The sequence below is a fragment of the Microtus oregoni genome, unplaced genomic scaffold (assembly GCF_018167655.1).
Source record: "Microtus oregoni isolate MIOR12 unplaced genomic scaffold, Mior012 000000F_ref0000247, whole genome shotgun sequence".
Lineage (NCBI taxonomy): Eukaryota > Metazoa > Chordata > Mammalia > Rodentia > Cricetidae > Microtus > Microtus oregoni.
In genome coordinates, this window is record NW_024543059.1 from 89,618,175 (window position 1) to 89,690,263 (window position 72,089).

The window sequence follows — 72,089 nt, forward strand, 5'->3', positions numbered from 1 at the left end:
ATTATAGGAAACCTTGATATTTATTCTGTTTCATAAGAAGTGTTTGATAGTTCAACCCATTCTGTTCAACCTAAAGCAGGACACTACAAGTGGTGACTGAACTGGAAATCACCTACAGTGTTCAACATCTCTCATGTTCTAGAATTCATGTATGAGCTTCCAAGAGTAAATTCATTTATCTGCCTAAATAAAGAGATAATATATTTACTTTTACTTAACACTTGGAATTAAAATCAGTTGAAACTGCTTATAAGATGGAAGCAAAATGCACTGATATTTTTTTTTTGGGGGGGGTGTAGTTTTGAAAGCCACCCTAAATATTTCAAAAGAAATAGTCAAGTTTTGAGAAGTCTTCCATTATTTCTGCTGCACCAAATTTCCTTAGGTGTCTTGGTATAGATGGAAAATGAGTTGTCTCTGAACTCACTCTAACAGTGTGAGGATTCTGTTGACTTTACACAGAGGGCAGAATAATGGGGCTCCATTGAATGCCTTCCTGACATTCATAGGCAGTTTTAAATGTCCACCTTCAGGAAAGCATAAGGGTTAAAAATAAAAGTCAGTATTTTGAAGATCAGCTGTTCTCAAACAGCTTGATAAACTGAAAATGGCAATGAATAAATTGGTTCTCAACTAAATCATGATATTATAATGAAAATATATTTCATATGTGTAACTACCATAAATAGTATTCTCTTTTAATTATTGAGATATTATTATAATGTCAATAATTATCTTATTATATCATATATTTATATATGATATAAATTTATATCATAAATAAAAAGGATAAAATGTTTATAAAATGAAATTTCAAAAAAATATTAGTCATGTAGCATGTCTGTTCACCAAAATAAAATACAGTACTTGAAAGGAGTATAGGTTCATTTCAAAAATACTGACTCATGTGACTGATAGGCCAGCATTATTTATTGTAACACATTTAAATAGTTTTAATTAATCTTGCAAATAATATTCCCTAAGACTACATTTAGATCATGTTTTGTGAAGCAGGAATAGTTAAGGCTGGGTAGCGTGGCACAGGTCAGTCATCATAACAATTATATAATGGAGGCAAGAGAATGAGAAATTCAAAACTAAAATCAGTTGCATAGAAAAGCTGTGTGGTCTACAAAGTAAGACACTCTCTCAAACTCCATATGTATATAAAGGAATATATCTTACATTAGATTTTATGAGTTAATCTAAAATATTAATATGTGATTTTATTCCTCACATGTCATATAATTTATATATATATAGTGTTTATGTATTGAAATGCATAAGCAGAGTTTTGAATCTATTTATTTTTTTATATATTGATTCAATTTCTAGTGATCAAATATTAAAACAAAAATTTTAATACTATAATTATGTGGGAAATAATCTATAGCAAATGACGTAGAAATGATTTCTAAAACATCGTGGGCTTTACTTAGTTTAGTCTAGCTTGATTTCATATTCAAAGAATTCCCGTGTTAAGGTTGGTCTTTTAATTAAAACTGTTTAAGTTTTAGTGGACACTTATTGGTAAATTTAATCTCTTAATTCATATTATCATATACTTTATTTCATTAGCATATATTTTATCTTTCCTTTATAAGACATTGCAGTAAAGATGTGCTAAATTCATTTTTTTAAATATAAGTAAAATTAGTCTCTAATTTTAAACAAAATCATAGTAGTATTAACTGCTTTTAAAAACTATGTAGTAGCCTCATCAGTAATTCTGAAAGTTAATTTATTATACTGTGTTATATATGTGTAAATATATGTACTTTATATAAAATCTAACAGTTTTGAAATCTTGCAAGCATTGAAGTCTTTAGAGAATTGTAAATCTGTAAAGGTGCCACTATTAATAAAAACGCTCATGATCATTCCAGTTTCCTGCCTTCCATTTCATTTTCCATTGTGACCTGGGATATTTCAGCCCATATCCAAGAGCTTTTTACAATTACCTCTTTCCTTTGATCTTTAAAGAAGTTTTCATTTCTCAAATCTCCCATAATTTGGGGCTTATCATGTGGGAGTCTGCTGTTTTGTGTTGATTTCATTAGTTAAATAAAGAGACTGCCTTGGCCCTTTAAGAGGACAGAAAATTAGGTAGGCGGAGTAGACTGCACAGAATGCTGGGAGAATGAAATAGATTGGGGAGTCACCATGATTCTTCCACTCCAGACAGATGCAGGTTAAGATCTTTCCTGGTAAGCCAGCTCGTGGAACTACACCTATTATTAGAAATGGATTAGATCGATATGTAAGAGCTAGCCAATAAGAAACTGGAACTAATGGGCCAGGCAATGTTTCAAAGAATACAGTTTCTGTGTAATTATTTCGGGGGTAAAGCTAGCCAGGTGGCGGGAAACAGCCCCGCCGTTCCTATTACTACATGCTTATGCTATGGACGAAGCATGCAGTGAGGCTACACAGGTTTCCTTCACATTCATTAATTGGGCCACTTAAAGAATTGCTTCCTGAGATCATTTCCTGCTCTGACCTGCCACTAAACCACTCTCAGAGCTCAGTCTCACAGTCAGAACAGATGAGCTTATATGGTGGGAAATGTGTTTAAACATGGAGAGCCATCATTGACTGTGTTAATGCTGGGGTAATGGCTCACATTTATTGTCTGAGTGTAAATGAACTGCTACATGTAAGATTGTATATGTATAGGTGCAGGCAAGCTGGATGTCCAATATGTGTTTATACTTAATATGAACAAGATAAAACATGACATTTTAAAAGATAAGAAGAAAGTACAATATAATACAACATAATGTATAAATATATATTTAAATACGAAAAGTATATTTTAATTAAATATAATATAGAAAACAAAAATATTCAACTAAGATAAAACAAAAAGAAGAAAATGGCACAAAAAATAGATATGGAGCCAGAGACCCACTTGTTCGTATGGTGAGGAATCCCATAAAAACATAAAACTGGAGAAGCTACGAGTGATATACATACAGAAGAAAGATAGCGATAACATATTTTTTTAAAGGAAAGCAAATGGAAGGAACTGGAAAACATAAACCCATACCTGGAAAGACAAACATGATATCATTCCTAAGTGAACATTAACTGTAAAAAAAAAAAATATAAGGATAACTGTGCTACAATCCATAGACCCAGGGAGGCAGAGAAACAAGGGTAACAAGGAGGGCTCAAGGAGGGATACATGGGTCTCCCTGGGAAAGGGAAATTTTAAAAAAAGTACTGGATGAGTATTGGAGAGACTTACTGAAAGAGATGACTGGATAGGAGGAAGGACATTTAAGGGTCAGGTAAAAACCTAATGGAAGAGAAACTTCTATGAATCTACAAGGATGATATACCCAGCTAAGACTGCTAACAATACATAGAATGCGTGTATTGAACTATGCATCTCCTATGACTACCCCAATTTTCAATAAAAAGCCTTGATCCAGTAACTAATGGAAACGTATGCAGGGACTCACAGCCAAACATTAGGTTGAGTTGAGGGAACCCTGCTGAAGAGAGGGAGGCAGGGTTATAGGAACCAGAAGCGTCAATGGCATAACAGGAAAACCCACAGAAACAACTAGCCTCGATCATAGAAACTCACAGAGTCTGAACCAGCAACCAAGGAGCTTGAAAGGGACTAGCTTAGGCCCTCTACATGTGTGTGAACATTGTGTAGCTTGGTCTACTTGTTGAACTCCTAACAATAGGAGATTTGAAAGAAAGCTATTGCTTTCTTTGGCTGGTTATTGGGAACCTATTCTTCATACTGGAGTGCTTTGCACAGCCTTAATACAAGGGGAGGTGCTTATTCTTACTGCAACTTGACAACTTGACGTTAGTTGATATCCTCAGGAGGCCTGCCCCTTTCTGAATAGAAACAGAGTAAGAGTGGATTAGGGGAAGGACAGGGAGTAGAGGTTGGGGAGGTAAAAGAAGGATAGAAGGGAAGGGAAACTGTGGTCCAGATGTAAAAGAAAACAAGGGAGGGAGGGAGGGAGAGAAGAAAGAAGGAAAGGAAAGATGGAGGGAGGAAAGAGGGAAAGTAGGAAGAAAGGAGAAAAATTTTGTGACCTACATATGGTCCGTGTATGGCCTCCATCATAATTCATAAATGTTCTGTCGTTGCCATTCAACCAGAACACTGGATTAATTCCTTACTGCATTCACACAGAACGCAGGGTTCGTTCCTTATTCCTCATTTCATTTGAAACCTCTATTTTGTCAAACAGTAAATGATACAGATTCCCAAGTTAAAAACATCCATAAAGTATCTCCATCTCTTTTCCATTCAACTAATACACTGTCAATAGACTCACAGTTGGTTATTTTCTCTGCATTCTCCCCCTGCCCCAGAAGAGATTACTCTCATACTCACTACACACAAAAAGTACTTCTTTAAAAGGCAAATCTGATTAACTCTTTCTCCAACCCAATACCAACCCCTAGATCTTCAAGTTATGCAGAAGAAGTGTCAGTGGCATATATTGGACTCCAACTGATGTATCAGAAAAACCTCCCCACTCTTTCTGTTCAACAGAGCACATTGGTACAGCTATACACACATTCACCATACAGAAAACGTGGTACTAATGCTCCTGTAATGAACTCTTTCCTTCTTTCCTCAAGGTTCAACTACTTGATTACTTCTGTTGTTGCTCAGATCTTTTCGATGGATTGCTGTGTTATTTAATATTTTTCTCCATAACATTTGTCATATATGATTTTTCTTTTTACTGTTCAGTCATTTCCTTCAAACTCTATATTTTAGCTCTTTATTGAAATGTCTTATTTTTAATTCATTCCCAAAACACAAGAAAAATATCAGAGCCAGAGTTTTTTCTCTCCTTTTCCAATGACACATTCTTGTGTGCTGAAGATTGCCCAGTAGAGAATAGTGATTAAAAACACAAATGATGAAAGAATGCATGAATGATTTTCAAATTGGTAGGGAAGTTATCTCCTTAGAGTGATTTAATTCACTTATAAATCTTTAATTCACTTGGCATTGCAAACCTCTTCACAGAGTTGGTCCTGCCTCTTTCATAGAATTAGTTTTGCAGCAAACTCTGATTTTTCTTTTAAGTACTTACAAACTCCATTTAAAAGTTTTTTTTTCATATTTAAAATATATAGAGCCCAATTATTCACAACTAGAGTTGAACTATAATCATTCTGAAGGCATTACAAACCAATTTCATCTGTTTTAGTAGAATACATAAGGCAACTAATTTCATATATACATTATTATTGTTAAATACCAAAATGAAATTCTGGTGCTAGATATCTTCACTTAAACTTTGTTGTTCTTTTGCTCCTTAATTTCCATGTTTTCATTTTTAACATGGTATCCTACTTATAATATACTTAAAATATAAATTTTGTTGGTCTTTATATCATATTCAGAGAACATAAATAAGTCCTATTTTGTTGATAACATGTGTGATTTAACAAGTATTATCCCAGAATCCTGGCATGTCAATTGTCATCAATTACTTAAATTAAAGGGGGGAGCCCTTTTATCTTGATGTTGTCTTCCAGGAAACATAACACAAAAGTTGTATTTTGCGAGATTTTGACCAAGTCAACAATATGGAATTTCAAAAAATATGAGCATTTGCTATTTCTGCAAATTACTCATTTAATAGATGATTTCTAAACCCTAAGTTTATATAAAGATCTCTGTCTATGCCAGGCGGTGGTGGCGCACGCCTTTAATCCCAGCACTCGGGAGGCAGAGGCAGGCGGATCTCTGTGAGTTCGAGACCAGCCTGGTCTACAAGAGCTAGTTCCAGGACAGGCTCCAAAACCACAGAGAAACCCTGTCTCGAAAAACCAAAAAAAAAAAAAAAAAAAAAAAAGGAAAGATCTCTGTCTATATTGTCATAATTTATCAGAGACACTGACCACTATAAGGTGAGAAACTTTTCTACCTCAAGTGCTCCTTGGAATACTGTGTTGAGTAATCCAGACCCTGAAGTGAGGTGAACAAACTGTCGATTGATACCTTTGAAAGAGAGAACAAGATAAATCTTCCTCTCCTTTTATTTCCTTACTTTTGCGCACTGACTGAAAACCAACACCGAAGAAACAAATAACATCAATTAGACACACTTGGAAAATAATGATGAATTCCTAATGAAACTGTTAGCCATTAATGAGTTGAGTGATTATGTTTAAGGAATGCTGCAACATGCTTGTCTAGATGCATTGTATTTAAAATGGAGTGTGAGAATTGAAGAGGCATGGCTGGCTTAAGAATGGAGAGAAAGCCTATAAATACTTAATACTCTGTACAATTAACAGTGCATAAAATAGAAAGCCTGCAAACCAAAAGAGTAACCCTCTGTTAGCAATCTATTATATTATCAAAACTCACTTATTTCACATGGAAATAAATGTTAATATAGGAGATAATTCTAGTTTGTGTGTGTTTGTTTCTTGAGACAAGGTTTCCCTGTAGTTTTAGAGCCTGTCTTGAAACTAGTTCTTTTAGGTTAGGTTGGCCTTTAATTCACAGAAATCTCTATCTGCCTCTGCCTCCTGAGTGCTGGAATTAAACATGTGTGCCACCACTGCCCGGCTAATTGTATTATTTTAGTTATTATATTTGTTTGATTTGGGGCTTTTTCATAATTGTAATGCTTTACCTACGTCCAATATTCTCTTGGATTGTTCAAACTCACTTATCTTTGCGTTACATGAGAATCTCAGATTGCTTGACACTTCTCTTATTATTAATCAATGCTGTTTTATTTTTAATTATGTTATGTTACTTTTATTGATAAAATGATTCAAATTCTTAGTTAGCATGAAGACAACAAAGATTATCTCTAAGTATTTAGTATTATTGATAGTAATTTGAGTCATCTATTATGAAATCAATGTTATTAAAACAATTTGCATGAATAGGACATAACATTGTCACAAAATAATCGAATGCTATTATCCACAACTCAAAGGTAATTTCACTAATTATAAGTAAATATTGTACCTGAGTGGCACAGATCATTATAATTTTCTCCAATTGCACAGTTTAATTAGATATAACCATGAGCTACTCAGGTGTATTTCAGTGCATTGTAGGTGATGGAAAGAATTAGGGAACTCCATTGCCTTGTGTAGAGCAATAACTGAAAATACATTGTGCTGCAATGCATTATGAACTGTAATTCTCAAAATTTCAAGATTTAAATTCTGTATGACTATCTTCTCAGTCATATTCTAGGAGTAAGCTGAACATTATTTTATTTGACTACTGTTTTAACCAGATGGATTATATTTGCAAAGGTTTATTAGAATACCTCAGTGCAATTAAAAAATCAAATGAATCTTTGCCGGTTTTATATAAATGCATTATTTTGTAGCACTTATGTTCTAATAATAAATGACTAACATTAATTTTAGCACAAAATTACAATTATAAGTAACATATTTTATAACCTTTATTGCTTTGGTAAGATATCTTTTAATGTTTCAAGAGCACATTATAGAAGTGAATTAATTTTATGGGTGTCTTTTTATATCTGGCTACTTTGTGAATAATAAGACTATTATTTTCATAATTTTGATAGATGATCAAAATAATAAATTATATATTTTGTAAAAATGGATGCATATGATGAAATTAGCTTTGGAGTCCTTATTTTCTCCCTGCATATGGAGTGTCTTCAATATACTCATTTCTGATATTATGCTCTTATTAATTCTCACATTACTTAATGTAACTCTCACATTCATCTTGATTTATATGTTTAGAAAGACAGTCAGGAATTAAGGCTAACCATTGAAAAATGGGAAATCTTAAAACTGAACTGATTTGTATGCAAGAGAAAATGCAATCATAAAATTTATTGATCAATGGACAAGACTAGGAAATAAATCAAACCTACACAGACACACACACCATGTGTTTTATATTATTGTTATTACTAGGTCTTATTTTAGGTGTTTAATATGGAACCTTTGTAGAAAAACAAAAAAAGGGAATGTTTTGTGTACGGCTTATATCTATTTGAATTCTATTTCAGACTGTTCACGTCATGGAAGATGAACCGTTATTATAATTTTTCTTTAAGATTAGCTTTATTGTAATCAATGTCTGTTTGTCTGTCTTTCTTCATGTGTGCATTTCTCCAGGGAATCCAGAAGAGAGCATTTGATTCCTTGGAGCTGGACTTACAGTCAATTTAGAGCCTACACCCCCCAATTGTGGTGCTGGGAAGCAAAATTCAGTCCTATAGACATGTAATTTTTTGTTCTTAACTGCTGAGACATCTATGACATTTGGGGATACCAGTTTATAATTTTACATACTGTTATTTTTTCTGATTTACTTTAAATTAGTGTGTCTTAAATACATAATTAATAATAAAACTTAAATGCATTTTAGATAATTATGTATAATTTTGGTTATTTACAAGGGTAAAGTTTCGCTTTTCAACTTGATTAAATTAATGTTATATATTTTGTCCTAAAACGATTATTATCAAATTATTTATTTATAGAACGCAGTTCTTTGTTTTAAACAGGCAATCAGTCATTATATATGTATATATATGTGTGTGTGTGTGTCTAAAGAAGTATTTAGCTATTGTTTTATATTTTTACAAGTTGACCTTTGATGAACTATTTTATTTTCTTTATGTAAATTAGATTTAAAGTAAACACTTTCAAGTATAAATAAAAAAATAATTTAATAAATATTTTAATTCAACATCTGAGACATGTATACTCACTCTAGTATTTTGTTGAGAGTTATATGCATATTTTTATTGGAAAATATTAGAATATTGCTTTCTTCAATTTGTAAAATTCTGGTTTTGTTTTTACAGACAATTTTTTTAAGTTGTCTAATCACATTTTAAAAGTATTCTAACTTAGAAAAATCCCAAGCACAAATCTATAATATATATGTATATATATACATATATGCACATTATATTTTTACAACTTTCATTTTATTATGAGTCCATATGTTTATATTATATGTTAATTCAAGGTCATACAAATCATGTGTGTGGAGATGCCCCTGTCATATAGTAGTTTCCATCCTATCTTTTTTAATTAATTAATTTATTTATTTTTAAGATTTATTTATTTATTATGTATACAGTGTTCTATCTGCATGTATGCCACCAGACCAGAAGAGGGCACCGGATCTCATTATAAATGGTTGTGAGCAACCATGTTGTTGCTGGGAATTGAACTCAGGACCTCTGGAAGAGCAGGCAGTGCTCTTAACCTCTGAGCTGTCTCTCCAGCCCCATATCTTTTCTATTTTTTTTAAAAAATATTTATTTTACAACCAACTTTTCTCATAAACGTAGCAATTAAAGTTCTCCCTCCCCTTCTCCTGCTCCCCAAGCTTCTCCTACCTACCCCTCATCCACTCCTCCAGCGGCCCACAGACTGCCAAAGCCACATAGCTGTAACCCACAGGTTAACAAACTAGGTAGTTTCATCCTATTCAGGTTGTATACGGTAAACTCCCACTAGCTCAAGTTAGCTGTTTCTGTGGGTAGCCCAATCATTGTCTTGACCTCTTTGCTCAAATTATTGCTCCTCTCTCTCTCCAACTAGACTCTTGAGCTCAATTCAGTTCCTAGCTGTGGATCTCTGCATCTGCTTCCTTCAATTGCTCAATGAAGGCTTTATGATGGAACTTAAGGTAGTCAGCGATCTGATTACAGGTGAAGACCAGTTAAGGCACCCTCTCCAATATTACTTAGGATCATAGGCCCGGTTATCCTGTGGATTCCTGGGACTTTTGCTAGTGTCAGGTTTCTCACTAAGCCCATAATGGCTCCCTCAATCAAGACAACTCTTTCCTTGATCTCCCTCTCTGTCCTTCTCCCATCTTTACCATCCTGTTCATTTCTGTTGTCCTTCCCCCTCTACTTCCCCCTTTACCTTTCCTTTCCACCCTTCCTTTTCCTCACCACAACCCCAATTTTCTCTGGGGATCGTGTCCCTTTTCCCTTCACAAGGGGATCAAAGTATGTTTCTCTTAGGATTCTCCTTGTTACCTAGCTTCTCTGGGGTCATAGGCTATAGTCTATTTTGCCTTATGTCTTTGCCTTACGTCTAATATCCACATATGAGTGAGTATGTACCATATTGGTCTTTTGGGGTATGTGTTACATCACTAAGGTTTTTTTTTTTTCTAGTTCTATCCATTTGCCAGCAAATTTCAAGATGCCATGGCCTTTGCCACCGAGGATACTCCATTGTATAAAAGTACAACATTTTTTTTTCAAATCCATTCTGTGGTTAAGGGGAATCTAGGGTGTTTTTAGAATCTGATTATTATGAATAGTGATGCTATGAAAACAGTTGAGCAAATGTCCTTGTGGCATGAGTGTGCATCATTTGGGTATATGCTCAAGAGTGATATTGCTGAATTTTGAAGTAGATTACTTCCCAATTTTATGAAAGATCACCATACTGATTTCCACAATTGCTGTACAAGTCTGCACTCCTACCAGGAATACAGGAGTGTTCTCCTTTCTCTGCATCCTCTCCAGCATAAGGTGTCATTGATGCTTTTGTTCTTAGCCATTCTGACAGGTGTAACATGGTATCTCTGAGTCATTTGGATTTGCATTTCTCTGATGGCTAAAGATGTTAAGCAATTTCTAAAGTGTCATTCAGTCATTTGAGATTATTCTATTTGGGAATTCTCTGTCTAGATCTGTACCCCAATTTTTAATTAGATTACATAATATTTTAAAGTCTAGTTTCTTTTGTTCTTCATATACTTTGGAGATCAGTTTTCTGTGTGTTGTGGGATTGTTAAAATCTTTTCCCACTCTGTAGACTGCTGTTTTTCTATATTGACTGTGTGCTTTGCCTTATAGAAGCTTCTCAGTTGCAGGAGGTCCCATTTATTAAATGTTGCCCTCGGCATCTCTGCTACTGGTGTTATATTTAGAAAGTGCTCTCCTGTATCCACGCATTCAAGGCAACTTCCCATTTTCTCTTCTATGAGATTAAATATGACTAGAGTAGGTTTTCTCCTTTGACTATATGGGACTTTGGATTGTACTCAGGTGGACCAGAGTGTCAGCAACCACCTTTAAACTTTAGGTATCTCTCTTGTTCTTGTTTTTATTCCTTGGTCTTGATAATTGCATGTACTAGAACTTAAATTGTACGTTAGACAATAGAAAACAATGGGTATTCTTTCCAAGTCTTAGAACTTAGATGAAAAGTTGTTAGTGTTTCCCAACACAGTATAATAATGTTGTGAGATCATCACATGCATCCTTTATTAAAGTAATATGTTCCTTTTGTATTGAAATTGTTCCAGAATTTTCATCAAGAGGTATTCAATTTATTTATTTGTTCTACAACTGTAGATGGGCACATGATTTTTAACCCTCATTCTTGTGGCATAGTGCATAAGTCATTTATTATCTTCTTGTAACAACTTCACATGCCTGAAGTGCATCCAACTTTATCATATAGAACAATCTTTATAATAAACTAATAAGTTTAATTTCTTGGTATTTCTTTTATAATAATAGAAAAAATTCTTATGATACACAGAAACATCCATGTAACTAGAGAGTATTCTATCAAATTAAATTAGAAAAATAAATATTTTATTCTCTCTCATATCTAGAAACAACAATAATTTGATATGAATGGAGAAGGGATATTTCAGAAGCCTTTAATAATTTTGGTGGTATAAGAAAAAGGGAGAATAAAGCTTTCCAAAGAAAAAGTTAGTAAGGAGGATCAAATACATGTTAAGGAATAAAGGCAAATGGTTGCATAAGAGAGAAAGGAGATGGCTGAATGGAGGAAGTTTTATGCAGGGTTCAAAAGGAAGAGTTTTTAGTCAATCCATTATATGAAAAACTTCTTCAGCAAATAATGATTTCTAGTAAAGATTTCTTTAGTCAAGTTTGTACATGGCTTTCATTGATTCTAGTAAAGATTTCTTTAGTCAAGTTTTACACCACTTTCATAGAGGATTCTGTCCACCTCTAGATGATTGCTTATTACAGGTGGTCTGCTTCCTATGCTTCAATCAATCATACTGCAATATGGTCTAAATTTTGGCTGTTGAAACTCACTTTGGCATTGTTTATTTGTATAATGTGTAAAACAGAGGCATGTGCATATTTTAATAAACAAATATTTTTATTTTGAGGTCTAATATCATTGTTAAACAAACAACAATAAATTTGAGATCCATTTACCAGATCAAATCTATTTCTATTAATGTAACAGGTTTCTGATTCTTCTCTTAGAAAAAATATTCAAAGAGAATTTTATATCCATACATGTAAAAACTTCTAAATCCAATTAAACTGAAAGTTTTGTTAGTACAGAACTATGATTTTCATAATGGATCCCCAGAAAATGATATACAAGGAGGATAAGAAGAAAATTATAAATTATCACAGATAAATATGTTAATGCATACATTGATGGGGTAAGATTTATTATGTTATTTTAGGTATAGCTTTCTCTATTATATTATGATATCATTTACCAGTAATAGCTAAAGTAATGAAACATGATATTTTTATGTACATTTAGAATGCTAGCCACATTAAATTGAATAGAAGTGAAATTCCAGAGCTCCAGTGTGGGTCTCTGTCTCTATCTCCATCCATCACCAGATGAAGGTTCTATAGTGATATGCAAGATATTAGTCAGTATTGCTATAGGATAGAGTCATTTCAGGTTCCCTATCCTCAGCTGCCCAAGGAACTAACTGGGGACATCGCCTTAGACTCCTGGGAGCCACTCTAGGTCCAAGTCTCTTGCCAACCCTAAGGTAGATCCCTTAACTAAAAATTGTGCTTCTGTGCTCCCCTATCCAACCTTCCATTATCCCAATCATCCTGTTTCCCCAAGTTCCCCCCATCCTCCCCTTCTCCCTTTTCCTTCCCCATCTCCCCTACCCCCATCCCACCCCACCTTCAAGATCCCAATTTTCTCCCCGGCAATTTTGTCTACTTCCCATAGCTAAGAGGATAACTATATGTTTTTCCTTGGGTTCACCTTCTTATTTAGCTTCTTTAGGTTCACCAATTGTAGACTCCGTGACTGAGCTCCCAATGTCCCAATGAGGAGCAGAAGGAGGGAGAAGATGAGCAAGGAAGTCCGGACCACGAGGGGTGCACCCACCCACTGAGACAATGGGGCTGATCTATTGGGAGCTCACCAAGGCCAGAAGGACTGTGACCGAAAAAGCATGGGATAAAACCGTACTCTCTGAACATGGCGAACAATGAGGGCTGATGAGAAGCCAAGGACAATGGCACGGGGTTTTGATCGTACTTCATGTTCTGGCTTTGTGGGAGCCTAGCCAGTTTGGATGTTCAACTTCCTAGATATGGACGGAGGGGGAGGACCTTGGAATTTCCACAGGGCAGGGAACTCTGACTGCTCTTTGGACTGGAGAGGGAGGGGGAGAGGAGTGGGGGGGGGAGGAGGAGAAGGGTGGGAGGAGGGGGAGGGAAATGGGAGGCTGGGAGGAGGCTGAAACTTGTTTTTCCTTTTCTCAATAAAAAAAAAAGAAAAAAAAAGAAATTAAAAAAAAAGAAGTGAAATTCCAGATTTCTGAACAAAATAGCCTATATAAATGGGAACTATCTAAAGTGAAACAATCCAAATGTCCATTAACAAGTAATGTATATGGACATATGAAGGGTGAAACTAATAATTGAAAGAAGATCTGAGCAAGTGCTCCATTATCAGTACATATGTTTTCCAAATATCAAAATGAATTTCCTACAAAATTGAAAAATGTGATGGACAGTTCTCCAGCTTTCTTTGCAACATTGCAAGACTTTGAGTCCCTTTAAACCTGAAACTTCTAAATATAAAACTTCAGAATATTTCCCTTATCATAGAATGCTTCCATGTTTTAAGAAAATAACTACTCCTTACACGTCCATTGGGAGACTCTAATTTGAAGAATTTTCCAACCGAGAGAGGCATTTGCCAAACTCTCTGATCTCAAGATTCACAAGCAAAACAGCATGCCAAGATTCCTCTCTAATCTAAACCCAAGTGAGCACTTATTTTGAAGGAAGCAATAATAAATTCAGATGACATAATCCATAGGGTGAGAATAAAAGACCAACATCTGTTGCCAGTCTTATTGTTCGTGGGTATCCAGGCAATTACACAGATCCAGCCACTGAGAATTAGGTTTTATGATCTCTTAGCAAATTTAAATAGAACTGAGAAGCTGAAGTTGTATAACTTCATCCGTGTTCCTGTTAAATCCTGTCCCCTGAATCCTCCACTGCTGGTTATTCTCCAAATGTCATGTGTGCCTCGGGCAGCATCCCACTATCAGGGCTCTGCACACCTAGGAGCTAATTGGTGGAACCATTTTCCATCAAATATTCATAACAAGAACTATTTTTAAAGTTAATTTCAAAAATGTCCCTCCTTTCATTTTAAGCTCCCACATGGCTGTTGAAATTTTATATGATATCTCTACTTACAGACAACCCCAAAAGTTATTGCATGATATGAACTTTCCTTAGCAGGAAAAGGATGGTGACTACAGAGTCCAGTCCATATATTGTCGTTTTACAAGCCAGTAAATTTCTCTGTAATTAGGCCTGTGCCAACACCTATATAAAAAAGACAATACTAGGAATTATACATTCATTGACTTTCCAGTTTCATGATGCGTTCAGCAAAAACATATGTATTCTGCAAATTTTGTAGTCATAAACAAAATATTAAAAATTATTTTCCACCACTACTAAACTTAATTGTAATTTTGCTCATTTAATACAATTTTACTAATTATATCATCTCATACTTCTAACATATTTTTCCATAAAGAAACATACATTTGAGGTAGCCCTTGAAGTTGGTATAAATTGCTTCTTCTTTGAAAAAAGAAAGAAATAGAGAAATCATATCCAATTACACTTCTTAAAAATTTTTCTTCATTCTAAACTAAATTTTACTCAACGTGATTAGAAAGGACGTCAAAATGCAGTACTCTTTAATTCACCTATATGAACACTTAAAGCTTAGTAAGACTGCAATTCTCACTTTTTTCCAAGTAAATCTGATAAAATGAAAATGTCAGAAATGTGATGAGTTTTATTCACCTAATTGAATTTTCAACTTGTCATGTCTCTATGTCTCTTTTTAATACACTATTATGTTCATCTATATAGACTATATATATATACATATATGTGTGTGTGTCTATGTACATCTCTGTGTCTATGTGCGTTTCTCTCTGTGTGTGTCAATTATCAAAGTACATTGCATTTGAATTGAAATTTTAGGTTTCATTCTGGTATACCTCAGTGATACTGAGATTGAATTTTACCAGTTTTGTTTTTTCTGACAGTGTGCTGCTCCTATTTTGAGTTATATGACTTAAGTGTAATTTGAGACCAAATGCATCAAATGTCCTTATATTTAGGAGATAGTCACAGTAACACATACTATTTCTGCCTTTATGCACATGCATATCAATCTCCAATCTTCTTTGTCTCCTGTACTAATAATTTGGGAAATATTTCTTTTTGTTCTTCTTGCTGGTTGTCTCTTTAATAAAGTGTTTTTCACTAATACAGGAAATACAGAAGCCTCACATTTTACCCAAATATCATTTTTGTTCCCCTCATGCTGTGTTTACCTCCCCAACATCTGTATGATTACCACAGCTCAGGGTCTTTGCAACTGACTATGTTAAGTATGATATGGTTCCTTGAGAGATATCAAAAAAGAAATTAAAACTCTAATGTCTGCAGCATCTCCAAAGTTTCCTAGTATATCAATAGCTTCTTGTTGGTCCTTAGTAGTATCTACATTATTAAGTGCATGAAAGAATTTACCCTCTCTGCAGGCATTAGCTTTCGAACGATTTGGGTCTAGAAATTTATGAGTACACTTTTGATATAAGTTTAAAATGACCCACTGTTAAAGTAAGGTCTTTTGTCTCAAAGAAGCTTTTCAGCTTCAAGAGGTTCTCTTTATTAATTGTCATCATGAAATTTGCTGGCAAATGGATTGAACTAAAAAAAAAAAATCATCCTGAGTGAGGTAACCCAGACCCAGAAAGACAAACACGGTATATACTCACGCATAAGTCGATATTAGATGTAAAGCAAAGGATAACCTAGCTACAATCTACAGACCCAGAGAATCTAAATAAAAGAAAGGACCCTAAGAGAGATGCTCAGACTGCCCTGGAAAGGGAGCTAGATGAGATCTTCTGGGAAAACTGGGGGTAGGAGTAGAGAGAAGGGGATGGATGAAGGGAATGTGAGGGATCCAGATGGTTGAATTGGGAGATGGATGGAGGAGAGCAGTGAAAGAGATATCTTGATAGGAGTCATTATGGAGTTAAAGAGAAACTTGGGGACAGTGCAGCTCACAGGAATGCATAACAATGGTGTCAGCTAAGACTCCTAGCAGTAGTGGAGAGGGTGCCTGAACTGCCCTTCTCCTGTAATCAGATTGGTGACTACAATAATTGTCATCATAAAACCTTCATACAGTAAGCAGATGCTGAGATTTACAGCCACTGGTTCAAACTCTGGAAGTCCAGTTGAAGGAAAGAAAGAGGTGTGAGCAAGGAGCAAATCATGATCATGATGAGCAAACCCTCAGAGACAGCTGAGCTTAACTCCTGGGATCTCATGGACTCTAGAGAGTTAGGGATCCTGAATGGGATCAACCTAGGCCCTTTTCATGTGGGTGACAGTTGTGTAGCTCGAACTATTTGTAGAGTAGTGGGACCAGGATCTGTCCCTGTCGCATGACCTGTTTTTTTGGAACCTATTATCTATGGTGGGACGTCTGGCTCAGTCTTGATGCAGAGGGAAGGAGCTTGGTCCTGCCTCAACTTAAAATGCCATGCTTTGTTTACTTCAATGGGAGGCCTTAGCCTTTCTGAGCAATGGACAGGGTTTACAAAGAAGGTGGGGGGAAGAAACAGGAAGAGAGAAAGAAGGAGAAACTGTGGGTGATATGCAAAATACATAAAAAGATACAAAGAAAAAAAACTTGTACCCACAAATATAATAAAGTCATTTTTATTCATTCAAAAAAATCCAAAAACAAAAATAAAGTAAGGTCAGAACCTTTCCATTGTTAGAAACTGGAGATTCTGCACAGGATATTAGATGGATAATGGTTAATTATAAGTTTTAAATACTTACCTTGTCCCAGCAATACATAATACACCATATTACATATAGCACTTGAATTAAGGTTTTCTAGAGATTTTCTAAGCCATTTTATAAACTATTTATCATTGCTAATTTTCCTTTGTGAAAAAGTATTCTTAGAGCTATTTATTTAATCAACAAGTAGTTTGAATAGTTAAATATAAAGCTTTGAATATAAAGGAAAAATTAATTGTTGATATTAATTTATGAAATATTAGAGTGCTTTGTATAATAATTACATTTTATTGAGCATACTCAGGTTATTATTAAATAATTAGAAAGATATGCACTTTACCTAGATCATAATCATTATTATTTAGAAATTCCAGCATAAATTCTAGTGATGATATTAATTTAATAATAAAGGTTCCGTCTTTTTAGATAGTACAATTCTCATTTTTAAATTGAGACCACTAATATACAATGGCAGAATCATAATGCTTAGCTCAAAATGTTCAAAGGTATTTCACATATGGTTCAAAAATGTTTCAAATATATTAACCCTTAAAATTGAGCAAATTGATTTTGGGACCCTTTCCTGCTATTGTGTGGTCTCACTCTTCCTTGATAAGAAGGCTTGTGCCTAGTCATGATGTAATGTGTCATGGCATGTTCAATTGATATCCCTGGGAGGGGACTGCTCTTTTCTGAAGGAAAATGGAGGAGGAGTGGATCTGTGGATAAGGGAAGGTAGTGAAAGAGGGACTGAGAGAGTTGGAACTAGAAGAAACTAAAGTCGAGATGTAATATTTGAGAAGAACAAGCACACAAACAAATCAATAAAACAAAAACCTGAAACTTCTGATATCCAAGTCTGGTAGAAATATCAGGTGTCACAGAAACATTACTACCACAACATGAAAATCAGAATATCCCATCTAAGGAACTCCCTTATTTTTTAAATTACCTAAGTGTATTTTACATACTTACCAAAGAATAAATTCACAAATATAAGCATAGATATTTGTCCATTTTATTGACAGTAAATATTATGTAATGTTGCTTGGTTGGACAAACTGCTTTTCTGCATATTCAAATAATTAATTCAATTCTGTGCAAAAAAATTCCATACTAACTTTGAGCTATGATATTAGGCCTTATGACAGAAAAGATGAGTCATCAGTCCAGAGATCAGAAAGCTCATTAATAGGAGAAATATAGGGGATAAAATAGGATTCAGTGGATTAATGCCCATAATTGAGGTATGACCAGAATAATTTGGATATGTCTTAAAAGGATTACTGCTTGTGCCTATGATGCCTAAAGAAAGCCTAAGGTGGATAAGATTATAATAAGACTATGCACCATCATTTCAAAGAACATTACAGAGTCAGGAATACACATGACTTATGTGGGGATAATTTAAATATTAGAATTTTGAGTACATAGGTCCCAGGTTTAAATGAATAAGAATATAGCCATAGAAAATACAGGAAAACATCCCATGTATTGCATAACAATACAACACTAAGTAGGTTGTGTTATTGATGTAAATATATAATGACAATCTAGGAACTTTTTCCTTTATTGACTGAGACTATTCATAAATTTTGAAAACCCTACTCTATCACTGCAAATTTTCATGAAATTTTTTCTTCATATCTATTTCATAGTATCACAAAAATGATATTTTTGTTATTCACAGACATATTCATCTGGTTGAAATATTAACTGTTTGTGATTATTTACTGAACAATCAGAGCTTGGTTTAGAGGTAAACTAATAATAATCCTAATAAATATGTCCAATCCCTAATCCCTGGAAAATGACTCTGTTAAGCTCTGTGGTTAAGACACTTAAAATAAATAAAAATAAAGTGCTTCTAAAATGAAATCCAAGAAGAGTCTCTGTCTAATTAAGGTGTGTTTGATATCTTCACAAGTCCACAGCTGAAAAGACCAAGACAAGAGCCTGAATGAGGAGAAAAAATACTCAGAAAACGCTTTGAGATTTCAAAAGTACTTGATTATGATCAAATGACAAAGGATGCATTTAAACAATAAACATGATTGACAAATAAACAAATTTTGTTTTCTCAAAAAGAAATAAAGTTTTTGAAATGATTTTGTTTCAGCCCAGTGATAGTTATATTGCATTTCTTAGTTGTATAATACTATATCATACTGAAAATATCATATTTAAACTGCCATGAGGAATTGTTACCATATGCAAACATATTAGTTGTGATTTTGAAAACTTTATAATTGTACTACATACTAAAAAATACCCCAATTATATTCAAAAATTGACTTACTCAATGGTGCACTATGACATAAAAGTACTTTTAAAATTTTAGTACTCCATTGTAGGCAAATATAAAAAGGGTATTATTTTTTAAACAACAAAATATAGTTATCGGATTATGAGTCATCTTTATTTAGTCATGGCATGTTTTGCACATAAGCAAATGAAAGCTTTCTACAATTTGTTTTACATAAATTGCAAACAGTTGCTCCCAATTGAGATTATTCTATATAGTGCATGAATTAATTTCATAAAAATAAGACTCTAATATTTCCAAAAGCATGTCTCTAATTATTTTGGGGGGGGGGCTGTTAGTGCCTGTAAAATTCAATAGTTGAAGAAAAGGTCACATGCTATAAGGAAATTTCCTTGCTAAGTTTACTGTCAATTTATTAGTATTGAGGACAGTACGTCAAAAAATATTAGACAGAAGTAGCATGCAATAAAAACTTTGGAAAATAATTCAACTTAAACATAAGCTGTAAGCTATCAACGAAGCAACTACTTCACATGAAATAGTAACATACATTGTGGATAACTATATTCTAGTCCACACATTTGGTAGAAGACACTCTACCAGAGGCCAGAAAAGCAACCTGAACCTCAAAGACCAAGGTTGTGTTCTTAAACCCAGACAGAAGCCTCCTATCTCACCAGAAGCCCAGTATTTTAAATGCCCGAGGACGCCTGGATAGATCTGATGTCACGCACATCAACAAAACTTCAACACCATTAGATAGCAAACACAGGCTGAACTAGAAGACATACAGGCCATCAGAAGTCCAGCACCCATCTAAGGCAAAGACCCTCTATTGAACCACAGACAACTCCAGACAGAAGACCAGAGAGGAAACAGAAACCAAACAAATAATATATCCATCCAGCAAAGAAGAACATAGAAATAAGCGCATAGACTAAAAACACTCCAAATCCACACGCCTAAACAACATTCTTAGCTGGAAGAATGTAGAAGTGGGTTGACCTCTGGATGGCCCCAGGTAAGCCTTATTTCCTGGGATATGTGTGCCTCTGTACTACATTCAAATTGAGCTAATTAGAATGACCAACAGAATATAAATGAAGTAAATTTTGGTTTTGTAGATAATATTGTAAAAATCATACATTCTGGCTTAAATTTTGATTGCCTTTGAAGATGTCATTCTTTTTTTTTAATTAATTAATTTATTTATTTATTATGTGTACAACATTCTGCTTCCCACACACCAGAAGAGGGTGCCAGATCTCACTACAGATGGTTGTGAGCCATCATATGGTTTGCTGGGAATTGAACTCAGGACCTCTGGAAGAGCAGGGAGTGCTCTTAACCTCTGAGCCATCTCTCCAGCCCTGAAGATGTCATTCTTAAGAATTCCTCAGGAACTTAGGGAGAAATTGCGCCCCACTCCTTAATTTTCTTTTCAAATTTGCCATTTATCAGCTTATATCACTGCCTACTATTCCATCCTTCATTTCAAAATATGTATGAACTATTTGAGATTCACTTTGTAGGATTATAAGTTTATACTCCCAGAAAATATTTCTTTATAACATGCTAAAAAGTTTTAAGCTTTTTATGACTTAACTAAATTTCTAACTATTTTTTTTTGAAAACTGCAAAAATAAGGATGTCACTTAGCAAATAAATTAACAATTAATTTAAAAACGGTGTGGCAAGCGTATATATGTAATAAGTTATAGCATAATACCTTTTTATATCTACTTTCGAAGGATGTTTTAATAAAATACTCTATGAAGAATGGAAATTGTCTTAAGAATATAAAAATGCATGCAACATATATTCTAGCAAATCCATTTAGTATTATCTATGTGATATGTTTATGACAAAAATAGTGTATCTTAGGCATAAAAATGAACTGCTTAATGACAATAAGACAATTCATAATGAAAGAATATAATTCCTATCAGTGAAAATAAATATAATGTCATGAAATAATTTTCTACACCTAAGCAAGATACAAAATGAAATAGTTAATATCAGAATATGGATAATTAGCTGTTTGGCAATTCTACCTAAGATTAATGAAAGAAAAGAAAAATAATAACTTAAGAAAACAAGTCAAAGCCAGGCAATGGTGGTGCATGCCTTTAATCCCAGCACTTGGGAGGCAGAGGCAGGCGGATCTTTGTGAGTTCGAGACCAGCCTGGTCTACAGAGCTAGTTCCAGGACAGGAACCAAATCCACAGAGAAACCCTGTCTTGAAAAATAAAACAAAAAAACAAAACAACAAAAAAAAAAACAAAAAGAAAAAAAAAAAAACCAAAGAAAACAAGTCAAGTATGTTGCTGTATGGCTTTAAACCCAGCATTCTGGAAGTACAGACTGGTGGATCTCATGAGATTGAAGCCACCCTGGTGTACAATGCGAGTTCCAGGAAATCCAGGGCTTCTCTGGAAACCCTTGTCTTGAATGGAGGAGGTGAGGAAAAAATAATATTACTAGAAACTCAAATAATTTTTAGTAATTCCAGCAAGAGATAAAGAATTAAACATTGAGGATATGTCTAATGTTGACAGATGTTTCTTGCAACATCTGTCTATGCAGTTGCTTTGTGTCACATAGTTATGGGGATGCTGCCTTTATGTTAATCTCTTAATCAGTGTAGATATTCTGTGTATTTTTTAAGTTATAAAACCAGTCATTATTGAGTGAAAGAGGCACATTTTATATTCCCTGTTAAATGATATTGCCATTATGTAAGATAACAGAATTTTGCAGACCTATATATGGTAGTAGGTCAGACATTTGATATGACCTGTTCATGTAAAAAATGAAACACAGCCTACATACACTGAGACACTCCATGTATAAAATGGGTTATCATTGGTAATGAGTAAAACGTTGCCACTAATATATAGAACCATTCATTAACTAAAATTTCATTATGGCTGAAAGACTGTCCCATATCATAAATTCATTTATGAAACACTAGTAAGACCCTGTTGTATATAACAAATGTTTTAAGCACATTATAAGTTTTAAAATTCTGTTTCTGTAGCATGTAAATAATATACACTGGATCTGGTGTATGGATGTGTGCAAACAAGATACAGGGACTCCTTCACAATTTTCAACCAAGAAAATACTTCGGGAAAATGCAAACTTTAAAAGACAGCAAAAATCCAATTTTAGACAATTTAGGGTATTTTCTGGTTGCAGCTAAATTATGTTATTTTCTGGTTATAGATGCCACAGTTTCTGGCTTGCACACTGATTGCTCAATCTGACAAAACCTTTGGACATATCTTTCATAAGGGTATCTAAGAAATTGATACAGGAATTGACTCTCACACCTACCAAGCCATGAAATATGTGTCCTAAATGATCCTAATGTTTTTGTTTGTTTTGACTGTTTTTGTTCTTCTTGTTTGTTTGATTTGGTTGGTTGGTCTTAAATGAATGGTTTGGTTCAATTCAAGAATTTCTGAGAGAATGTTATATCTTGATTTTTATGTGATTATTGTGTTTTAATCTTGTAGTTCCATGATAAAATGTGTCATTTGAAAACAATAAGTAGTTTATTAACTTTACAAATCAGTAGACTGTAAGAAAGCCACTAAGAAGTCAGAAAAAGAAATGTGTCCAGCTTGAGCCACCAAAGCTTAGTAAAATATCACCCAAAATCTTTTCTACAGGGAACACCTAAGCAAATGAAGTATTGCCAAAAATTTACTTATCTTTATATTATTAAATTATAATGCTACAAAATGTAGGTGCGGATTAGATTTTCCTGTCTCCCACACAGAAGTCTAAGTCACTATTTTACTATTGCTCAATATTTTACACAAGGTACCTTTGGTCACTTCAGCCAAATTCTTCTTATAGCTGAGATATTAAGTAGCCTTCCCCTTGAGAGCTCATGTGTTGAAGGTATGGTGAACAGATAGTTAATTAGAGGTCATTGGACCAGGAAGTAACTGATGGATTCTAAATATTTTTTTTCTCTGGTAGGTATATAATTTGATGACATTTATTGCAAGTCATAACATGCTTAAAAATTTGAGACAGGAGTAGGTCAGTTGTGATGTAACCTTAGGTTCAATATATTGTACAAGGTCTAACTTTGTGTTTCTTCATCTTTGATTCTGGGAATTCAGAAAGTAGACATCACATGCATGTTGTTCTCTACTCTTCAGGCCTGCCTTTTGCAATGAAGTCCACTAGCAATGGACTATAACCCTGAAATTCTGAGCTAAAATCTCTTTACATTGCCCTTGAGGTGTTTGACTCTGCCAAAATTCTCACTAGGGTTATACAATCTTTGACCCTAAATCTAACTAAATACTTATGTTTTTCCTTATATTTTAAAGAAAAACATACAGGTGCAAACTATCCATTCAGTGTAATAATCTTTCAAAGAAGATGTAAGTAAATGTCAACTGTCTGTATTCTTTTAGAATGTTAGCAACTTTTGAAAACCGTAAAAATAACAGCACATGTGTGAATATAAGTAAATAATCTTTCCATATTTGGGGAAATAATTTTTTTTCCTACAGAAGCAATATTTTAATTCATGAACAATTCCATGGGAGTGAAAAATCACTATTCAGTATCCTGCTGGTAGAAGCAAAGGACATGATTTGTGCATCTTACTGATCTAATGAGAAAACAGTAAGAAATATTCAACCCTTTATATTACACCCAAAACCGAACACATGAAAAAGAGTTCACAGGAGACAGTCTTACAACCTTGTAAAGAAACTTCACATTTTCTAGCAGAAATGAAAAGAAAAAAATATATGTGAAAAAAGTAGCTTTGGTGTTCTCAGACTACAGAAAGTTATAGCATCAAGAGATCTTTTACAAATTAGAACTCAAAGAAGTAACAATATAAAAGTAGTAGAGCTTTCATAAAATATTCTTATTCTTGTTTTCAAAAATGCTTACACCTGCTAAAATCTGATTCTGGTGCAGATAAAGCAAGAGACTGATGGGGAGGAAAGCCTCAAAATAATTTTTTTTTCAAACAAGAAAATATTAGAAACCTTAATTTTTTATCGAGATGTATATTCTTACAGAAAGATAAAGACTCTGAGAATTCTTATAACAAAAAAAAACCTGTTCTTACTGTAAATAAACACACTCAAAGTATACATGCTACACTAACCCCCCAGTGATACATTCAGAGTCACAAATCACTTGGGACAGAAGGTCACCTCCTTGATGCTTCCACAAAGTTCTGGAAAAAATTAACACAAGGTACTTTTTTATATTAAAATGTATTATTGATTGATGCTTGTTTAAAATTGATGCATATGAACATCCTCAACTTCAATTAAGTTAATAAGAGAACATGTGTTTCTACAGATATATCAGCTATCGAATCCAATGATAAATAATCAGGGAGAGAAGTATACAATATTTGAAATGTTAACAATTTTCTCAATGATTGCAGTAATGCCCATTAATGTTACTGAATTGCTCTTTTTGGATATATTGCTCTAAGGAGCATAAATGAGAGTATAGTATTTGTGTAGCACTGTGGGAACATATTGGAGATTGATATACCGGTGACTGTACATCATTGTGCTGTGAACTCACTCTTGGTAAATTATTTCTGTGAAATACTACAATTGGATTTGAGTATTGGAAATATTATAAATGACTGTTGTGTGTTTATAAGTTTTCTAAGTAAAACTAATTGAAATATTTTGTCTTAGAATTAATAAAAATAAAATACTGACAATATCTTAATGCATAGAAAATGCAATTAGCTCAGTTTTATTTTTAATCCAGAGGGTTAAGGATCTAATAAACCTGATTTTAAAAGTAAAGGAACTGCTATGTACGGATGAATGTAAAGGATCCTCAATATTTCTCTTAACTTTATCACTCCTGTGGGTTATCTGCTCCTGTGGGAATTTCTTCACACTTTGCTTTGCCTAGTAAACTTTTTGTTTAAAGAATCTGTGTCTCTTGGTTGAAGTCTCTCCTGGGAGAAGACAGGATTGAGGATGCAAACTTGAAAATAAGGAGAGAGAACTGTGAAGCAAATAATAGTAAAGACACGGATTCTTCAGAACTTACAGCATGAACAGCAGAGATCATTAAGGATTCCCCCAGCTTCTTCATCTTATTTAACACAGTTAAAAATGGATAATTGTACAAAACTGTTTTTATCTGTTCCCAATACCTAACCTCTGCCATCAGAAAGCAGTGACTACTGGAAATAGCATATCTAGGCTCTCTGGAAATAGGTTATGTAAAAATTTGCATACCTGTGAAATGTGTTAACAATAAATAGCAACTGCTTAATATTAACCATGTAATATATCCAGATATTATATATATATATGTGTGTGTGTGTGTGTGTGTGTGTGTGTGTGTAATATATAACCAGATAATTCACAGAATTTTTCCTTTAAATTTTTTCCATTTATTACAATAAATCTCTGTTTCATGGTTAATTTTTTATTGATTTTTATTGATATCTACATTTTTCTCTGTTCCTCTCTGTGCCTCTCCCCACCACACTTCAACTCTGCCCTAAGGTCCCCATGCTCGCAATTTACTCAGGAGATCCTGTCTTTTTCTATTTCCTATGTTGATCAGATCTATGTAAGGCTCTCTTAATAGTGTCATGTTGTCTAAGTTCTCTGGGATGTGGCTTGTAGGCTGCTTTTCTTCTTTTTGTTTAAAAACCAACTATGAGTGAGTACATGTGATAATTCTCTTTCTGTGTCTGGATTACCTCACTCAAAACAATGTTTTCTAGCTCCATCCATTTTCCTGCAAAATTAAAGATGTCGTTATTTTTTTCTGTTGTGTAGTCCTCCAGTATGTAAATGTAGCACATTTTCCTTATCCATTTTTCAGTTAAGGGGCATTTAGGTTGTTTCTAAGTTCTGGATATGACAAACAAACCTGCTATGAAAATAGTTGAGCACATGTATTTGTGGTACGATTGAGCATCCTTTGGATATATACCTCCAATCAAGGTGTCCAGGATCATCCGCATTGTCTCATAAATCTGAATATTTTTCATACCAGCTCTTCAAAAATATCACTTGATCTTCAAATCAATCTCACAATTTCCTACAAAACTAATCTGAAGGTCCAGAATAATTTGTCTTTTTTTCTACATTTTTAATATAAATCTCAACATCATTGGCTCTAAGGGAGTACTGATCTACATTCACTCTTGTGAAAGTGAAGATAATGAGGTGGCATTTGCTTCCCACACAGCAGTTTCTATGATTTCTTGAAAGAGCTTCTTCATAAATTGACAAAAAAACGGGCCACATGTGCTTTTCTGTCTTATGTCTATTCTACTCTTTCAGTGTCTGGAAAATGAATCCAGGTGTGCAGATTGCAGATGCAAACCCCCAGGCACATGGCTCACTCCTTGTCCTCCAATAGCCCCAGTGCATGGCACAGGCGGCTGTCCTTGAAGCTGTAGCTCCAGTAATACCAAGTGAGAAGCCCAAGTGCCAGCAGCACCCAACTAAAGATCAACCCAGGTAACCAAGGGTGCACACTGGCAGCAGAAGCACAAAGGTGTGTGCCAGGTGACCCGGCAGCCTTAGCAAGTCCACACTCAATGTGCTGCCCAGGGCCTCAGGCTCTGGACCTGGCCAGCAGTGGCCTGAAGGTATTCACTCCTGTGCTGCTCATTGTCAGCCACACAGCAGCTCAACCTGTTGAGACGGAAGTGACACTTCCACAGAAAGAAGGTTACTTTACTCTATGTATCAGCACCCCTCTGAGAGGGCAGCTGGTGATCCTTAGTCAACAGGGGTCGAAATGTAATGGACATTTATGTCGTATGATTAGTGGAGAATTTCTGTGGTTCTTTAGGCCACAGCTGTATACCCACAGAGTGTCTCTGGATGAGGGCTGGCATTTGGGAGCCAAGACTGTTCTGCTTCTTGGGGGATCAGCCCTTATGTGCATATTCTTGGCAAACCAAACCAAAACAAAAAAAGAAGCCTTCCTAACTGAATGGGAAGAAAAACAGACAGACCAGACAAAAAGAAGGAAAGGATGGGGGGGGGGCAAAGTTCACCTGCCAAAGGGACTGAGGGACATTTTCACTGAAAATACACTATCTTGAGGACACTGTCCAGTGCCACAATTCGAGAAAGGAAGAAAAGTAACACCTGTTATATGAAAAACCAAGAGATTAGAGTCACAATAACAATAAAAAAGGACTCTGACCAGGCAACTCAGAACCCTTGTTAGAAGTCCCTGTAGCACTTGCCAGATGTTGCAGGGCTCTAATGTTTGCTTGGGGGAGGAAGTGAGAAGTCTCTATGTCTCAGGCACCAGGAGTCAAGTAGAAGGCATGCAGCAGACTCTTTTATTTAACAAATGGGTAAAAACTAATATATCCTCCCAGCTTCCAGCTGCTCTGATCCATTGACATTGCATGGTCAGCTCTTACTGGCTAGACACTATCAGGTCCTCTGACACCTGTTGCCAAGCCCTCAGGTAGCATCGCACAGTCAACCTTCATTGACTAGTCATGTATCAGGACCCCTGACATTGCAAGGTTGGTTCCTCTCAGCCTGGTAGGCCTTAATTTCCTACATATTCATCCATTTTTATTTATAACATGGACACTCATTGGAAGCAGAGTTTTTTGTTCAATCTTGCAGATGAGCAAATACACAAGTACATATTGACAGCACTGTAGGGAAGAAATGAATTAAAATAAGAAAACAAGCAAGCAAAACTGCAGGAAGATGAAAATAAAAAGTGGTGGGATAATGTGGGAGAATTTGAAACAGAGGGACTTGACCAAAATAGTTTATGGTTTTGGTGGTTGAATGAGAGTGGCCAGTATAAACTTGGTATTTTTACTTAACTTGTTCTATTTACCAATAATGACTCAGGAGTCAGATGTTGGGGTGAAAACATACTACCTCAGACAAGCAAAGAAATAAACAGTGAACTTTCTTTTATGGCCAAAGATCCATGAAGAGAGCATATCTCTAACTGTTTCAAACAAAAAAAAAAATGACCCATGAAAACTTAACTCGTTCCCTCCTTCTTTCTTTGCATCATTTGGTTCATCTTCTTGTGTCCCTGTACTTTCTTTGGCTAATTACTATCAATTAGTTGTTGACACCAACATCTGATGCAAGCTTAATTTTATTAACACAATCGGAATTTTCCAGTGTTATCACAAACCCCACCATATTTATGGATTTTTTTGTCTAAATGAAAAGGAAAGGTTTTACTCTAACAGTATAAGTGTATACAATGAGAAGAAATGTCAGGTATTGCCTATATAGAAAGGAAATTTGTTAACTCTTAACAGTAAAACTAAATATAATAGGAACAATTATCAGGTGAATATTAAATTCACAATTTGTAGCCCACTATTATTTGTCAAACTCAGAAAGTATTCTATTTCTTTTTCTACTTTTGGTGAACTCAAAGTTTTATACCTCAAACACTTTCTATCAGAACTGTATGGCCAACCTGAAAAATATCTTTAAGAGCTCAAAACATTTTCTTATATAAACAACTTAAGGTTTTATGTCTCTGAACCTTGTTTCTCTTGTCTTTCTTGTCTCTTGCACATCATTATTCTCTCTCCTCTCTCTCTCTTCCCTCTCTCTCTTTCTGTGGTAGAACTTTCTATAAACATATCTTATAGCCTAGGTAATTAATATACTCTCCTCTACTTTTTCAGGAACAATTTTTGTTGTTGGCCTAGGCACAGCCTTGTTGAAGGATGTGAGTCATTGGGGTAATCTGTCGGGTATCAAAGCTCATGCCACACACATGTGGTCTCTATACGTTTTTCTCTGTCTCTCTCTCAGTGACTCTTTCTGTCTTTTTCTTCTACATTCCATAAGAATAGGATATGTAAGGTCTCAGTCCCATGCCTGCCTCATTCTACCACTTCAACTGATGTAAATATAAAAATTCTTTATAGGTGTAACTAGCCATTTGAGTTTTATTTAATTTCAGAATTCATGAAGTTTACAACCTTTTCCAGCTGTGAAGAACTGTTCACTTTAACAGGAAGCCAGAATAAACCACTATTTTATTCGTAATGTTGCTTTTGTAAGCTTTTTTATTGCAACAAAAGAAAAATAACTAATACATACACATAATCTACATATGTTTTCTTATTTTCTACAACATGAAGGACTCATTGGACTATGGTGCAAATACAGGGTTGAACTCCTGTATATAGTTCCTTTTTCCCATTAGCTTTGTTGTTTGTAGTAATTGGCATTAATAACCTACATTATTCATATGATTAAGTAAATCTAGGTATAAATGTGCATAAGAAATATTAAAACATTAAAAGCAAATAACACTATATTGCAATTACAGATTTGTGAACTTAATTGTATACATCGTCATTATATTCACATCAGTTTTCCTTAAGTGGAAAGGATAAAATCATAAATCATGAAATTACGTATATGGTGATATCCTAGAAAATCACATAGTACTATTAGTTTTAATAAAAGTTATTTTGTTTTTAATTTTTGATATTTCCTACCCAAAATGATTTATTACATTCATGTTTACTGAGTATAATAGAAATGATTCCACCTTCCCTCATTCTCCAGAAAAATACAGAACCTTTCAATGAAACAATAAGAGTTGGTAAGAATCAATCTTAACCTTGTTTTAGTTTTCTTTGGAAACACTTCTGTCTTGTTCAGACTTTGTAAGTATACAAAATAACTATCACCATCTCTTCATCTTCTCTCCTCACTCCAGAAAAGCAGATAAGCTTTTAATAGCAAAAAAAAACAAACAAACAAAACAAAACAAAACAACAACAACAACAAAAAAAAAAACGAACAAAAAAACCCCCTGTATTTCAGTCTCAAATGCTGTTATTCCACTTATTGCAAGGTAGGATAGCTTTGCTTTCCCTTGAAGTCTATGATGGTTTCTTTTCCAGGTCAGTGGTAATCCACCAGATTATCCTAACATTGTCATTCCTTCCATCACCGTCTTTCAAAACTCTATAAATTCTAATCTTAATTTATATGTTTTAAGATTATTCATTCCTTTACTTTGGTATATGGTCACAAACACTTTAAGCATATCACAGACAATAGCATGTCCCTGCTATCTTCCCAAATTTTTGAATTCTGGCCTACCTGAAAAAATATGCTTTCCCCAGTATTTCAATTTACGTTATAACCTTTCTCTGCTACAATTTTATCTGACATTTCAATTGCTTTGCTCCCACTCAAATATTCTATTTTTTGAAGAATGAAATAAATATTTTCTAAGTTAATTGTCAGTAATCTTTCTCTATAATAGCAATGCATCACATACCTTCATTTTTGTAAAGAAAGGCTGTCTTATCCTGATAAATAAATGGAGTCAACTTTCTCACTGATTTTTGTGAAGATACAAACTTACTTAATTACCATAGTTTTTTTTTGTGTTTGACAATAATGAATTTATTTACTGCTTAATGCATGGTAATTAATTAATCTCTGTTTTAATATATTCTATTTTAGAATATATTATTAGAATATATAATTATAAGAATAATTTGATAGTGAAACTTTAGAAAAAAATCCAATGCCAAAAAAACTCTTCTTTACTGTATAATATATCGATCAAGTTAGTGTTAATAGTTGTTGAACATAATGTGAGTACTTTACATACCTATATGTTTAAATTCATCATTAAAATGCAAAGTTCTCTAGAGAAAAATAGATTAACTGTTGAAATTAAAACTGGTGGAGATCTATAGTTATAAGAATGGAATATTTATAATTAAACAGAAGTATATATCAAAGAATATATGTCATACAATTCAATTTCAACAACATTATAAATTTGAGTACAGGGCCTTTGAAAATCAGTCGGTGGACAAAGCACATGCTATGCAAAAAGCAGATACCAAGCAACTACTGTCAAAGCATATATGTAATTTATGACTTTCTTAGAATTATATTAATTTATTTTGGACTCTGACTCACTATTCATAACACCTTATAGAGATTAAACCCATAGATCAAGTGAATTCTGAAAAGCAAGATAGATAGGGTGGTCTCCTGAGAACCAGAATCCTTTGCTTAATGAATTGTACATGTTACTTATAACCTCTTTGTAAAACACTGATATTTAATTCACTGAAACCTTTAAATGTAAAATTGGATGTAATTTTGGCAGAACAAAACTGTGTAATAAAATATCAAGCTTTGAGTTTCAAAAGTGTTGAATACACACTCAAAAATTATTAAATGCTTTGTTCCTGACATAGCTCAATTATTGACTTTGAAGCATCTTTTTTGTTTGTTTGTTTAACTTCTAAGAAAGGCAAGAGCATAGAAGACACAGGATGGCTTGGCAACCTGATATATTTTTCTTTCTTGCTGTTTTTAATAAGAAATTTATATATTTTAAAGTCATGACTTTATTATTTGCTTGAGAAGGATGGGTAGATAATATTGGAAAATGTAAGTTCAACACATTCTTCCTAGGGCTTCTCCCAACATTGACAACCTTTCCAGTCATTGGAGTATTAATCAGTCTGGCTTTTGTAGTGTTGCTGCTCAGAGTTCTCAGTGCTGAGGACCTATGCTTCACAATTCCTCCTACATTCTCCATGAATCCTCTTTAAACCACAGAGAAACCCTGTCTCGAAAAACCAAAAAAAAAAAAAAAGATTATTCAGTTTTAGATATCAAGAGTAGTAGGACTATGATTACTAAGGATTATCTATGCTCCCCTACACTCCATAAGACAATATTGAAAACAGTCCCCTACTGCACATGAAACTTTCCAAGACTTGGACAAACAGAATTAAAGATGGATGCTTAAAAGAAATCTCACACTAGCTGAGAATTGAAAAGAAAAAAAAAAGGTGTTTATTTAGGGGTAGACTCACAAGTCACAAATTCTCTGCTGGAATGGAGAACAGCAACTGAATTCTGCAGCCAGAAAGAGACTGGAGGTTTGTTTTACATCAGCATAAATAGTATAAGAGGCTACGCCCAAGTGGACAGGTAACATAAAGGTTATTTGCTGTAGGGTTTCCTACAGCACCTCCACTTTTTGTTTAAATATGAGTTCTAACCCTAATATAAAATTATATACAATAAGGAAAATATATCAAACAAGAAAGATGTGATAAATGTTTCAATAATTATCCTATCCTGATAATTTTAAGTCTTATATAATAAACAAATTGTCCAAGTCATGAGAGAAAAAGTAACTACAAATATATAGTTTTCAACCCCCTTGGAGATCTGAGAAGGGAAATAATATTACTTGAGTAAGCAGGAAGTGCAATCCAGCAACTTCCAAAAATGTACAACAAATGACATAGACAACTGGCTATATGGGCAATCACCCATTTACTCATTTGTAAAGTTGAAGCAACCAACTTTGGCTAAGGCCTATCATAACTGACATATGATTTTCAGAGACAGGTAAATTTACAAAATCATCTTATCCTGTCTTCGAAAGATATGACAGTCTTTTTCCTTCGGTACTGCTTATCCATTTATGGATAGCAAATACATTGTCAGTGGCTGAGGCATGGATAGTTCTCTGCCCAAAGGCCATTTTTTCCAAGAAGAAAACAAGCTCCAAGTGGAGTATCTTTGGTGCTCAACATTCTCTCAAGAGTATCAGTGCTGCCAGGAGCAATTGTGTCTCACGTCAACAGAACCTTAACTTATTTAAATACCATATTCTTCACTTCTTTGAAGTGGTCAAGATTATCTGTCAATTTAGAAGACAATCTCTACGTTTCTAAAGAACTGATTAGTCTAACTATGACAAACATAAATGACTCTTGATATATAAGTCTTAATACGTAAATAACTTAAAAACTAAGAGTTTATATTAGAAGTTTATACAATAAACAACTGTGTAACAAATGAAGACAATGATGTCAAAATGTAAACAATGTATATGTATCTTGATCAGAGGTAGAAATGTACATTGAAATATGATAAATGTATTCTAAAATTGTATCAATATACCAAATATTTTAAGCAGAGGTAGAAGCATGCATGCATACAGTATGATAAAAATAAATTTGGCTAGGGAGCTCAGTCCAGTGCTCCAATGTGGGTCTCTGTCTCTATCTCCATCCATTGCTAGGTGAAGGTTCTATGGTCATATGCAAGATATTCATCAGTTTGGCTATAGGAAAGGGCCATTTCAGGCTCCCTCTCCTCAGCTGTCCAAGGAACTAGCTGGGGACATCTCCTTGGACACCTGGGAACCCCTCTAGAGTCAAATCTCTTGCCAACCTTAAAATGGCTCCCTTAATTAAGATATATACTTCCCTGCTCCCATATCCACCCTTCCTCCATCCAAGGAGCAGAAGGAAGGAGAACCTGAACCATCATATGATGGTTGAGTTCCATAAAAGTAGCAGAAGCATGCAATACAGTGCCAGGAATAATACACATAATATGATTAACTTTTGAAAAGTTCAAAGATAGTCTACTTACTCCTGAAAAAGAGCCACTTGTTGGTTCAAGATCAGTATCAGCTACCTGGTAGACAGTCTCAGCCATCTGCACAGTCTGAAAGAGAGCAATTCCGGCAGCAGTAGCTGTGGTGGCAGAGATAGCAATAACGGCAATCACGGATGTGGTGATTCCAAAATCTCTCCTCTGCTGATAATTCTGACACCATCGCAATGTCCCTCAGGACAGGCACTGACTGGGCCGGGGCAAAGTACCTTCTGAGCAGCCGCCTACTAAAGCTCTGCTCCAGCTGCCTTCTGGCCCCAGCCACATTCGCTCTGAGTTCAAAATGGTGCATGTAGTGGAGAAGAACCCAGGGAAGCAGGCTCACTGTCTTGGAACTACTGAAGGGGCCCCACTTTAACAATCTTTTAGGGCATTGGGATGTTGTCAACCTGTCTGGCTACTTCCTGCTGAGCAGGGGTAATGCATACTTGAGGGTATTTTACAGCAACATTTCAGGGGGTCTCTGTCTCATTACCTGTAGAGACAAAAGCAGAACCTCTTTTCCAAAGCATTAAATCCTTAGGCCTGTATTTTAAAGTCAGAATACCCAAAGTTTATATTCTGAGTCCTCTTTTGCAACTGAACAAGGAAGTCATTAGAAGTGAAAAATTAGACCTTTGCCAAATCCAGTACTTGAGCCCCCAGGAGATGCATCACCATGGGTCAGTAGTCGCTTTGAGGACAGCCAAGACCATGGGAAAGTAAATATCTCATTGACTTGGAGGAATCATAAGAGAAGGTAGGTCACTCTTCAAAATTCTTTAAGATAGGGTGATGGTTACCTAGCTGAGAAGTGTTAAGAAAGTATTGAGTATTTAAAAATCAATATAAAAAAATCCTCAAAAACTGAAAAATTTATTTATATTGTCCTTTAGTTTCACCTGTGCAACATGTATTTACAGGGCTACTTAAAATAAATTTTTCTGAATGCATAAATTTTCTCTAGTGGCATTTATTTTAAAATATCTAACATACTTTTATTACTGATATCAATTATCAATAACGTGTTTAGCATATTTTTGTAAAATACTTGTACTTTGGAGTTGCTAATTTGAATAAAATAAATATATACTAATAATTCAATACCTCAAATGAATATATTATTCATATTTTATTTTTTTCAAGCAAGAACACTATATTACAACATGTCAATGCAAAGCAACTCTTCATGTTCTTGTCTTCATATTTTATTTCCTGTCAATTAAACACAGAACTAAAAATGAATTTATTGGTTAAAGGAAAGGAGAAAATTAATTTGTATGAGACATTTTGATTCTAAGAGAAAAATGGCATAATAAATTCTGAATTAGACTCACCTCTTTCTGGGTTTTTTCATGCCCCAGGATTATATTTTAAAATTTGATACAGAGCCAAAATCCCAAACCACAAAAAACATAAAATATAATTAAAAACTGACTCTATCTTAAGCATATACATAAATATCTTTAGCTTTTAATATCAAAAAGTAATATTATAGTCATGTCTACATAATCTATCATTGTGCTTATTCTAAAATGCCCTTGACTATATAAACCACCATTTTCGTTTAATTTAAATACAAATGGCAGACTGAGATGCAATTCTATATGTGTTAACTTAAAAAACAATAGCTAAAGATGCCTCTGCTGTTTCTGTCACTGACCAAATAGACTTTTTTTTTTATTTTTTTTTTCGAAACAAGGTTTCTCTTTGGTTTTGGAGCCTGTCCTGTAACTAGCTCTTGTAGACCAGGCTGGTCTCTAACTCACAGAGATCCACCTGCCTCAGCCTCCTACGTGCTGGGATGAAAGGCGTGCGCCACCATCGCCCGGCTCCAAATAGACTTTTACAGTTGTACATTGATTTGGAGTTCATGAAATTTTATAACATAGCATGTTTCAATACTCAGGGACTGTTTGCCTCATCTACATCTGAATTAAACCATTCTTTATAGTTTTATTTTTTTCTGGATCCTAATTAAATTGGTAGTTGACTTTCAATAGAACCTTTAAAAGCAAGAAAAGAAATGTATCTAAAATTGTAAAAGACTACTTTATGAACATAGACTATATTCCCAGCAAAATTATCACCTACACTTGAATGGTCTTAGTTATGGTTTCTATTGCTCTGAAGAGACACCATGACGACAGCAAATTTTATAAAGGAAAACAATGGACTGGCTTACAGTTTCAGAGATTTAGTCCATTATCAGGATGGTGGGGCATGGTAGTGTACAGGCAAACATGGTACTGGAGAAGTAGCTAAAAGTCCTCCGTCATACAGGCAACAGGCAGTGAACTGGGACACTGGCTTGGGCATATATGAACTATCAACCTCAGCCTCCACAGTGACATTTCCTCCAAAGGTACACTGACACCAACAAAGCCACATTTCTGAATAGTGCCACTCCCTTTGGGGCCATTTTATTTCAGAACACCACAAACGGAGAGAAAAAAACTTTCCAATACGTAAACAAACTCAAAGAATCCACATTCTACAATCTAGCCCTATAGAGAATAGTGGAGGCATTCCTCGGGCTAAAGAGAAGGTAATAAGCATCATACCCAAGGAGTTACAGGAAGGAAACTATTAGACTTATAACTACTAAAACACAAATAAGACTTAAAATACAAACATCAAGATGAACAACAAAAGTATAATAATGTAAACCTATCAATAGTAACTAAACATTAATTGTCAAAAGTCAAGAGACAAAGGTTACTTGAATGACTTAAAAAGAAAAGCTATAATTTTGTTAAATATAAGAAATTTTTTCTTAAAGATAAATACCATGTAGAGTAAAATGATAAAGAGAGTATTTTATGTAAACTGGAACATGAACCAAATATGTATCCCTATCCTAAAGCATACCATATAGCCTTGAAACTAAAACTAATTAGGATAGTTAACAGTGCTTCATTCTGATCAAAGAAACATTCAAAAAGGACAAGTGGTTCTGAAGATACATGAGAAGATACAAATTTAACCCTAAAGCAAGCAATAAAGTGAGGTAAGTGTTATTTCAAATTTTAATAATATAGAAAAAGTTTGATATATTACAAAGCAATATTATCATTCTCATAAACAAAATAATCAATGGAAAAGACCATGGACTGGATGAACAGAATGCGCATTCCAGAAATATCTTCTCAGAGAACTTATTTGGAAGCTTAATAAGAGAAGGAAACAATACAAAAAAAATTGTATCTGACAATAAATCCCAAATGCAGATGATAATTTCTGGACAGACTGAACACAATTTTAAATGCAATCAAGTCTCCAGCATAAAATTAACTAAAGGAAATATATTAGAATACATTAAAACGATCATATTATGGCATTCTTGATGAACAGATTAGTTGCTGATAACTGATCAAATTTGCGGTGCTGTTTTGAATGTAGGGCCTTATTTCTACTAAGGAAATATTCACTCACTGGCAATTTGATAAAGGAAGAATTTGTTTTAGCAAAGCGTAGTGAGCTTAGTAGCCATGCTTCTTAACAGAAGACATTTCCAGTTCTCTATTCTGAAAAATTGAAAATATACATTTCAAAATAGGCAGAAAGTGGTATAAATAAACAATGACCAAAGTCTTAGAGAAATTGAAAAAATTTCTATAAAATCAAAAATTTAGTGGATAGTACCAAAACTTACGATTAGTGAAATAAATTAGCAGGATTTCAGAGAACAGAAAGTATGTGATGCTTACATATAAGACATATCTGGGAAATATATCCATAGTCAGTTATAATTTAAGTCTGGTCAATTTTTAGAAAATAGAGACGTTGGTGATATGAAATATTAGAAGCTATTGATCCATAGATGTTATAAGAAGAACTGTAAAGTAGGCTATATACAACAGAAAAAATTCCCTTCTTTTAAATTTGTTGCACGGGTATTAAATAATAATTTCACTCTTAGGAGCATGCTTTAGCTGAAAATACTGCTTATTTTCAATGACAAGCATATATTAAAATATTAAAATTACTTATTATAAGTAGAATTGAAACATAAATTTTAAACTGTATGTTGTCTAAAGTTTGTTATCAGTGAGCTGTTTGAAACTTTTATGTGTACATGTTAATACAGATAGGTTACATGAATCAGAGTTGCTATGCGAAACTCAACAATTTCAGTATCATATGTTAAGTATATCCTTCTGTCATTTGTATATGTTATATATTTTACATGAGTAAAGTAATATGTAGATGCCCTAATATGTGTTTTTGGATTAATCAATGAAGACATATTTTATTTCTCCAATGCAAAAGAATTAACCAGTTTATTGACTTATTTTTAAACCATGATCAATTTAAAACATAAAGAATATTTGTGTGAGGAGATCCACCTATAAATACAACACAGAAATTAATACTAATGATTATGATTCTCTCTATTTAAATTGGCATTATTTCAATTTGTATAAAATTAAGTTAAATATACATGTCACATTTTACTTTGTATCTTTTCAAAATTTCTTCTTTAAGGTTTTTTTTTCATTTAATGCATGATCAAATGTAGGCTTACTGTGTAAGAGCTGTAAAGAAAGTAAAGCATTTAGGAAAATAATTTGAAGTTTCTATTGTTTAAATATTTTATTATTTTGGTTATTTTGTATCCACTTAAATGGGGTAGTCTTTAACTCTGCTTCAACCAGATTCTGTGAAACAATATATATAACAGAAAAACTACCAATCAAAGCACTATGAGAAAATGAGGTTACCTTGTAGAAGGAAGATGAATGAGCTCATGTTTGCCTCACCTCTGCTTCTTCCTCTTATCCATCACTATAGTAAATAATGGGAATGCTCTTCAGCACTGCTTATCAATGTCAGATGTCCTAAAGAAAGTGTTTGCTAAGGACTTAGAAATCTCTGAGTTTCGAGGATACTATGAACTGAATAGTGACTTTTAATTCAGTCTTGGTTAATTGAGTGAAATGCTTTCACAAATAAACAAATAAAATAAATTCCCTGATGATTTGGGTTTTTTATATAATCTACCTTAAAATCTGGGCTAAGAATTATTCAGAATTTCAATTGCAAACACTAATCATTAAGATTAAAATCAGTACTGCATTTTAAATGATACAAAGTTAAAATTCAAAACACTGTTGAGTGTAATGTTACATTCCCTAAGACACAGCTATCATGAAAATCGTGGATTTTGTGAACAAATTTCTTGCAGAATGAATTAGAAATTTCAGGATCAATTTGTCTTTTAAATGATTCCTCTACCTATTATATTAAGAACATGAAAGAAAGAAATATTTTTATTTTTTTCAATGAAAGATAATAAAGACAATTTGTTATTTTTTCTGTAATTAAGAAAAATGTTTTTGGATCAAAAATCTCATATTCTATGCATTTTCAGACCTATAAACCATTTTTATGATAATGGAGAAAACTTTCATATTCAATACATTTTAAATATCTGATAAAAACATACAATATATAAATATATTTGTAGCTGGATGTTTCTTTCCTACCCACCAGGTCTGGAGTAGCAATTCTAAGACTTAATATTAATTACAAGCTGTTTAGCTTTTAGTGCTGGCTTATTATTGACTATCTCCTGTTTGAGAAGGGCTTCTTGTTGGTTGACAGCCACCTGGCTAGCTTCGACCCAAAATAAACAACAGAAACCATATTATTTATATCACTGCTTGGTCCATTAGCTCTAGCTTCTTATTGGCTAACTCTTACATATTAATTTAACCCATCACTATTAATCTGCATATTGCCACATGGCAGTGGCTCACCAGCAAAGTTTTGGCATGTTTGACTCTGGCAGCAGCTCCATGGCATCTCTCTCCTCCCCCCTACTTCTCCCAGCATTCAATTTAGTAGCCCCCACCTTCCTAAGTTCTGCCCTATAAACAGGCCAAGGTAGTTTTTTATTCATTAACCAATGAAAGCAATACATGGATAGAAGGACCTCCCATTTTCATTATTCTTTGTTTTACCACAAGGCTTGTGAGTTGTGACTTTCTTTCTTTTTTCTTTGGTGATCATTGGTATCTCCCAGATTCCAACTTCTTCCTCCCTTCCTCTTCCACTTGGTTTCCTGACTAACTATAGTTCCTCTGGCACAGGCCAAAATAGCTTTATTCTTCAATCAATAAAAGCAACACATATTTGAACTATGTAGAATGGCATCCCACAATGTCTATTGAATATAAATTGTTCACTCTCTCTATATTTAAAACTATGTGTAAAACTGCCACTCATTCTCTATAGAATTAAAACTGCATGGACAACTTCCATTTTTCTTGGAACTAAAGCATTTGTTCTTGACAATACCATCAATTAAGGGCCTACAATGTTCAAATCCTAAATAGCTATTAAATGTGGGTGACTACATTATCATTAAAGAACTCACATCTTAATAAAATACATGCTTCCTAGGTAATAACTATTTTAATGATTGGGAATTGAGATGTACATTTCCCACTGTGGTTATTACTATAAGAAAAAGTTCAAACTCTGAGAACTATTTTGAAGAAATATTTGACCTTTACCTTCAAATCTTTGGCAATTCTTTATTTTGGTTTTCTTATCAATAAAAGGCTAAGAAAGTCCTTACTCATCATAGATAAGAATCAGAATTTAAAGATAATGTGAAATAAATTTTTGATTTTCCTATTGCTAAGGGAAAAAGCTGAGTAAACTAATATCTGCATACATAAATATTTCTAAATATTAGAAACACAAGGTAAAGAATTAAAACAATTAAAATATGTGTGTCTTGTTTAATTACTGAATGGAGTGATTAATTCCTACAACACATTAAGTTTGTGTTTAGTAAAATCAAGGAACAATTTCTTCATGCATTTTATCATACTTAATAAAACAGCAAAAGAATGACAAGATCAAATCCTCTGGCTTCCTCTGTCATAATGTTCTCTGAATACTAGCAAGGGGCTGATGTCAATGTCCTATTTAGGGATGAGCAATAACAGTCTCTTTTTCTCAATACTTTGAATGGTTATTAGTCTATTTTGAAAGCAAATTAATCTATCCAAGGTAGAAAGTATCACAAATATATATGTGTACACATATATATTTAGAAGGACATTACATAATGTGACTGTTTAGAAAAAATAGTAACAGTAGGTTCAACTCAAGGACCTACATCTGCATAATCATGCACTGTTGACTACATTCACAGTACCAAGCACAAGTTTCCTTCACTGGATCAGGCCTCAAATCCAAACAGGAGGCAGCTGATTATCTCATAAACATCTTACTATTGTTGCATCACTTAGAATAGCCTGTCTGACAATTTAGTGTTGTGTCATGCAGAGTCCAGCACTTTTAGGACTATGGATGTTTTTTTTTCTCTTTCAACAACTTGTATAGATCCTCTGGAATTATGAAAGATACCCAATAGGGAAGATGTTTTCCAGTCAGTTTGAGATTAATTTGTTTATGTCTCACAGTCAAAGTATATGGTATCATCAGCCATATAGTCTATGGCAAGAAAAATCATCAAATGAATACAGAGGCAGTGCCCAGAGTAGGACAGTTTTTACCAACGATTCCTCTGACAGATGATTAAATTCTAAAATTTCTAAAGGTATTAGACTTAAAGATTCTTTTTTAAAAAGACATTTTAGAAAACATGCTTATACTATTGATATTACCCATTCTTTATTTCCCTACTTGATACCTGGAAAAATAAGAATTCAAAATCTCATAAGAAACATGAGATGTTGTATGACATATGGTTTTCATATCCAAGTAAGAGATATCTCTTCAGATCATGGATGATTGGAGGAAATATGCCTATCATTAAGTCTTAAAAGTGCTAATTCATTCAATGAAAGTTGGAAACTAGTTTTCATATTGAGATTTGAATAAATACCATGGTTTCTGACCGAAGGAGAAAGTGATAAACAGATAAACAACTTCTAAAGGTTAATTACAAATAAAGCCCTTATATAGTGTGCATAAAGTTGACAGTGGAGATTTTTTTATGAATGCCTGAAAAAAGAACTAAGCTCCTTCCATTCAAAAATATATTTGAAATCTGGGAATATGCCAGACTAGAAATGAGGTTTGTTGTGATGATGATTATCCAGTCTCCATAGGACAGTGGGGTTAACGCCCAACTCTCCATACATGAGGAATAGTGGTATAGCTAGTAATTTGCAGGAAAAGGTAAAATAGTTGTTAATATTATCTTTAACTATATATAACACATTTGAAAATAAATTTAATAAATAACATAAAAATATTTATATTTGTATGTAGATTACAACTTTATATTTGTGAGTAACATATTACCTTTTGCAATACATATGCATTAGATAAGTGTAAATCTAATTTGTGGGGATTATGTGTTATGAATATTCCCAAGAGCCTCTCTGCCAACACAAAATAATTCCAATCAGACCCGATTAGACCAAATTAAAATGCTCACCTTTAATAAATGTCACACTCCTGGGTGGACCAGGACAGCATGGCAGGGAGAGGAACCCACACAAACCCTGACGATCATGTGTTCTTTTTTCAAGCTTGAGCCTAAATACCCTGTTGGAGTGGCCCTGACATACCCCAGGGAGGAGTCAGCACTCGTCAGGCTGGGAGTTGGAGTTAATACCAAAGCAACTCCTAGACCAGGGACTGGAGTGATGCTTCCAACTCAATATTTCACCCAATACTATTTAAATATAGGAGTGGTTGAAGCCTGGGATCTCACTTTTGGCCAAACATCTCAGAGTGCTTGGATATAGGGGCATTGGCTCAAGTCTGGCTAATTCCAGTGGGCATGGGTGACAATATATTATTCATATTCTCTTTATTTGACTCTTCCATGTGTTAGAGGTAAAGTTTAGAGAAATAAAAGAAGGTAGTTTTATGTCTTTGGCAAATCATTCTGCTGTAATTTTTATGTGAGCAAGTCATTAACTCCTTTCCATCCATCTACTTAATTAGAGTGCCTTTAATCAAAACCCAAGGTGACACATGTATTTGTTTACTCAATAGATGCTCAAACAACACTTGATTTGTAGTTTACCCCATTCTGTATTCCTAAATTTAATTGTAACATGGACATTCTGTATATAAACTCCTTCAAGATACATTTTGTACTCTTAGACAGAGCAGACCGTAGATTACTCTGTGATTCCAGTGACTTATGGGAAGCTTCAAAAAAAATGATCTCTATAACCAAGGGTAGATGGTTATCTTTACAGTTTTAGAAATTAATTTCTACCAAATTAATAATCTTGAAATACAATTAAACAGCTGTGGGTTTACCCTAATATATTAATGAATTAACTGTACCACACATGGAAGCAGGTCTGTAGGAATAGCTTCCTCCCTTGAGAACTCATATAGCAACTTGTGATACTAAGTGACCTAGGGTCTAGTCAGATGGCTTCCCGCTTATATATTTTGTCTTATAAACCCACGTCCTGTGTCTGCATTAGTATAGTGCTTTCAGTAATACAATATTACCTTCAGGTTCTCAAAGAAAACCAACAACATTGCAGAAGAACTACAAAGTTTTTGAAGTCTCTTGAGTTTCTTAGATCTCTCTGATCAACAACTCAAAGCCAAGTTTTTCTTTCAAGGCACTGGCATTTCTTGTAGAAACTCTAAGACTATTGATGAGCATTGTCAACAACTGTCTCTCTCTCTCATCTATCTATGTTAGATAAATAATATATATATATATATATATATATATATATATATATATATATATGAGAAAGGGGAAAAAAAGAGAGTGGGAAGGGAGAAGGGGTAGTTTTTCCTCCATTCTTACATCCTCTTCTTTGAATTTTCCCTTAAAGAGAGAGAGAGTGTGAGAGAAGATTGAAAAGATATAAAAATCAATGACTCCAAACTACAAATTGCACCTCATAGTATTTTATATGTATATTTACATATATGTACACAATTTAAACATTTGTACATTTATATATACAAAGTAGATTGAATTTTATTTCTCTTGTTTTGTACATTTCTGTGTGAAAATAAAGGAAAAAAAACTAATGAATTGCTTGAATGAATATCTCCAGCCAAAATCAAAAATTGCCTTTGTAAAGGAGGAATTGAATTTGTCATGTGTATTAACTATGGAAGTAAGATGAGTACTTGTATGAGAAATTTGAACCTTACTAGAGGAGCCAACAACACTTCCCTACAAAATCAATGACTAATTCTCAAAATAGTCTAAAACCGAAGACCATGCTGAACAATATATTATAAGAAATAGTCTGTGAGTCAATCACACATTCAGCTTGAGTTAGTTAAACATGGAGGAGGTAAAACGAAATCCAAGTTATGCATAAGTTTACCAATGCCTTTTCTGATATTCTAAAATGTTCGTGTTTTGTCAATTTATACTACTATATAATTGAAGAAGCTTATACAAAATTTTCTGAATGTATACTACAATGCTGTGGTCTGCTAAATTTAAAAAAAGAAAGATTTAGCTTTTGATCATAAGAGCAAAAAAGGTGCATATATATATATATATATATATATATATATATATATATATTCAAAAATATGCTGCAAGAATGCCAAAGTCTTTACTGCTTTAATTTATTTTTTGGTTAGCAATGGGACCATGTATTCTAATTAATATTCTGTTCTCTTTGACAGTGACTGGAATTTGTTGAGAGAAAGGTAACCAGTTAATCAAGACATGTCCATCTTCTTATTTGAATTAGATTTATTTTAAGGCTCTCCCTTTTCATGTCAGTAAATATTGAATATTTACAAAAATAATAAATGTTTTTTCACTCAGCAATAAAAATTATTTCACATAAACGTTTTAAAAAATGCACTTGTTTATGTCAGAATACAGAAACAACACATAACCCACAAAGATGGGAGATATAAAAATGGTATTATACATACATAATATGGTACAAAGATATAATAAGATGCAATATATAAATAATTATGTTTGCAATCTCAAAATAAAGAACACGGATAATAAATGAATTAATAAATTAATATACTGTCTACTCATGTTGTAAGTTTCATCTACTTTCTTGAGCCATATTTATAATTCTTCTTTCCAGATGTGCACAGTTACCTCCCTCTACTTTGGTAGTAAGAAACAGCTCCACTTTAAAGGCTGAACTCAACTCACAGAACTAAAGAGATGGCTTAGAGTTTATGCTGCTCTTCCAGAGGACATGGGTTCAAGTCCCAGCACACACGTCAGCTCAAAACTGTATCTAACTTCAGTTCTAGGGAATATGGCACCTTCACACAGATATACATGCAAGCAAAACACCAATGTGTAAAAAATAAAAATAAGTAAAACTCAGAAAAAGGATAACTCAGATTTCTCTTTCTGGTAGCACATGGTGAAAGCTTTCTCATGTTTCTGATAATCTATCCAAAAATCAGCCTTGATAGTGGGATCATTCAATGACTGTTAAAACTTAGCTTCATGTTTGATTTGTAATTTAAGTCATCTTTTCTGATTGTCATATTTTAACATTTTAAGTGCATAAGTCACAAGGATTTTGCATGTTCTGTGGATAAATAGGCAATATTAGACTCCCAAAATTTATACGACATTCACTGAAAGTGTTGAGTGAATGTTTCTTGCTAATTATATTTAGGAATATATTATAAAATATTTAGGTCATAAAATTTATTATGCAATAGATATATTATAAACTTAGAGTGATGTCCCCAGTTAGTCCCTTGGGCAGCTGAGGATATGGAACCTGAAATGACCCTATCCTATTGCAATACTGACGAATATATTGCATATCACCATAGAACCTTCATCTGATGATGGATGGAGATAGAGATAGAGACCCACACTGGAGTACTGGACTGAGTTCCCAAGGTCCCAATGAGGAGCAGAAGGAGGGAGAAGATGAGCAAGGAAGTCAAGACCACGAGGGGTGCACCCACCCACTGAGACAGTGGGGCTGATCTATTGGGAGCTCACCAAGGCCAGCTGGACTGTGACTGAAAAAGCATGGGATAAAACCGGACTCTCTGAACATGGCGAGCAATGAGGGCTGATGAGAAGACAGGGACAATGGCATAGGGTTTTGTTCCTACTTCATGTTCTGGCTTTGTGGGAGCCTAGCCAGTTTGGATATTCACTTTCCTAGACATGGACGGAGGGGGGCGGACCTTGGACTTTCCAAAGGCAGGGAACCCTGACTGCTCTTTGGACTGGAGAGGGAGGGGGAGAGGAGTGGGGGGGAGGGAGAAGAGTGGGAGGAGGGGGAGGGAAATGGGAGGCTGGGAGGAGGCGGATACTTTTATTTCCTTTTCTCAATAAAAAAAATAATAAAAAAAAGAAAAACAAAAAAAATAAAAAAATATGTAATAGTCACATACAATGGGATTTCAACCTTTATTTTATTATCTTTATTATTCCTTAAACTTTATACAAAATACTACAGATAACTAAAAAATGCTGAGAGTTGGATAAGTAGTTTGACCCAGGGAAGAGCACACCAATTGGTTATTCAAAACAAATGGATAGGCCTGAAAATGTTTGTAAGTAGCATTATACAGACTGAAGAGGTAGGGTTTAGGACATATATACAAATATATATATATATATACATTTATAACACTTATTACATATATATGTATATATATATATATATATATATATATATATATATATATGCCTGTATCTTTGCATGTAACATCAATTAGTGAAGAAAGATGCCATAAATTTGAAAAAAGAGGATGCAAGGGTTTATGGTAAGGTAAGATAAAAATGAAAAAAGGAAATGAAATAAATATATATTTTAGAAAATAATTCAAAAACAACTATGTTTTACCAAATATCTTAGAGGGTAGAGCTAATTAATTTTCTGTTTATCTAGAAATTCTTGAGTTCATTATATAGCTCCTCTTATTCAATCCAAAAAATAATGTTTTGAAAAAGATATTATGATTCAATTTGAACATGTTTCTTTTGTCTCACCTCTCACATTCTCTTTCCAATCTATAAAATATGAATAGACATTAACTCCAGGGCCAAGCATGATGATATTTCCAGTTAATATCAATTTTAAAAAAAGAGAGAGAGGACAATAGAATTCATTGAGTCTGGCCAGTCTGATATGATCTGATCAGGTCAGTCAGGGCTACATAGTAAGACAATCACTAAAAAAGTAAAAGAACTCCCAACACAAACTAAATTAATTAATAATACTCTTTATTTAAAAATACTGGCTCAAAGCTCAAACGAGAATCAAGGCCAAATTTCTGAGGTAGATATTGCTTATTTAAAAGTAACTCAGAGTCTTCTCTGGGTGTTTATGTCTCCTTTAAATGAAATATTCTTTAGTCATGATAATGGCTGCCCAGAACCAAAATGATCACACAGAAACTGTTTTAATTAACTTACTGTGTGGCCCATTAGCTCTAGCTTCTTATTGATTAACTCTTACCTATATAGTTAAATTACATATATTCTTTAGTCATGATAAGTAGCCACCTGCTTTGCATAATGCAAATGTTCGTGCTTTTCATTTGACATTATAAGTCCATAAAAAATTAGTTTTTGCACCTATCATATTCTGCTGGGATTTATCAAACCCTGATAACATTTTTTCTTAACACAGGGTAATCTAACAGTTCCTAGTCAGTTCCTCAACTGAATTACACAGTACAGTACACAGTTGAGTGACAAATTTCCCTTTTACTTATTACTCAATATATTTACTTGAGAAGTCATATCTTTGGGAATTTATTAAGCACAATTAGCTCACATTACATGGTCACATATCTTAACAGCTATTTATAGTCTATCCCTGATTTCTACCCAAATCTTTTTATTAATTATTAAATCACCTGGTTCTTACATATTTTAAAAATATACAAAACTTATCTCATTTTCCTTAAGCTAGAGCAAGTTATTAATGCATAAACCATGACAAAAAGAAAGGCTCATTTTTACTGGAATTTTTATGTATATTAAATAATATTAATATATAATCCACTTTAATATTTTCATAAAAATAACTAATATTTATTAAAAGTGAATTTAATGTGTCCAGCTCTTTGCCAATCATCTTACTCATATTACTCTAATTAAACTTCCTAGCAATTCTGAAGATCATTCTTGTTCTTAATTTAAAAATGTGTAAAACAGAAAGAGTAATTAACTCGCCTCAGGCTACCTACGATGTCAGGAGCATGCTACAAATCTAGGCATTCAAAATGAGATTATGCTACATCCTAAGAAGATTTACATTATCTTATTAAAACAAATCAACAGAATGCTTTGTGCATACCATTTTCCTGTAATGCTGACTAGCACATCAAACTCTTTCAGGAATCTTGGGGATACATTTGCTGCTGAATGTATACATTTGCATTTAAAATGGAATTAAAAGTTATTGTACTGACTAAGGCTCTTATGAATAATTTTGTCAGGCTTGGTTTCAAATTGTAATTATAAAACCAATATATTTATTATTTAAATTGAAAAAGATAAAAATTCAGAGAGCAATTACTCAAAAATATGAGCTAGCATATTCAGAAGGAATGCCAAAAAATATTTGACAAGAATATAGTTGTTTTGTGGTATGTTACAGACTGAAAACAATCAATTCACTGTACCTGTTTGTATTTTGTAAACTAAAATAGTATCAATTATTATAATTCCAAATTAGAATTATCACAAAATAGAATATAAAAGGATCTAGTTCTACTAAAATTAGATATTTTTATTTAAAGATATATCATGCTATCCTTTATAAGAAACTTTAAATAAACAATGACACAAACTAATGTAATATACAATCAACAAGAATTATGACTTCAGTCAATCGAAAAATGAATTCTTATGTTTGCAATATAAACTTTTAGCTCTTAGTTCAATAATGTTAAAGTGAGATGCAGGATTAAGTAACAAATAAACCAGAAAAAGTACTGGCTTGCCAAAATACTCCAAGTACCACAGGTACTTAATACCCAAACTACATTTCAGTGTTTGTTGTGAATATCATTTGAGTATCTTAAAGTTCAACACTCATCACACTTTTATGGATAATCAATGTAAGATTAATTTTGTATAGTTCCAAAATTTCATAACCTTTAAAAGCAGAAAATTATGCAGGCAGTATATTTACCTCTGAAGGGTCATTTTTAATATTGGAGGTTAATTAAATTTGCTGTCCCAATACATTAAGTATCACATCAGTAATATTTTTGCAAGTCTATTTCTTTATATTCCCAGAAGTATGTCACTGATTGCCTAGGGCATCAGAGAGCATCAGTAAAAGAAAAAAAATCCATACCTATAACAAAAGCATAAATATTTATTCATTTTATTTGAGGATTTGTGTTCAAACCATTTTCAAAAGAGGACAAATCACATCTCCAGACTAGGGAATTCATTTATGTTGAAAGAGTTATCAGGTTTTCAAATTATTTTTATTTTCAGATTTAAACTCTGATAATGTAGGAAAAATGTTGTCTGACCATCTTTGCCTTTTATGAAAAATATTAATATATAAAATTCTATTTCTTAACTAGAATCATTTGACTTTACAATATTGAATATGTCCATATTTGAACATACTGATAAAACAAAGAATAGGGAAAAAATGGATTGTGCCTCTATGTAGGTAAAACTGGAGGAGAACACTTCTTATAGTCTCTTGAAAGAACAGTTATATTGTTTTTACTTGTGACGGAGCCTTAAAAATATTATGAGAGTTCAAAAGAGTCTATTACATACTTAAAATGTAAGTATTTCATAAGGAATTAATGGATTCCAGTATCTTCATTAAGGTATGTGAGCAAAGTGTGGCATACCTCAGTGAGTCTTACCAGGTCCAGCTGTCACTGAAGCAAGGACCCTGCAGAAGCAAGTCAAAGGCCTTTTCTGATTGTTCAACTCATGTATTTATCTTTTCGTGCTACAAATTACGTGTACTGTTACTATGTTTAAAAGGAGTATTCTCAGCATGAAAATTATTTTCTTCAAATAAATATTAAGTCATCTGCTATTTCCCACTGTAGTACACTTTTATTTAGGGGTGAAGGATTTTACCTCTATGTTATCTACTCATGATAAGGACATTGATCTTTAAGTTTGAAGAATAAGTGATAATTTTCTTAAAACAGTGTGGTGTGCAAGATCAGTTTTCCTGTGCCATTTACCAATTTATTTTTTGCATTTAGTAAAGATTCCTTTATACTTGAGTCAACCACTTCAAACATTTCCTTTGATTTAAACATTAATTTTCTATAAAACTCTTACTGGAATTCCAAGAACACTAATCATTAATCCATGAGAAGATTCTCTCTCTCTCTCTCTCTCTCTCTCTCTCTCTCTCTCTCTCTCTCACACACACACACACACACACACACACATGAATCACATCCGAAGGAAATTCATTAGAAGCAAGGCAACTCTGAGCATTGTTGTTTTTGTGCTTTTTGCATGATTGTTTTTATGTTTCATAAGTGCTTTGATCATATTTGCCTCCCACTCCCACTTTTTCTTCAGTTTACATCCAGTTTGACATTACGATCTATTCAAGTTGTTGTTCTTTTCCTTTTCCAGCACCTGTGCAGGGTTCCTGCACAGCACTTGTAGAAACGTTATTTTGATCTACTAACACTGAATCTCCCTCATTCTAAGTACCTGTGAAAGGTTGTGTTTTGCCACCCTCCCATGTAGCACCTATGCTCCTAGTGTTGGCTAAAATGATAATACTCTCAAGATTATTTTAGCATACTTTGTACAGACCAATTCAAATAACGATTTCTAATAGCAAGTAGGATTTTATGAAATAGATTTCTGGTCAATATACTAGATGACTTGAGGGGAATAGGGGCCAAGAAAAAATATATGAAGAATGAATTATGGAAAGAAATTACTTATGGACATCAAAACAGATGTGAGGATTTTGTCTTCTTTTCTCTAGCAATGTATGGTGCTATTTTTGTTTGTTATAAAATTGTTCAAATTAAATGGAAGAGTAAATTCCTCAGCACAAAAATTATTGTTATTTTGAGTTTAAATAATTATTACAAAATGATTATTGTATATTATAGATGTATTAAATATTAATAAAGTACTCCTCAAAGATTAAGATATATTATTCCCTAAAAATTATTTCCAAGAGTAGAGTAATTGAATGTTGAAATGATATATTAAATAATGGGTTACAAATGAACTTCTAATCATGCAATAAAAGAATCAAATAACTTAACTGTTCCTTTCTATTAAAGCTCTATGTAATTAATTATGTTGTTAATAAACAGTAGTTTGTAAATAAACCATTTTTAATTATAGTTCTCAACATTGGCTTCAAAGTCATAATTCACACTCTAAAAAGATACTCTCATTAAGGTTACTGATTCTGATTTTAGAAAAAAAATTAGTAGGGTATATTTCACAAAATAGAACTGATCCTATGTGGTTCTTATTTGTCAATGAGTATTGGTTTCAAGTTCAACTCATCAACTTTCTTAGTCTGTAGTATAAGATTAAGCTTGTTCTTTGAAGGCATTCATGGGCTTGTGTCTACATATGAGAACCATAGAAATCTCTACTTTTAAATCAGGACATCAATTAATAGACATAAAATTACTCCTCCCTTTTCTTCAGGATCAAATTCATTTATCCTCTTAGTCTGGTTGGCATGCTAGAATTTCAAAAGTACTATACAGAATAAATCTTGATGTACTGACCTTCTAAGAGAGTTGTGACCATGAGGAAGGAATACATAATTTTGTATTAGGAAAAAGCATTCTTTAAAACAAAACACAACTTGTTAAAAACTTTTGGTAAATGACTTTTCTCAGCTGAAGAATTCCACATTTTAAGGTTTTATTGTAAGAGGATTGTCTTATAATTTCTGAATTAACTGAGATGCAATGATTGTTTATTATAAAATATGCTTATACCGTGAATTACAAAATTGTTTAATTATGGTTGTTCAAATAATAAGTGCATTTAAAAATGAATTCCTGGATTTGGTGTGCCCATAATTTGAAGACAAATTTGAGGTATTAAAACTAATGATCTCTCTCTGTTTGGTTTTCCTCGCTCAAAAAGATGTTTTCTAGCTCCATCCATTTTCCTACAAAATTCAAGATGCCATAATTTTTTTTCTGCTCTAATCCATTGTGTAAATGTACCACATTTTCCTTATCCATTCTTCAGTTGAGGGGCATTTAGGTTGTTTCCAGGTTCTGACTATGACAAATAATGCTGCTATGAACATAGTTGGGCACATGTCCTTGTTTGAAGCACGATTGAGCATCCTTTGGATATATACCCAAAAGTGGTATTACTGGGTCTTAAGGAAGATTGTTTCCTAATTTTCTAGGAAATCGCCACACTGACATCCAAAGGGGCTGTAACAGCTTGCATTCCCACCAGCAATGCAGGAGTGTTCCCTTTACCACACAGCCACTCCAGCATAAGTTGTCATCAGTGTTTTTTTTTATCTTGGCCATTCTTTGATTTGCATTTCTTTAATGACTAAGGATGTTGAACATTTCCTTAAGTACCTTTCAGCCATTTTAGATTCCTCTGTTGAGAGTTCTCTGTTTAGGTCTGTACTCCATTTTTTTTTCCATTGGATTATTTGTTCTTTTGATAACCATTTTCTTCAGTTCTTTGTATATTTTGGAGATCAGACCTCTGTCTGATTTGGGTTTAGTCAGTTATCACATGTACACACTCATAAGTGGATTTTAAACATAAATCAAAGAAATCCAGTCAACAAATCACAGTCCAAAAAAACTTAGACAACAATGAGGACCCTAGAAGAGACATATATAGATTTAATCTACATGGGAAGTAGAAAAATACAAGATCTCCTGAGCAAATTGGGAGCAAAGGGACCTTGGGGAAGATTGAAAGGGAGGGAAGCAGAAAAAAAAAGCTCAATAAAATAAATAAAAAATAAGAAAAAAGACAACAATTCTCAATAAATATTTATTTCCAATATTCACTTTTGGTTATTGCTGTTTGAGCCATTTACTGGAAAAATATGAATAATGACTTTATTTTAATTACTTATAAGATATTGAGGATTAAAATATTTGCAAGAATATAGATGCCTTAAAGACAGATGAATCATCAAATAACCCATGACAACTACATTATTAAAGCGTTCTGTAGGATTTTCTTGCCATAGGAAAGACCAGAGAATCTAATCTCAGCATTCCTTGTTCCTTAAATATTCTTTGGAAGGGAGAGGATTTGAAATCTGTTAAGTTCTTGATACTTCCTCAGATCTGCAAGCTGTTTATTTCATCAATTTTAAGGAGTTTCCTTCTATGATGCACTATTCCAAATCCAAGAGATTTGCTAAACACCAATCATCCACAAAGTTAAAAGTATACTTTGTTTCTCTTTCAAAAATAATACCTACCTAAATTTTCTGTGTAAATTTACATTTTACTAAAATAAAAATCTTAAATTATATATTTCATGTACATAGATGTTTTGCTTGCATAAATGTATGCACATCACATCTTATGAGACTAGTTATAGACAGTTGGTAGTGAGGCATCATGTGGGTGCTGGGAATTGGACTCAGGAATTCTCCAAAATCAGCCATTTGTCTTAACCATTGAACCATTTCTCTGACTGAATTTCAAAAATTTTACTAGCAAAATAGTAGAACTTAGAATACATATTTTAAATTAATATTTAAAAATATTTAATAAAAATATGCATGATATTTCAGAAATTAAGCAGTTTGTATTGCTATGAAAATAAACATAACAAAAATAATTTTCTGGCTCAGATAAACATTTTAACTTAATATATAAAGTGGTAAATTAAAATATATTACAATTTTAAATTTCTACAAATATCTTAATAATGTAATATAATGAAATTCTACATACGCTTTAGTACATTTTGAATATGAAGGCTGAAGGACAACACCTCTTTAAACAGAAAATACAGCAGCAACCCTTCAATTCTACTAAGAAACCACTAATGGCAGATAAATGCAATTTTTCATCTGAAATGGTATCATCTTCGTCAATATCTAAAAATTTTCATAATCTTGCATATCATCATAGAAACTTCATCCTGTGATGGATGGAAATAGAGATAGAGACCAACACTGGAGCACTGGACTGAGCCCCAGTGTCCAGATGAAGAACAGACAGAGGGAGAACATGAGCAAGGAAGTCAGGACTGCAGAAGGAGATGGTGGGACTGATCTAATGGGAGCTCACCAAGGCCAGCTTGACTGGAACTGAAAGAGCATGTGATCAGACCAGATTCTCTGAATGTGGTTGACAATGAGGGCTGACTGAGAAGCCAATGATAATGGCACTGGGTTTTGATTCTACTGCATGAAATGGCTTTTTGGGAGCTTAATCTATTTGGATGCACACCTTCCTAGACCTACCTGGATGAAGGGGGAGGGCTTGGACTTCCCACAGGGCAGGGCACCTTGACTTCTCTTAGGACTGGAGATGGAGGAGGGGGAGTGGAAGGAGTGGAGGAAAAAGGAAGGAAGTGAGGAGGTAGAAATTTATAATAAATAAATAAATTTAAAACAAAAGAAAAAAAATAATTCACTCAGAAATAAGGATCTTGATTTTACATTTTGTTTCTTGTTACTTTTTTGTATTACTGTGTCAAAATGTCTGGCACAATAATAGAAGGGAAGGTAAAGGCATATTTTAATACTTCCTGGAAATAAACTCCATCATGGGTATTAATGAATGGGAGCAGATCAAGAGGCAGGTTTTCACACTGCATCCTCATTCAGGAAACGGAGAGAAATGAATGCTTAAGTCCATGTTTATAACCTCTTTTTATTGAGTATGGAATCCTCCTTGAATTATATAGAAAATTTTGAGTGGGTCTTCTTGTTTCAGGTTAAAAAAAACCTACACGATATCTCAGTGACATTTGATGTTCAAGTTCCTCACTAATAATACATGCACTCATCATTTTAAACAGCAAACATATTTTATAGCTTAGTTTCATCAACTAAAACAGTGACATGGAAATATACTAAAACTATTATTAATTTTATTAAGAGGCACTGCATGTCTTTCTATGTTGACAGATGTCTTTTATCCCAGCATTTATGCAGTAGAGGCAGAAACAACTCTTCTTTCTGAATTAAGCTTAGAATACACAAAGAGTTTAAAAGCAGCCATGGCTACATTGTGAGATACAGGCACATACACATGAAATACAACATCGTAAGTATAAATGAATAATGTATTGAATTATTCAATAGTAAACTGGTTTTGATTATTATGAATATGAGATTATATGGTTTGATGGTATCCAAATTTCAAACAGACAACAAATGTAACATTTTAAATGCAACACTCAGGGAAGTACAGAAAGCTTTATAATTTTGATGTTTTTGGAGTTACTGTGAAACATGAATTTACATTAGGTTATCCATTTGGTTATGTTATTGAAAAAGAAGTTCCAAAAACCTTAAGATATTTGCATATTTTCTGGGAGTTGGAAAGAAAAGGAGAAAATGAGTCAAATACCAGACTAAATGTTACAAAAGATGACAGCAAGGATTATTCCTGAGAACTTAAAATATTTGGTAATGTGATGCAGTTCTTTGAAACACATTGAACAATAATAAATGCATGTTGTTTATGAAATGAGGGTGTTTTTGTCATACTGTTGGCAAGATCAAAAAAAAATTCTCATTTATATAAATTTCAGTGAAATTTTGTTATAAATATAAATAACAGTCTTGGAATAACCCTGCAAGGGAAGAAAGAATCCTTTCTCCACAGCACTGAATACAAAAGAAGTAATCATATAATTCTAGAAATGGAAAATATTTAAAACTCATTTTATGAAATGATGGCTTATGTATTATTCTCTTATACAAGAGAGTACTACATGTGGGAGAAACCCTGTCACAGTGTTCTATTCTCAATATGTTTTTTGAGTTCCTATGTGAGAACAAATTAGAACCAATAAACCACCTTCTTCCCTTCCTGCACAAAGACACAACACAAACATCCTTTTAAAAATGAGTCTCTTATCTGCTGCCACATTTGAATGGATAAATCATCACTTATTTCTAGATATGGGAATCAGATTTTTGATTTGGTTTCAAAAACCAAGTTTTCCTGAAATCAGCTTTGTCTTTTATTAGTTTATCTTGTATGCTTATTTACATAGGCCATGATTTGGCTACAAGTTAAATAACAAAAATCATGTGCTGGAATCTTGGGGTCTCTTGTAAAGTCACTGACATGTGATGACAGTGATTTTGTCAAAGGATTGTGTTTATCAATAGATGGATGTGATTCTAAGAGAGTTGACTAAAGCTCTGCAGACTTGATCAAGTCAGAAAAGAGTGAGTTAGATATAAAAGGACAGAATCAATAACCATGACAATTTGTTGTGAAAAAGCACAACTTGTCCCCTTTTCTCAAAGGAATGCCCTTCTATATGTGCCTGCTTTCTCTTTGCTCTTTAGCCATGAATACAGGCAGCATGAGTCCCTCACAAACAACCCCATTCCCATGTTGGTGCCATAGGAGGAAATCTGTGGAGCTAAAATTAGAAAACTTTCTGTTCTTACAATTTGCCATATCTCAAGTAGATTGTCATGCCAGATAAAAAGTCAATGGCTCTGACCACCAAGTCAAAGCCCCTCATTTGCCTTATCATTTTTCCAGATCTATTGATCTTTGTTAAGATACTATATATGACTCCATCTCTAGCAGCTCCTACAATTTTTTTGTTAGTCTATTTTCCACGCCTCTTATTTACCCATCAGTTATCAGTTCTATTTGGGACCCCTGAATACTGTTACCTAAGAGGGTAGAGAAAGTAGTTTTACACAATACATGAGTTTAGAGTCAGAGCAAACATGAATTCAAATACTAGACCTAATATTTATGGGTCAGATAGCTGCAGGAAAATAACAAAGCCTCATTGCACTGTTCCCTTATCTGGAAGGAGATATTATAATAATACCACATGAGGTTGCTGTGAGAATTAATAAAGAAAATGTTTTTCAGCATAGTTCTTATTACACAGTTGGCATTTAATTAGTTTTACCATTTATTATTTTACCTGAAAGCAGGAGAAAACCATTCTCTGTATCAAATACCTGGGAAAATGGTATCCTTTTAAAAGTTGAGGCTAACTAACATCAACAAGATTGAAAAGTTAATTAATATTATGTCTCAAGAAAGAAAATTGCATCATAAAACACCAGGAATACTCATTGAAACCAGTTTTAGGTGTTCAATATATACCAATTTATAACATAAACTATTGATGATAAAGCTTTAGCATATGATGTAGAAACTTTCCTTGTAAGATGATTAAAATATTCAAGATTAACATTTTTGAAGGCATTGAGCTGTTTCTAATTATGGAAAATCACCTTTGCTGCCATGAAATGACTTTTCACATGTAGGCACATTAAAACAAGGGTTTTAAAAGTATTTAAATTGATTTTCGTTTCTTTGATGTATTCATCAGCTATTATTAGATCAGGAAATATCAGGTGATATTGCCTAGGTGAAACTTCAACTCATATTTACTTACTTATTTAGTGTTCAGGGTCCATCATACCACAAGGTGAAGCAGGGAACAATGAAGTATAGCAGCTGAGTACCTTCTGCTGCTATAAGCACGTGGGCAGTGAGGAGAAGTTATTCTTGGTGTTATCAAGGTGCTATTGCCTTTGGAGATTAAGTGTCTTTGAAGACAGTAGTACGTATAATTCTCCTTAAAAACTCTTTAACATCTTTCATTTTAGAAGCACCCAGAATAATAAATATTTTTAAGAGTTGTATGGTTATTAAAACAATAAAATATTAACATTTTTAGGAAGAATCTCATTTCAAAGAAAATGGCTCATATATATGAAGCAATGTTTTTAAATTATGGGCATACATATTTCAAATTTATCGATTATTTTAGACTTTAAAGGACAAAATAATCATGTTATAGAAACTCACTAAATATAGTATGAAGGAAGGGAAAGATTTTACTCATCTGATTTTGAAGTCATTAATACTCTAAGATCCAAAATATAATATTTATAATACAATGAACTTCAAACATAATTAAAACTCACTTATGAATAAATGACTGAGAGACTCTAACTGATGCAAGAGCACTAAATACAGGATCACATTAGAAGTAGGCAGAGAATAATGCAGACACAAAGGAATGAATATGCATTTCCCTTGGTCTCTAATGCATCCTTCTTAGCCTCTATGGGCACTTTGGTTGCTGTCCCAGTATCATCCTAGATAGAGGGACAAAATAGAGCAGGGCAGAAGAAAAGTACTATTGTAATCGATGAGACAAAGGAGCAGCAATCATGTAGGAAATATCAAAGAAAAAATTGTCAAACTCTGCCCATGAAAAGTGAATTTCCTATTTCTGAAAAAGCCTTCATTTTATCTATTTTCAGTAATAAAGCTAAAGAGTTTTGATAAATATCCAGATGGATGATGAAAAGTGAAACAAAATTATCTAAATGGAACTACTTCTCTACCTTTTCATTTACAGATGACAATCTTCTGTGGGACAATGATGAACCTGTCAATTGTATTTTAATAAAATGCTAATTTTCCAGTAGCCAGGCAGGAAGTATAGGTGGGGAAATGAGAATCCTGGGAAGAGGGATGTTTCAGTCTACAATCTTCACCCAGACACACAAGAAGGCAGACAAAAAGGAAGCAAGATGTGACTGTCTCGCCAAAAAAAAAAAGGTGCTAAAACAAGAATTATGGGCTAATGTATAAGAGTTAATAAGAAGCCTGAGTTATTAGGCCAATTCATTTATAATTAATGTTGGCCTCTGTGTGATTCTTTGGGATTGAATGGCTGCAGGACCAGGCAGGACAGAAAACTCTGTCAACAATCTGTTTAGATTTATTGATAACCAATTAGCAAAAGCGCAAAAACTATATAAAAAATATACAGCTCTGAGGGAGTCATACTGAAACATGAATTAATGGAATTTTACAGACTCAATTACAAAAAAGGCAGACTGCTAAAACATAGAAACTGGCTATTAAATTTGATTTCTGAGTTATTGATAGAACATTGTGGGCAGTGGGAAACTGACCAGAGACAAACAGATACACACATACACACACACACACACACACACACTGCTGCATTAAAACACATGTGAAAATAAAAACACATATATGTACATGCTCAATGGCACACAGAAAAACATTATAAATGCATTAAAACAAACGTGAATGCACCTGGACTTGATGTAAGAAATGAGGACATCAGAAGTCAGTTTAATACTAAATTTTAAATATTTTAGTTAAAAATAGGACAAATGGATCTAACTCTGCATGTGAAAGTGAAAGAAATATGACAAATTTTTGAAAGTTCATCTTCACCACCTGAAAAGGAATAAAGGACAGCATAGAAAAAAGTAAAATAAAGCATTCAAGGAAACAAGGTCATGGCTACCTACAGGACTTAGGAATGGAAAAATGTTTCTGTTTCCATTGATGCTTCAAAGTTACTCAGTGCTGAGCTGAACAAATCAGAACAATACAAAACATAAAGAACCCTATATTTATATAACAATATTACATAATTTTCCAAAATTCTCCATTTTCAAATTTAGTAAGCAAAGGAAATAGGTCTTGAGTATTGGGTCTCTGAGAGAACTATCTGTTCACAGTCCCCCTGCTAAGACTAAATAGTGGAAGAATAAAGCTGGCATATTTTTGTATTTGAGATGGAGAGTTATAGAGGGAATGTTATGAATCAGCTTTAGTAGAAACTAAATGGTCCTTGATCCTCTTTACACAATTGTATGTTGTCCTTATACATTTCTGTACTTCTTATAATATAAGTATCATATAGTTAAGTACTGATGTTCTCTAAGGATGTCTAGTAGACATTTAGGGCGTACCCATGTCTGTAGAACACTGGACTCCTCAGACTGACCATATATGTTTTGGAATCCCAAAATCATTGCTGAGGATTTCTTGACTTACAGGGATTGTACTTTCTTTCTTTCACTATTTTGGAATTTTTACATTGATTTCAATATCCATTTCCATCCAGATTCAGTGAGCTCCCACTAGCTGAGGTCAGCTGTTTCTGTGGATATCGCATCATGGTTTTGACCAATTTGCCCATATTATCACTCCTCCCTCTCTTCAACTGGATTCAGGAAGGTCAGCCCAATTCTAGCAGTGGATATCGGTATCTGCTTCCAGAAGTTTCTGGATAAAGTTTCTATGAAGGCTACTAAGGTAGTTATCAATCTGATTATAGGGGAAGCCAGTTCAGGTACCCTCTCCACTATTGCTTAGGGTCTTAGCTGGGGTCATTCTTGTGGATTCCTGGTAATTTTCCTAGGGCCAGTCTTCTTGCTAATCTCATAATGACTCCCTCAATCAAGATACCTCTTTTCATGCTCTCCCTCTCTGTCCTCTCCCCATCTGGACTATCCTGTTCCTTCATATTCTCCTATGTACTCCCTTTTCATCCCCCCCCCCATACCACACTCTGTTTACTCAGAAGATCTTGTCTCTTTCCCTTCCAAGGGGGATCCATGTATGTCTCTCTTAGGGTTCTCCTTGTTACCTGGCTTCTCTGGGGTTGTGGATTATATGCTGGTTATCCCTTGCTTTATCTCTGACATCCATGAATGAATGAGTACATATTGTGTTTGTCTTTTGGGGTTTGGGTTACCTCACTCAGGATGTTTTCTTTTCTTTTCTTTTTTTCTAGTTCCATCCATTAGCATCTGAAAGTGGGTGAAAGTTGTGTGTCTGGCTGGTGCCCCTGGCTATAGGACAATGATGTATCACTAATGCATAAATTGACATTTTAGAGGCCATTTTCTTTGGAGGGTTACCTTGACTCAGCCTAGATAAAGCAGACAGGGCCTTCTTCCTGCCTCAAAGAGAAATGTCATACTTTGCTGACTCTGAGGCTTGGATGGGAGTAAGGTTGGGTAAAAGATGGAGGGAGAGGGGAGGCAGGTGAAACTGGGATTAGCATGTAAATTAAGAAAAGATTGTTTTAATAAATAAGACAAAAATATTCATTTCATGGAGAATACAGCAAAACTGAAAGATCTTAGAGAGAAGATTCAAGGGATGACAGGCAAAATGGTGAACTTAAAAAGGATGAGATTGACTATCAATTGTGAATAGACAATATATAGTAAATCTGATTTCTTTGCATATTAACTATCTCTGATGGTGGCTCCATGTCATTATGGGAACTAAGTTTCCATGGGATAATCAAATGCTTTATATACTGGTAGCACTACAGTAGAGTAATTAAATAAAATAAATTAAGTGCACTACATTAATTTAATACTTCTAAATACCCTTAAATTGAGCCTACTTTTGTAGCCATCATAATGTGTAAAATGGGCTTGAGTTTTCTTAGTATTTTACAGCAGTTTTGAAATTTCTTGATCTTCTTGAACAAAAAACAAGAGTGCAGATAAAAGGTTAAGACTCTGAAAAATTTACGATGTAAATCATTTTATGATCTCTACAGAAGTTGACTTTGAAGTATTCAACAAGAACTTTAAGAATTCTGGAAGTCAATTTGATCAAATAAGCAAAACAAAGGTGACCTTGAAAATAAAAAAAAATATCTGCATCCATTTTAGGAAATTTACATTCTCCTTGGAAAATAATGAAGAGAGAAGAAGAGAGATAGAGAGGAATCAGTTTATTAGATAGACCAGATTATTCAAAAGATGCCTATAGAATTATATAGGCAATGGTGTTTTCCTATTCTTATTTAACATTTACTGAACTTGAATAATTTATTGTCTGTAAATTAGTGAAATGTATTTTATTTTCTTTCTTTCTTCTGGCAATCATATTCATAACAGCTGATATTTGGGAGAATTTCCAAAAACCCATGGAGATAACTAGTACATGAGAAAGATGTTCAGATGGGAAAAATGAAATTGAGTAAATAGGCACAAACTACCCCACTAAAAATGCCAAAAAGATAATAGGAATAGTTTTAAAGACTAGTTCTTAGGATTGGGGTATGTTTAATATCTTGCATGTTCTGACAAAAATAAGGTCTCTTTCTTCTATATCTAATGGCCACTCTAAAATTTGTCTTTGGTTAGTTTCCTTAACTCAAATTATTGAAATTATTGAAATAATGACTAATTCTAACAAAATTTTAACCTCAAAGCTTTTAATCTTCAATACTGACTTTCTTTAAAGATCTTGATAAAATGTCATATAGTTAGGCTGATGTGGTAGCTTTAATAACAGCACTCAGGATGCAGGGGCAAAGGTACAAAGATATGCAGGTAGAACTCTGAGTACTAGGCCAGCTTGTTCTACATAGGAGACCTTACCTAATAGAGAACGAGGGATAGATAAGGAGAGACAGACAGACACGCAAAGAATGACAGAGAGACATCCAAAGAGAAAAGGGAGGAAACAGAAAAGAGTCAAACAGTCAGAAGAAATTAAGGAAGACTATTGTGAAGACATTATCCAACATCAAAAAGTTACAAGGACATACAACACATAAACATAAGAACAACGAAGATGTTTGGATAACAAATAGATTTTTAAAAGTAAGACAGTTACATCTGGAGTATATATTTGCTTTCATGTTGAGAGTACATTTCTTCAACCTTATTTACTTAACAAAATATTGATAGGTTCTTCATACTTATGACACTAGTTTATAATTTCTACAAGGTTAACTATATATATATATATATCACTTTTTTCAACAAATATAGTCATACATTTCTTCCTATACACAGGCAAATACAAGTAAATATTTAATTACATAAATGTGATAGCAAATAGTATTAAAAATGTATCCTGGAATCCTCCCATTTAGGTAAAAGTTGACAGTATTATATTCTTTATATTAAAAATTACACATGAAAAGTAACATAAATAACAGACGCAAAAGACACTGATTCTGGAGAAAGGCAGGGAGGGAAGCAGAGAAAAAATGTAAAGTTCAATAAATATCAATAAAATATGCTAGGCTAAAAGGTGTTTTAAAAGTAAATAAAAATTTAAAATTATGTAGTGATTGGATGAATTAAATTATATTTCTATAATTAAAATCTGAATATATAAAATAAATAAATGCCAAATGTTAAAGAATAAAGTTGTCTATGAAGAACAAAAATAAGCTCATAAATAAATTTATGTTACTATTATTTTAGACTTCATACTTCAGTCAATATTTATTTTTCTTAAAAATCATACAATATAACGCTAATAATTCTTTTCTGTTTTTATAGGATTTGCATACCCAACCAAATAAGGAAAAGCTGCATATTTATAACTTTATGGAAAAGAGTAAAGGTTACTTTGATTATTGAACCAAAGGCTCCTCACAAATTTATAATGAATAAGGTGAGTGCAATTTAGATTCAATTATAACTTAAATTAGATTGAATAGAAAAACAAAAAAAAAAGGTCAAAACATTACAGAAGAGACAGGAGCATCTTTCATGAAGGAAAAATGGTGGGTCAACAGTACACGAGGCAAATTGATTTTAATAGGTTTAAACTTTTTAAATTGGCTGATATGTTTATATTTAGTGAAAATGCTACTGAAGAACATGCATTATCACTAACATTGCTGCAACTCTCCATTGGTGAAGCTTGTTCGAAATGAAAGCAACACTGAGAATATCAAAACAAGATACAGAATAGGAAACATTTTGAAGCCGATCTTTGATCATAAATGAAGTATAATAGAGTCTATTGGTTAAACATTATAATGAGAACCTATTAAAATGAAGGCATTAACAGAGAAAGCTAAAATGAACAGCACCTACTTTGCTGTTAATTAAAACATCCTGGATAACAAAGCAAAAATAAAATTAATGAAGTAAAAAAAACAGTGTAGAATTCATAATCATGCAAAAGAAGAAACATAACAAAACAAAGCAAAACAACAAAAACAGTAGCGGGTATTCATCACTGCAATACTATAGTCATATAAATAGCCATAGCTACTTCCTAATTCTGAAAATATGATGCCCAAGTTATTAAATTTTGTTTTATAAAAGTAAATGGGACATTAGCAATGACTTAATGCCAAGGGTTATTCCAATAATTATACTCATTTCATAAATGGCAAATGATTTTACTTGATATGAATCTACTTTATTTTACAGTATTTAGAAAGTATACATTTCTTCATATATTCACAGACGGCTGAGATTTTCATAGATTTATGGATATAATTATCAAACTTTATATTGGTAATAACATATTTAGTATATTGTTTTCAATATATATTTTTTGTTTGTTTTTGTAGTTTATTGTCTAATATACAGGTCCAGTGAACTCAAAGATTTAGCTACATTCTCTTCCCTATAGTGCAATAACCTGACCCTTTTTTGACACATTGGTCCATTGAGGCAAACCTTTACTCCTCTGCATAAACGAAAATGCATTGAAGCATGGTAGATAAATAGCAGACATTTTCTGATTGGTTGAAATTATGGATATACCAAGTGAATTGCTTGACTTTATTTGAAATAATATCCACTTTTTAAAATGAAATTAAGATAATATATTTTTGAATATTGTTTCAGGTGAAATATTCCCCCAAAATTCTGTTAAGATTACATGACAAGATTAACAATAGGGGACACAGGTAAAAGTATTTTTCAACCAATCCCAAAGCATGAGTTCAAGCTACAAGACCCAAGTAAAGGTTAACAAAATTTACTATGCAGAATTATATTGTGAACTCCTCACATGCAGTGGTATAGGTGACTCCACATAAGTATCATGCATATACATATATACAGTTTCATTATAATAGCAAATACATTCATTTTTAAACACTAAGTAGCATTTTAAAATGCATATGCCATAGCTTTCCATTTGAAGGAAACAATAAGGAACCAGAATTTTAAAGCAGAACTAAGTTAAACAGCACAACTTCCCACCAATTCCATAATGTTTGTATTTAACTGTTAACTAAGAAAATATCAAGTTTTCTTTTCTTGAATGTGTACCTTAAGACATATGAGCTCTATTGGCTTTCTTTCAGATATTCCAGAACTCAAGTACAGGAGTAATCACAGAGAGCAATAAAAATTAGGTAAGCAAGCAAGAAAGTAAGAGAAACAGATATGTTGAGATGGAGAGAGTGGGGGAGAGAGAGAGCCTTCAATTGATTCGCAAAAAGTTTCATTGTGCACATCAAAGGAAATATTTCTCAGAATCATTAGATCAAAACAAAAGAATTTGCAGTCTTATATTGGACAGTGAGGTAAGCCAAAAATTAGGGAAAATAATCTGATGTTATAAAGTTAATAATATTAAAGTTCTTGTCATGATATTGATCAAACTTGCACTAAAAATGTAAATTACTATTACATGTTCAAATCATTCCAACAATGCAGCAAGAAGTGATTTTTTAAATGCTAATCAAACTCAAGGATAAACTCTAGAAGTAAGTATAAGTTTCTTTATGAATTAGGTATTCAGATAGGCATTAGGGAAATGGATTATACTGTGTGGTTACACATTAATGTGAAAACTGAGTATTGCAATATATTATTTTCTTATTTCCTATGATTAAAAATTCATGGAAAATGAAATTAAAATATGCAATTATTTACTATGTATTAGTAGGATAAAATCACTTTTAAATTATAAGACATCAATAAATATTAACTGGAAAAGCAATAAATATTTTGCTAAAATTGTGAATGAGGAGAACAGTTAATTAACAAAAATAAACATGAGCTACCAATAAGAATATGAACTATTTACCAAAACATGTCAAAGTCTTATAAATATGTGAAATTATCTATGACTAAAACTAGAAATTTACAATAAATGGTTATTGTTTGTGCATTGGAAAAACGAAGACAATTAGTGTAACTAACTCTAACTCATAAGAACCTTTGGGAAAGTTTCCTTGCCAATATCTATCATAATCTAGAAATCATATTCCTAGTACTACAGAAGTTTTAAAGAGTAATTACACTTGCCTAATTACCAATAGTTAATAAATGTTATATTATATCAGAAGCATGGGGTACAGACCTAAACAAAAAACTCTCAACAGAGGGATCTAAAATGTCTGAAAGACACTTGAGGAAATGCTCAACATTCTTAACCATCAGAGAAATGCAAATCAAAACAACCCTGAGATTCAATCTTATACCAGTAATGACCAAGGTCAAAAACACTGATGACACTTATGCTGAAGTGGATGGGGGAAAAGGGATCATTTCTCTATTGCTGGTTGTAGTGCAAACTGATAACCGCTTTGGATATCAGTATGACATTTTCTCTGAAAATTAGGAAACAACCTACCTCAAGAATCAGCAAAACAACTTTTGAGTATAAACACAAAAAATACACAGTAATATCACAGGGACACATACTCAACTTTTTTCATAGCAGCATTATTTGTCATAGCCAGAACATGCAAACAACCTAAATGCCCCTCTACTGAAGAATGGATAAGAACATGTGGTACATTTACACAATGGAGTACTGCACTGCAGAAAAATAAAATGACATCTTGAAATTTGCAGTCAAATGAATGGACAGATCTAGAAAACATCACATTAAGTGAGGTAACCAAGAGCCCAAAGGATAAATATCTTATGTACTCACTCATATTTGGCTTTTAAATATAAAGCAAAGAAAAGCCAACCTACAATTACCATCCCAGAGAACCTAGACAATAAAGAAGACCTTAAAGAGACATATATGGATCTAATGTACATGTGAAGTAGAAAAAAGAGATCTCATAAGTAAATTGGGAGCATGGGACCATGGGAGAAGGTAGAAAGGGAGGGATGAGGAAGGGAAAGAAGCAAAGAAAAATAGCTCAATTAAAAAATTAAAAACTAAATAAAAATATGACATTGACATAAAAAGATTTCTAAATAAAAAGACAAAAACTTGGAATTCCCAATCTACATAAATGATACAACAATAATAAACAAGAAGTATGAACTCCAAAAACATGATGTTACCTAAAAGCCCATCTTTGAAAAAAAGAAAATTCAATATAAAGTCTGTCTGAATTTAATTTATTGTAGTTTAGATGACATGGTATATGGGTTACTTAACCAACTGTCTTCTTTGTATGCTTTAATTCAAGGGCATTATAAATGAATAAATTCAAAGAAATAATGAGGCCATGTATATATTTGGTAGCCTTGAAATTTAGAACAAAGCCAACATTAATTCAAATGATAAAATCAAATTCATGGATGACTGGTAAATACATAAAACATTTAAGACAAATAGGTTACATGCAGTGATATCAATAACTAATAGGTTCTGTAATGTTAATAAAAAGATATACTGTGAAGGGAAAGCATGACCACAGCAATTCTTTTTTCTTCTTTTATTGAGAAAAGGAAAAAAAAAAAGTATCCGCCTCCTCCCAGACTCCCATTTCCCTCCCCCTCCTCCCACTCTTCTCCCCCTCCCCCAAACTCCTCTCCCCCTCGCTCTCCAGTCCATAGAGCAGTCAGGGATCCCTGCCCTGTGGAAAGTCCAAGGTCCGCCCCTCTCGGTCCATGTCTAGGAAGGTGAACATCCAAACTGGCTGGGCTCCCACAAAGCCAGAACATGAAGTAGGATCAAAACCCCATGCCATTGTCCTTGGCTTCTCATCAGCCCTCATTGTTCGCCATGTTCAGAGAGTCCGGTTTTATCCCATGCTTTTTCGGTCACAGTCCAGCTGGCCTTGGTGAGCTCCCAATAGATCAGCTCCACTGTCTCAGTGGGAGGGTGCACCCCTCGTGGTCCTGACTTCCTTGCTCATCTTCTCCCTCCTTCCACTTCTCATTGGGACCTTGGGAGCTCAGTCCAGTGCTCCAGTGTGGGTCTCTGTCTCTATCTCCATCCATCACCAGATGAAGGTTCTTTGATGATATGCAAGATATTTGTCAGTATTGCTATAGGAAAGGGTCATTTCAGGTTGCCTATCCTCAGCTGCCCAAGTACAGCAATTCTTATAAAGGAAAACATTTCATTGAGGTTTGTTTACAGTTCAGAGGTATACTCCATTATCACCATGATGATGCACAGAAAGACATAACGTTGGACACGTAGTTGAGCATTCTATATTATGATCAAAACACAGCAGGAAGGGAGAGACCATAGGCCTTCATTCAGCACTTGAAACCTCAAAGCCAACTCCATATCACACATATCCTTTAACAAGCCCACAACTCTTTTTTTATTTAATTAATTAATTTATTTATTTATTAAAGATTCTGGGTTTTGATCCTACTTCATGTTCTGGCTTTGTGGGAGCCTAGCCAGTTTGGATGTTCACCTTCCTAGACCAGGATGTAGGGGGGAGGACTTTGGACTTTCCACAGGGCAGGGAACCCTGACTGCTCTTCAGACTTGAGAGGGAGGGGGAGAGGAGTGGGGGGAGGGGGGAGAGGAGTGGGAGGCTGGGAGGAGGCGGAATTTTTTTTTCTCAATAAAAAAAAAGAAAAAAAAGATTTCTGTCTCTTCCCTGCCACCTCCTCCCATTTCCCTCCCCCTCCCCCAATCAAGTCCCCCTCCCTCTTCAGCCCAAAAAGCAATCAGGGTACCCTGCCCTGTGGGAAGTCCAAGGAACCCCCACCTCCATCCAGGTCTAGTAAGGTGAGCATCCAAACTGCCTAGGCTCCCACAAAGCCAATACATGCAGTTGGATCAAAAACCCATTGCCATTGTTCTTGAGTTCTCAGTGGTCCGCATTGTCTGCTATGTTCAGAGAGTCCGGTTTTATCCCAGGCTTTTTCAGACCCAGGCCAGCTGGCCTTGGTGAGTTCCCAATAGAACATCCCCTTTGACTCAGTGTGTGGGAGCACCCCTCGCGGTCCTACTCGTTTTTTGCTCGTGCTCTCTCTCCTTCTGCTCCTGATTTGGACCTTGAGATTTCTGGCCGGTGCTCCAATGTGGGTCTGGATCTCTGTCTCTGTCTCCTTTCATTGCCTGATGAAGGTTAATATTCAGGAGGATGCCTATATGTTTTTCTTTGGGTTCTCCTTCTTAATTAGCTTCTCTAGGATCACAATTATAAGCTCAATGTCCTTTATTTATGGCTAGAAACAAAATACGAGTGAGTATATCCCATGTTCCTCTTTTTGGGTCTGGGATACCTCACTCAGGATAGTGTTTTCTATTTTCATCCATTTGCATGCAAAATTCAAGAAGTCATTGTTTTTTACTGCTGAGTAGTACTCTAATATGTATATGTTCCATACTTTCCCCATCCATTCTTCCATTGAAGGGCATCTAGGTTGTTTCCAGGTTCTGGCTATGACAAACAATGCTGCTATGAACATAGTTGAACATATACTTTTGTTGTATGATAAGGCATCTCTTGGGTATATTCCCAAGAGTGGTATTGCTGGGTTCAGGGGTAGGTTGATCCCGAATTTCCTGAGAAATAGCCACACTGATTTCCAAAGTGGTTGCACAAGTTTGCATTCCCACCAGCAATGGATAAGTGTACCCCTTTCTCCACAACCTCACCAGCAAGGCTATCATTGGTGTTTTTGATTTTAGCCATTCTGACAGATGTAAGATGGTATCTTAAAGTTGTCTTGATTTGCATTTCCCTGATCGCTAAGGAAGTTGAGCATGACCTTAAGTGTCTTTTGGCCATTTGAACTTCTGTTGAGAATTCTCTGTTCAGATCAGTGCCCCATTTTATAATTGGGTTGATTAGCCTTTTACGGTCTAGTTTCTTGAGTTCTTTATATATTTTGGAGATCAGACCTTTGTCTGTTGTGGGGTTGATGAAGATCTTCTCCCAGTCAGTGGGTTGCCTTTCTGTCTTGGTGACAGTGTCCTTTGCTTTACAGAAGCTTGTCAGTCTCAGGAAGTCCCAATGAGGTCCTTAATGTATGTGCTGCTGGGGTATAGAACCTATGGGGCCATTTTCATTAAAACCACCACATATGCTAAATTCTATCCAAAACGCTAAATATCTAGAGAGTTTGCTCAGCCATTAAGACCATTGATTGATCTTCCAGAAGACCCTATTCAATTCCCAGCATCCACATGGCTGCTTCCATTATAACTAAAATTCAACAAATCTGACATCATTTTCTGGCCTTTAAAGATACCAGGTATGCATCTGGTATACATTCATCCATGTAGAAAGTTCCTATATATAGGAAACAATACAAATTTCCAAAAGTATAAGTCTCAGGGCCATGAGTGTTACAACAGGTGAAAACTAGTGTTTAGATATCAACCAACCAGAGGAATGAGTATCTAGTCTAGTGAAGATAAATCCTGTCCAGAGAAGGTCTGCAGGATCGTTGGCTCTGGAGATTGCTGCTAAATATTGTTAAAGCAGATTGGTATCTTCCCAATGAGTGCATTGTTGTGTGTAGTGTCATGTGATGTGTATATGCAACCTCATGATTACATCTCAATCTTAGGACAACATATATGTCTGGATGGTCAGAAAGATGTTGTTTCGGTTGCATGTATAATTTTGATATATAGGATATTTATTAGAACATACTTGATAAGTAGATCTATTTGTCCCATGAAGACTGTAGACACTTAAAAGCATACTCTCCTCCTCTAAATCAGACTAATATCAAAAATTAACAATTTTCTGAGTATAACAAAAGCTTTTACTTTTACCTCAAGAAAAATTCGAACTAAACTAAACACTTCTTATAAGTAGATAATTACTTTAAGATCTTACAGCTATGCACAACATCAGAGTTGCAGATGTCCATCCAAGGTAACCATGCAATTCATCCTATGAAAACCATGCTATTTCTTCACTTCCCAGTCTGTTAAAAATAGATGTATGTCTCAAGGTTGCATGGTGCATTGTGCTACCCAATCCTGTTTCATCAGTCTTATTGCTGTAACCATGGAAACTTGTGTTGCCATTATAATGGCTCAGCTCCTTATTGCTTATTCTAGGAATGTACTTTTGACCAATGAGAGGCAACTCTTGTAATTTTTTTTATTATTTCAAGATTCCTAGGAGGAAAAAGAGGTTTTATGCTAGAGGAAAGAAGCTAGGGAGAAGAAGCTAGAAGAATTAGAAATAGGACTGGAGAATTGGAATAGAAGTAGAAGAATAACAAGACTTATTTGGAAAAGCACATGACACAGCTTGTTTGTTCATCCTCTGATAGACAGAGAAAATGTCCTTTTGGATGCTGGAGCATCCAATTATGAGTCCTTAAGAGGGCTGTCCTCAAACACTACTGTTAAACAAGGAGATGTTGCTGGAATAAATGTACAAAACAATATTTTTAAAAATGCTCATATATAGGTCAAAGTTCAGAGAATAGGAAACTGTGGATTGATCATCCCCAAGCAATGCATGTATATCACATCCCTTTCCCCAAGTTTCAGAGAACTTTAAGGAAGTAGGGAGTGGAGGAGACCAGAAAGACTGTAAGAGACAAGTGGTTGGGGAAAATTCAGGCAGATAATAGGTTCTAGACCTGAATGGCTATTATATTCACTTTTGAAAAAGAGTTATGCTTTTTTTTCTTAAGACGTATTGGAAAGACTTCCATGGTTTAACAACAAGTTAAGCAGTTGCAGAAAGTTGATGCTTATTTGACAATGAAAAAACATTTTCATGTTGATGTGTTCTCATTGTAGATTCCCCACTGTCCTATGGGATGTTGTACAGCCATTGAATTTCAGAAATAGGAATTGGATGAAAAGGTTATTTAAAATTTACATAAATATAAAAGAAATGTAAAATTGATAGAGGGAGTTGATGGATTATCTTGACAGAATTGAAGGCAAAGGGGTGATTAAATACATGCATTCTATACATATATTATTTGAAAAATCAAAATATATGCTTAAAACAATAAAGTAAATATGACACAATAAAGATTGCAGTACTCAGGAGGCAGTGACAGACAGATCTCTTGTAAGTTTGAAGCTAACATGGTCTACAAAAGCTAGTTTCAGGACATCCAGGGCTGTTACACAGAGAAACCATGTCTCAAAAAATAAAAAACAAAACAAAACAAAACAACAACAATAAGAAATTGAAAATTGGCATGCTAAATTTAGACTTAGACTTGAAAATATAATCCACTGATACCATTTGTGTTTCTGAAAGTTTATAAAGTTATTTTTTTCTCATGTGAGAATTTTTGATAATATCTTTGCTCAGGCTTAGGAAAGCAGTTGCACTGAAGTATCTAAGATACACTGATGTGAATTTATTGACTGTATGTCAAAAATGTAAAATAAAAAAGTCATTTTTGAATGTTAAATGGTCTTTCCTTTCTGCACCTTGAAATTCACGTCTCTATTCTTTTTCTATATTTCAT